The 64,042-nt window shown below is 42.9% G+C and overlaps 4 protein-coding genes across 4 annotated transcripts in view; all 4 read left to right on the forward strand.

Annotated features, from left to right (window-relative positions):
• LOC309590442 (leukocyte elastase inhibitor-like) overlaps nt 1–4,035 on the forward strand; it is a gene marked incomplete at its 3' end in the record, with an annotated part of 6,240 nt that extends 2,205 nt beyond the window's left edge. Inside the window, exons 3-8 of the mRNA XM_082311648.1 lie at nt 48–110; nt 542–670; nt 1,773–1,890; nt 2,209–2,351; nt 2,918–3,085; nt 3,631–4,035. Coding sequence (XP_082167774.1) covers nt 48–110; nt 542–670; nt 1,773–1,890; nt 2,209–2,351; nt 2,918–3,085; nt 3,631–4,035 — 1,026 coding nt within the window. The remainder of the gene's footprint in view (nt 1–47; nt 111–541; nt 671–1,772; nt 1,891–2,208; nt 2,352–2,917; nt 3,086–3,630) is intronic.
• Nucleotides 4,036–13,988: 9,953 nt separating this feature from the next.
• LOC309598532 (leukocyte elastase inhibitor A-like) lies at nt 13,989–20,014 on the forward strand (the record flags this gene model as incomplete). The annotated part of the gene is made up of 6 exons (XM_082329212.1): nt 13,989–14,102; nt 15,440–15,535; nt 16,643–16,771; nt 17,976–18,093; nt 18,404–18,546; nt 19,274–20,014. 6 exons carry the CDS (start codon nt 13,989–13,991, stop codon nt 20,012–20,014), a joined length of 1,341 nt encoding a protein of 446 aa, XP_082185338.1.
• A 12,789-nt stretch (nt 20,015–32,803) lies between these two features.
• LOC309590460 (ovalbumin-related protein X-like) lies at nt 32,804–39,549 on the forward strand (the record flags this gene model as incomplete). Its single annotated transcript, XM_082311683.1, has 7 exons — nt 32,804–32,971; nt 33,626–33,676; nt 34,994–35,122; nt 35,905–36,027; nt 36,785–36,922; nt 37,379–37,534; nt 39,148–39,549. The coding sequence occupies 7 exons, from the start codon at nt 32,804–32,806 to the stop codon at nt 39,547–39,549; spliced, it is 1,167 nt and encodes a 388-aa protein (XP_082167809.1).
• Nucleotides 39,550–49,869: 10,320 nt separating this feature from the next.
• On the forward strand, nt 49,870–54,510 carry LOC309590465 (ovalbumin-related protein Y-like; the record flags this gene model as incomplete). The annotated part of the gene is made up of 7 exons (XM_082311698.1): nt 49,870–50,037; nt 50,696–50,746; nt 51,389–51,517; nt 52,288–52,405; nt 52,645–52,787; nt 53,150–53,305; nt 54,109–54,510. 7 exons carry the CDS (start codon nt 49,870–49,872, stop codon nt 54,508–54,510), a joined length of 1,167 nt encoding a protein of 388 aa, XP_082167824.1.
• Between the last annotated feature and the right edge of the window lie 9,532 nt (nt 54,511–64,042).

Genomic DNA, 64,042 nt, shown 5'->3' on the forward strand with positions numbered 1-64,042 from the left:
TCTTCATTAATCTATTTACAGAGATTTATACTGCATTTCTATTGCAGGTGCTTCATATTCATGAGGTGGTGAGCATGGCAAGTCCAGGAACCAAGAGCACCACTGGAAAGGTAAGATAGTATCTGAACTGTGTGAAAACATTGAACTTTGCATGAAGTGAAGCAGGGCAAGGCAGACTTACCTGCTAAATGGCAGCACTTCATCCAAAAGCATGGTAAGAGCAGAGCTCAGCCCAGTTCTCATCAAACTGAAACCTGTGTGCACGTGCAGGAGAGACCCCATTGCTTTGCTGTGTAAAGTGTTGCCAAATTTAAGTAGGATGAACCTTTTTCAAGGTGGAAATTGCAGAAGGGGAGGGAGACAAGTGCGTGACTTTGGATGGTCAGGAAGCCCAGACGTGTTTGTGGTTTGTGGGTCTTTGCATGCCCCTTGGTCCCACAAGTGCATTTGGGGAGAGTGCCTGATTTCAGCCTGAGGGTACATGGGTGGAGCTCCAGGGCAGAGCATCTTGCTAAAGAAATCTTTCCCCTGCTGCTTGCAGTGTGAAGAAGCCGGAGGAGCCCATTCTCAGTTCCAGGAGCTTCTGTCTGCCCTTGGCAAAGCTGGTGCCACGTGTTCCCTCAGCATTGCCAACAGGCTCTTTGGAGAAGTGACCTTTCAGTTCCTTCAGGTAAGTGACAACTGTTTATAGGTTTTGTGGTTTTGAAAAACTTCTGTACTACATTTTGAACTTCTGCTAAGGTCATCAAATTGCATGTTTCTGTATTGCTGCTGTTGTGACAGAAAAGCAAGCTCTCTCAGATGGATGAAACACAGAGTGAGCAGAGTATGAAGAGAGCAACATATGAGATTAAATAGGCTTTGTGCAAAGTCAAGGAAAAGGGCCTGCATTTCCTGAGGAGGCGATAAGAATACTTTTGAAAGCCCTGGGTAGCAATTTTCACTGAAATTATGTTTCTTCATGCTTTGATATAGATGGAATCACCACCCTTCATCTACATTTTTTAAAATGCTGCAGCACATTTGCATCTTTGGGAAGTAGTGCAGTGCAGAGCATTTCCACAGAAATTATCATTCCAGACAAGGGAAAAAATCCAGTCTGCCCAGGCTGCAAACTGGAATCCTGGGGAAAGAGTTCACATAGTTTTTCTCTCAGTATATACACACATGTATATACTGAGACCTGACTTTAATGGCCTGGTCCCAGAATGTTCTTTCTGCTTGTTTGTGCTGTGCACAATGGGGGAGATGAAGTCCTTGCATGTTATTTTTTCATTTGCTGGCTCTTTGAAGTGAATGGGGCCCCACATACAGTGGGATGAGAAGTGAGGGCCAGCTTGCAACCAGGGCCAGGGAGCAGCAGTGGGGAGGCTGCTCTGCAAGGACAAGGGAGCGGGGGCCATGGGTGATGGCCAGGCTGGCAGGGTCGTGCCCTGCCCTCCCCGACAGCTATCTTGCTGAAATGGTTGTCGTGGTGAAAAAGCAAAACAGCCCCTCACAAAGAACAGCAAGAGTAAAAGACAGTGGAGCTGGGACTCTCTTATGTGAAAGGTGTCCCAGGAACTGGTTGCTTGGCTCCTCCCTGTGCCCAGAAAGTCTTTCCTGAAGAGTCACAGTGCATATGCAGGACATCATTAATGCTGGAACAAGTAGTCCCACAGAGACCTCTGACCTACAGGTTGGCATCCATTTCTTGGATTCCTATTTTTCCCTGTGGTCAAGTAGCTCCCTGATTACTGTCGCGAGAGCCACCTCTCTTCCCTGTTTTGCAGCAATACTTAGACTCCACAAGGGCCTTCTACCATGCAGAACTGGAAGCGGTGGACTTCATTAATGCTGCTGAAGAGTCCAGAGGGAAGATGAATTCCTGGGTAGAAAAGCAAACCGGTGGTAAGAACAAGGCCTGTGCTTGGCTGCCTGGGGAGTGTGCATCAGGACCGTGTGAGAAGTCTGGTGTCTGAGTTTCTTCCTTTTCCTGAGTGTAGCAACATTCAGAAATGCTATGAAGTGATCCATTTTGCTTGTGGCTACTGTAAAAGCAGCTTGGGGCATAAAATGGCCCGAGCTCCTGGCAGCTTTGACTCTGCTAAAGCTGCGGATCAATTCTTGCTGTGAACGGACAATTCTTCCAAGTGAGGAAATAATGGGATCATCCTCCGTCAATGCTCAAAATGAAAGCATAATTCACCTTTGTTTGTTGTTTTAAAGGGAAAATTAAAGATCTGTTTCCTCCTGGCTCTATTGATTGCACAACGGTGCTAGCTCTGGTCAACGCTATACACTTCAAAGGGCAATGGGCTATAAAATTTGAGGAGAAAAACACCAGGGAAATGCCTTTCAGGCTGAACAAGGTACAGTTGGGATGAGAGCTGTGGGGAGCAGGGGAAAGTGGGAAAAGTCCTGGTAACCTGTGCTCTGCTGTCTGCAGGGCAAGTCTCTGCCTGGCTCGGGTGTGGGGGCCCAGTTTATCCAAGCCAAGAGCCTTCACCCTGTGAAGTGGGAAAGCAGCATCCTCTTCCCAAGTGCCTCCTCGACAGAGGTCATGTGAAGGCAAGCTTTGGTACCTCCTTGGAGAGGCTAAGTTATAGAGGAGACTTTGCTGAGCGCACATCAGCCTTTCCTGGGGGCTGTAGTGGAAGTTGGCATTATCCTTCAGGAAATAGTTAGATATCTTTAGGAAAGAGTTATAGGAGCAGTACAAACTACAGTGCAGAGGACGAGAAGCCCTTAGACCAACTGTTATGGCTTTCACAGTGCTCGAGCCTTTGCCAATGCCCTCAGCAAAAATATATGGTGGTTTGAGGAGTGTTCATGGAAAATGAGCAAGAAATTTCAAGCAGCTTGATCCTGTGGGGTTTATTACCTGCTTTATTTTGCCTGGGTTTTTCTGACTATTGATTGACTTTCTGAATTTCAGAGAGAGCACAGGAATGTACCGATGATGTGTCAGACAGGAAAATATAAATTAGCCAGGAGACAAGAAGAGCAAATGACAGTGCTGGAGCTCCCGTACACTGGAGAAGAGCTCAGCATGTTCATTCTTCTGCCAGAAAGCATCTGTGATGAGTCTACTGGCCTTGAACAGGTAACACTCCTGTCTCTGCTCCTGGGAGGAGAAAATACCTGTCCATCCAGTACTTAAACAAGGTGCTTCCCAGCCATGCGGGCCAAGCTTGTATCTTTTGTTGTTATGGGTTTTATCTTGCTTTACAGAGGAGGAATGCTGTAGCCTGTGTAAAGATCAGAGAGATTAATGGTTATATAGATTGCTTCAGAAGAGCAGAGAAAGACTGAGAAAGCCTACTCAAAAGCAACACTTCATAGCCTTTCTAAGGGAGTTAATGCCTATTTCAGTGGACAAAATGTAGCACTAGCCAAGGGAACTTACTTCTTCCTTGCAAAAGTATCAAGACACGATACTGTATTGGTGTCTGGTAAAAATCTGAACAAATGAGAAGGATCCCTCTGAGAAGACTGGATCTGAATTTGCCAGATTTCACACTCAGTAACTGTAGGGCACAGGTTCTGTCTTTGTCATGAAAACCAGGCTTTTCCTTAAAGGAAAATGTTCCTGTGAGCATTTTGATCTAGTTTCTCATGATCGTGATGCCCTGTGTTTTCTGCTTGCAGCTAGAGAGTGCTGTCACCTATGAGAAATTAGCAGAATGGACCAACATGGAGAATGTGTATCCACAAAAAATCACAGTATACTTGCCCCAGTTCAGAATGGAGGAGAGCTATGAGCTCATGCCAGTACTGCAGGCTCTGGGGATGAGGAATGCCTTTGTCCTTCAACAAGCTGATTTCTCTGGACTGTCAAGAAAGCCTGGGCTGTTCCTCTCTAAGGCCATTCACAAGTCCTTTGTGGAAGTTAATGAAGAAGGCACTGAGGCAGCTGCTGCTACAGGGGTGACTATAATACCGTTGTGCCTCCACATTCCCTATGAGTTCAGAACTGACCACCCGTTCCTCTTCTTGATCAAACACAATCCGAGCAAGAGCATTCTCTTCTTTGGCCGATGTTGTTCCCCCTAAGGGCAGAGCAGGTTCTATTTCTTTCTTCCCAAAGAGAGCACAATACTGTGGTAGAAAGGAGTAAAGCATAAACAACATGTTGCTGTCAAGTGTCACCAGCATTTCCTGATATCCATAATCTTGATCCCAAGAAAAAACACCAACCTGCTTTGGCAAGACTACCGGAAAAAAAGATAATGGACCTTTCCTCTTTAGAGCTCTTCTCAACAAGACAGAACAATGCTACTGGAGCTTATTTCATTCTTATTTAATTCTTAGCCATGAAAACTCTCATTGGAGTTGGGTTGTCTAAACAGTTGGGTGAAGTGCTGTATAAATAAGAAGTCCAAAATGATGCCTCCCCTCTTCAGCTGTACGGCAAGGCTGGTGGTGGGGCCAGCTTCCAGAAGGTGTTGCTTACCTTCCTCCCCAGCTGCCAGATCCCAAGCCAGAGACAGCTCAGTGCTGAACCCCCTGCATTCCTCCCTCATGTCTCCAGCAACCCCACCTCCAGTGCCTTAAAACCACCATGAGGGGAGGCTCTTGGCTGCCATGATGGCGGTGAAACTCACAGGTCATGTTCATGTCCTGAGTACAGCTCCACACAGATGTTGGATGTTGTCCTGGTTTCAGCTGGGATAGAGTTAATTTTCTTCTTAGTAGCTGGTAGAGTGCTGTGTTTTGGATTTCATGTGAGAATAGTGTTGATAACACACTGATGGTTTAGTTATTGCTAAGTAGTGCTTACACCAGTCAAGGACTTTTCAGCTTCGCATGCTCTGCCAGGTGCACAAGAAGCTGGGAGGGGGCACAGCCAGGACAGCCGACCCAGACTGGCCCAAGGGCTATGCCGTACCGTATGGCGTCATGCTCAGCATATAAAGCTGGGGGAAGAAGAAGGAAGGGGGGGACGCTTGGCGTGATGGCGTTTGGCTTCCCAAGTAACCATTACGCATGATGGAGCCCTGCTTTCCTGGAGATGGCTGAACACCTGCCTGCTGACGGGAAGTAGTGAACGAATTCCTTGCTTTGTTTTGCTTGTGCGCGCGGCTTTTGCTTTACCTATTAAACTGTCTTTATCTCAGCCCACGAGTTTTCTCACTTTTACTCTTCCGATTCTGTCCCCCATCCCACTGGGGGGGGAGCGAGCGAGCAGCTGGGTTGTGCTTAGTTGCTGGCTGGGGTTAAACCACAACAGACGTGGAGACATGTAACTGCATTTGTCCCCCGCTCTTCTCCTCAGGTACCCTCTCCAGCCCTCCCCTTTGGGAAGGACCTCTGAAGTGACAAGAGCCCTTCCCACAGGGGTAGAGTCACAAAAGCTATCCCTGGGCAGAGGTAGCTGGTCTTCCCATTCACCACAGGGGAGAGAAGTCCTTCTCCTCTCTGGTGGGCCCTAGAGGGTTGTGGTCTTTGCCTGGCTGTGATTTGGCAGCGAGCCTTTGCAGTATGATGCAGCACCTCCTGAGGGAGTGCAGGCTCATCAGTGTTGTGCCATAAGGGGTCCCTAAGGGCACCAGAGAAATCTCGTTTCCCTGTTGTGCAACTCCAAGCCATGAACACCTTCACAATGACACCTGCTGTCTGTCTGACAAAGCCTGGGCACATTTCAGGGGGAACCCAAAAACCCTGCAGTGACGTGCTGTCTGACCACAAAAAGTTGGCTGCACCTCCTTTGTCCTCAGCTGTGCCATACTGTAGTAGTTTCTTGAACTATATAGTGTGGCAACAATAAAGGTATTCAGAGCATTTAACTGGTCTGGCTTTTTGAATCCTGATTTGAAAGACGCCTTAGGTACTCAACAATTTTGAACATCTTGCCATGTGTCTTGTCTCTTGCCTGTTGTATTTCATCCATGAACTAAACACACAGTGAGGTGTAATTTACCACCACGAGGAACATAAATGTCCTCCACCTGCATTTGTCTGACTTGCCATTCTAAAAATAACAATGGATGCAAAAGGTGGGGTTATTTTTAGTATCACTGGGAAACCTTTCAAAGAAAACTCTTCCCCAAAGCTCTGGTGTTTGACATGTGCCTGAAAAACCACACTCCTTCAAGACCATAAGATGTTTGGCGTTGGAGGAAGATTGTTCTAAGTCTGTAATCTCTCATCCTGCCAGTTCTACAGCCCTCTGCCTGATGAGTGGGAAATTATCTTACTAAACAACAGAGGGGCGGCCACTGAGGGGAAAGGCTTTCTCAGTCCAGAATTTCATAATGGATGAAACTCCCTCTAAAGTGCCATATCCTCCAAATCATATTTTCAGAATATATTGATCCATTTGTCTCATATCTGTACTGAGGTGCTCTGAGTGTGACTGGGATGGAGTTAACTTTCTTCAAAGCAGCCTGTATGGTGGTCTTTTGGATTTCTGGCTAAAACAGTGATGATAACACTAATATTTTGGCTGTTGCTGCACAGTGCCTGCACAGCACTGAGGCTTTCTCTTTTTCCCCCTCTGCCCCTGTCCCCAGCAAGTAGGTTGGGGGTGGACAAGAAGCTGGGAGGGGACACAACCGGGACAGCTGACCCAAACTGGCCAAAGGGATATTCCATACCATACAACATCATGTCAGCAATAAAAACTGGGGTAGAGGAAGAAGGGGTGGTGGGTTTTTTTTTTGCTTGCAAGGTGTCTGTTGCTCAGAGATTGGCTAGGCATTGCGCTGCTTGTGTGAGATGGTGAGTGATTGCTTTTGCATTGCTTGTTTTTTTCCTCTTTCTTTTACCTCTTAAACTGCCTTCATCTCAACTCACATTATTTTTCCTTTTGCTCTTCCTATCCTCTCCCCCCTCCCTTTGGGGACGGAGGGCAGTAAGCAAGTGGCTGTGTGGGTACTTGGCTGCTGGCTCGGGTCAACTCATGACACAGGGTTTAGCTGCAGTTTGCCAAATGTGGTAATATAAAGGGAAGTATGTTAAAACAGCAAATACGTGGCAATCTTTTTTGTTTTACTTTTCTTGTGTGGTATTCGTAGGTTTTAATACCCATTTTATAACATAGCATGAAATAATGAGCTGAGTGTTTTTTCTATGCCAAAGCCCACTTCAGGTAAGGCCTTGAATCACTAAATTTGTATTTACTGATTTTCAGTGATAAGAATTGTTATCTAAGTGTATTTGCGCAGTTTACTCACTTTGCTTCTGCATAGCAAAGCTCATTTTCTCTCTGTACAAGAGTGAGTGAAGTACTGCAATACACATAGGTTTTAGTGAATGTTAGTAACTCCAAAGTTTGGAAACCTGCAGTCCTGGTTGTTGAGATTCACAACTGGGACAGAGAGAATGGAGCTGTACTGCAAAATTAAATTGGGTCTAATTCTGGTCTCTTCTGCCTATACAATTTTCTGCACTTACACAGTATGCATTTATAAGCTATTACAATATCAGTGAACTCATATTGGGGGAGTTACGATAGATGTATGCCCATGTTGAGAAGAGAATTCAGCCCCAAGTCTCCAGCTGAGTTGCTCACACACCTGTGCGTATCAGGAAGAAAAAAGGGCCATCATGACATTTCAGTTTAGAAATGAACGCACACTCTTGTGTGTCTCCATGTAGCACAAAGGCAGACAAAGGGAAAATATATTTATGAGCACATCCTGTAGATGATTTCCAAACACAGGGGAAAAAAATGAACCATGTCTTAAATATATAGTAAACCAGCGCTGCAAATGAAGACATGTAGTTGTAGGCTTTCCCCACTCTGAAATAAGAAGGATTTCTGGCAGAACCAGAGCTTTGAAGTCACCCCACAAGCATTTGATGGTGTCACAGCTGCTGTTTTCCTCCTGTGGCTTAGTGGTAATGTTTACTTTGTGCAAGATGGAGGTTTAGGAAAAGGGTCAAATGATACTTTCGACCAGCAACAGCAGTGGTTGTGTGTGCTACTGTACCATGGGGACACTGTTCCACTGGACCACAAAAGATAGTTGTGTGGGAAGCGTTGTGTCATGATTTTCCAGACACCCTTAATGTCCCTTCATCAGCATTTTGTAGTTAGATACCTGCCTTCATCTGGAACAGTGTGAGACACTTCTGTGTGTGAATATAATTCACATGGGTGTCCCAGGTCAAATACCAAAGCTATTGGACATCATGTTCTGTCAAGGCATTCTTGTTCACATCCAACAAGCATGCAAGACCAAACCAGCAGGGACTACTTTGTGTATTTTGCATGAAATAATGGTTCATGGAAGCATATTGCTTTAAAGTCAGCTTTTCTCTAATATCTTATTCTGTGTAGTAAAAGTGTCTTGTTTTATGAAGGCTGTTGGTAAGTGATACTGGTCACAGGTTCTACATTAGATTATACATAAATGTTTACAACCAGCTGGGATATAAGTATCTGGTATTCACAAGTTGATGTATCTGGGATACAGGCAGGGCAGAAATGAAAAGGCTGTCATTTTATCCAAGATAATATGAGAGCAACAACTTTATCAATGGTAAAAATCAGTGCAACTGAGAGGAAGCAGAAATGGGGTGAGATGTAGAGAACTTTATTTTCAGGACAGTTCAGTAGTCCTTGGTTACCCCAAGCATGGAGATAGGGAATTTGAATTGCAGAATGATGAAAAGATACATTACACAAATTCCATGAGAGGATGGGGAAAACATACCATTTGCATGTCCACATTATTCTGTGGCCTGAAGAAGAGCCTTTTTCCATGGGAACAAATTCTCTTTTCACACCTCCTCTGGAACTGAATTAGTTTACACTGGTTGAAAATTTCACCCTGTGTTTTCAAATTATACACCTGCCAGTTCCTCACAGGGCTTGGCAGCTTAGGAAGGGTATTCCCAAATTTTATTTTGTTTTCAGAAACTTGGTCCCTAACAATACGTGCACGATATTGGCTGTCACTTACACTCCACTTCTGGACCACAATACATCTGATTTCATTAGCTGTGAGGACTGGCAAGAACATCCCCACACTAAGTAACTTTCATGCTAATAACATATTAGACTACCAAGCAACTGCATAGTTTGACTAGCTGTGGAAATCATACCACAAAGATGGTCACAGGAATGAGGAAGAACAATTACTTTTAACATCCAGTCTGATGGCCAAAAGCAATACTTTCCTGCTCAGAATTGTGAAAATTAAACAATGCTCTACAGGGCTGAGCAGCCCTGAAGGGCGGTTCAGGTTTCCAAGTCTATAATTTGTTGAAGTAGCTCAGTAGCTAACAATACCCACAGTGTTTTGGGTAGTGTGATTAGTGTAGTAATAAGGTCTTGGTCGTGAATACATCTGCAATAATTACATTTTATGACCAGGGAGACACTCCCAAACTCTACATCTTGTGCAAAGAATAAATTGACTAACAAGTATTTGCATGACTTGGCCAGTAGCATATGTCAAAGTTTAAAGATGCCTGGATGTAACTGTTCTAATTTACAGTCAGGACGATTTAGGACAGAGGTGAGTTAAAACTCTGGGGATAAGGAAGCACTGAAGCTTAACAGAGGTTTGGAAACTCTTTGTCTAGAAGCTTCTAAAAACAGGTTCAACAAACACCTATCAACTCTAGTCTAGACATCTTTGATCCTGCCTTAGGGCAGCAGATGCACTAGGCAATCTCAAGGCTCCTTCCAGCCACACATTTCTGTCATTTCCAATGAAAGTTAATTAATGGCTACACAATGTGAAAATGAACAGCGATCTGTGTTGAATGTGTTGCGTTCTCCAAAATGTTTGGGAATTCCTCACCAAATTTCATTTAAATTAGCACTGTATAAATTATTCTAATAATCCCCAAGTGTCTGAAGATGTTCTCTTGTTCTATGATATTGCCTATGTCTCTATCAGTGATGAAACAATAAATGTTTGTGATGAGAGTTTATCAGTCTCCAATGTCCTCAGTGACATTGAAAAAAGCTTGAGGATTCTAAGGAGAAATGCTTAAGTGACAAAAAGCAAGGAATTTCCTTTTTACAAGTGCATAAACATGCCTAATTCCCATTTCTGTCACTTGAAGCACCCCAAAGTCCACCAGAACTATGAGAGGCAAGTTTCACTTTGAATTTGTGCTCTGGGTTTTCATAATTTTCTGGGCTGCAGAATGACTGGTTTGGAGGATTATCAGGGCCTCAGCAATGAAATCATAAGAACTGATGTCCGGAAAGACCACTGCAATATCATCTATTGACTGTTGCCTATACTGAAATGCCCAAACCCTGATGTTTCATCTCAACAGAATTTTCATTCATGCATACATTTCATTGCTAAAAAAAATGTAGGCAGTCACTACCTTTGTAGGAATGAACTTCAAAATGCAAATCAACGTCTTTCGCACTTTGAAAAACCTCAAACCACAGCTCCATTGCATGAAAATATCTATTGTGGTTAATCAACATAGAAAAACAGCCCCTTTTTAAAACACAAAGGAAGTTTTCTACTATCTTCATCACTGCACTTCACAATGCTTGGCTGACAAGAAAAGCTATGCATTCAGATGGATGGAAGTGTAACTACTTGAGGCAGAGCTGGGAGAGAAATATTTATGGACATTCTGTATCTCACAGTTTTAAAAAATGCTGCATTTGTTATTTAGGTAAAAAGACCTGGCTTATAAAATGATTTAAACTGCCACAAAGGAATGATATCCAGAGATACTGTAAATGAGATCAGTCACAAAGCCTGGATCAGCTGGCATTATAAAATAGGCTCATAATACAGAAATATTTATCTCTCTAGCCATAACCCCTTACTGTGTGGAAGCCAGTCAAGAAGACACATGCAGACATCCTTGCTTACAAATGTAATTTCCTCTTTTTCATGTTATGGCTCATGAGCAGGTGAGAAAGGGTGTGAGCAGAGAAAGTGCAACAGGCGGCATTGCTAGAGCTTTTTTTAGATGCCCATAAGAGAAGTGAATCAAAGATGAAGAATTTTTGGATGCTGTTTTGTGTCATGTGTAAATCTCCCTGGAGAGTAAATCCACTGCAATCATGGAAAGACTTCTGGTGCAGAAAGAAGTTCAGGTGGAAAAAGACAGTGCTGGGCTCACCTCTTCCCCGGCAAGTTGAATGACTAGCATGAGGTGGCCAAAGTCTCTGCAAAGTTGACGCTCATCAGTTCCTGCACTCTGTTGCCAATAAATTCAGTATTGGAGAGTCAGCAGACAACAGTGCAATTTAGAAGGTGATACTTGCTTTTCACTAGGTTCTTGACTCATACAGCCTGAAAATCACAGGAATTAATACCAGACTTTACTCACGTGGTGCTTCCCAAATGAGCTGAGACAATCAGCAACATCTGAAGTCTCTCCCACTTCTTCATCACCTTCAAGAGGTATTTTTCTGTCATGGTAAAGTTGCTGTGGATCACCACAGATGCTTTATCACTCTAATTGCTCTGATATGATGCGTAAGGTTTGTTATTTTTTGTGATTCTTATGTAGCAGATGTCTGGCAAATAGGGTGGGCCCTCTTGGTCCTTGGCCCAGTGAAAATCACAGGAGTCCTTGTTTTGTTCTTGCTATTCAGCAATCCTACTTATCCAATGGTACCTTTACTCACAGACAACCTCAGACACATCAGGTACTCTGTAATTACCACTTGAGCAGTCTCAGAGTGGTAGCAGAATGTGCATTTTGTCAGATGAAAGGGACAAGAAGAGCCTTTGCTATCAAGCTTGAGATCAGCCTCTGGTTCCTCAACAAGAATCTGCTTCCCTACTGCGTCCTGCAGACACTGACAGCAAGGGAAGCATATGGCTGCAGATGGTGAGAAAAAAGCCAAGGGAGAACTATAGCCATCCAGGCTTACTGCAGTGTTCTGCTGATTGACATCACTGAGTGGATCTCTTGTTCCTCATTTTGGCCTTATCTCATCCATTTCATCAGAACCCTTTGCAATTTATAAATCATATAGAGAAATCTTCATTCCCTTGGTCCTGGCCCCAAGGCCATCAGAAACAGTAACAGAAATGTCCCTGGCAAGTGAAGGAAAAGTTTGAGACTTCCAGCCAAAATGACTGCAAAGAGGTAAACAATGCTGAACAAAACTTGTCTTGCTGCTTGAAAGCCATCACCCTTCTTCTGTTCTGGGAGATGACTGAATGCTACTCTGACTTAGAGCTGTTGCATCTTGCTGCTCCTACTTGCATACTTTCCCCTCTTATATTCCACTACATTTTTCCTCCAGCTGTGCTATGCCTAGTACCAAAAATAAGAATAAAGAGAACAGCCCACCACTGCAAGAAAGGGAACAGCATCTGCCCAGTTCTGCTCTGCAGTTCCCTTTAGGTGACAACATGAGGAACAGGCTCAGGAGCTGGGTTTTGAAGTGACTGTGTGGAGAGCAGCCACTTCCTCAGTAGAAACCAGGAAAGCAAACCAGATACTTCTTTGGGAAGTTTTCTTGCCCCATCATTAAGCAAGCAAAACTAGACTCCAAGGCTTTCTTCCCTTCAGGCAACATCTCTGCAGGTCTAACCCTCTTCTCCTCAAGGCTTGAATGAACAACGCGTTTTTAATTTCCATTTTCTCCAAGAAAAAGAAATGAGAAAATTTTAACCGGAAAAGAAATGAACTCAGGAATATCTTACGACTGATATGAAACTGCATTCACAGCTTCCTATATACCAGAGAAGCCTAGTATCTGATCGGGTTGATATGTGAGTATATGTTAGTAGTGATAACTAAGTACTTCTTACAAAACAGTGTTATAAGTATTTGTGCTTGCATATACTCATCCAAATACTTACTCACCCACACACCATATCAATCTAAACGTGAAGGAAGATCTTTTTTCAGGAAAATAACCCCAGAAACATACTACTACTTATAATTAGGTTGCTCTGTCCCTGCTGCCTATGCCTTGCTGAAGCAATATAAGGCAAGGGCCAGACTTCCTCAGAGTCACTGATAAAAATGAGGAGTAATGAGAAATCCTAGGCTAAACTTACCTGACACATCAGTGTCTCGTGGAAAGCCTGCCTGGACAAAACTCGTCCAGCTTTCTTGTAAACACATCTGCAGAATGCAAGATTTTGAAAGAAGACTGTGTGGACAGGGATAGTTTCTCTATGTTTTGCCCCTTGTGCCACAAATGCCTTCGTCATTCACAGTATCAGGAATCCCCAGGAGAGGAACAGGACTCCATATTTCCACCTGGAAAACGTAAGAAAGTGCAAGTGATGCATGGGGAGCCCCTAAGTGCAGTCTCTCTGCAGGAAGCATAGCATCCCAGGTGTACCAGAGTGAGTCTGCACATGCTGCGTGGCTGATACGAATGCACACAATCTGTGCCGCATCACTGCAACAACTGCAGAGTGCTCAGCCACAGCATACCCAATGTGCACACTCGGCACAGCCATGCTGCGCATGCACTGGGCTCGCTCTTCCAGGATGTCATGCGAATGAAAGCAAGCTACTGTTTGTCCAAGCTGTTGGTTATTCAACACACTCTGGAATAAATGGCTAAATTCCTCTTCTCCATTAAGGACTAAATTTCCAGTTGAGGAAGAAAACAGGCAGGGAAAGCTCCCTGGAAGGGATCTTTAAGACAGAAATCTTCAGAATCACAGAATTGGAGCAGGTAAAGGGAATTGACCTGCCTCCACTCTGGCACCACTGCCTCACATCACAATTGGCCAAATAGGTACTTTTATATTTTATATTTTTCTTTCCCTTGCTACTGTGCCACCTGCAGAGGTTTTAATAATTAATTTCTATTACAAAAACATATTTGTTTGCATTCTGTGGTGCCATTTCTGACAGCAGGACACATCAAGTTTTGTAGAGTTTATTTTTTACAGGTAAAAAGCCTGAAAACTCCTTTGTTTCTAGGCGTTTGCTTTCTTTTTTATAACTAGGTAGAATTTTTTTTACATCTCAGTATGCATTTGAAATGGTGACTTCTTTCTGGACTCCTGGGGATAAGGAAAAATTCAAGATTCTACAAAAGGTCCCCTAATTATACTAACTGCTTGCAACAGACAGGAATGTGATTCATCATGAATGAAAATTATGCTGCCACTGGGAGTGGCAATGGCTTTATATCCCATTGCTCCAGAAGCCCTGTCATCAAGCTCAACAGTCAAGTTGACACCATCAGTCCTGAGGAGAAGGTAAATATCTCCCTGACCTTTAATTCTAACCTTTATGTTACAAGTGACATAACTATGAAATGTCTAAAGATTGATATGTGCATTAGTGATGTACATATCTGCTTAGCACAAATATATTGTATATAACATGTTTTGAGGAAGTGAGAATATTTTCAAGATGCTGTGCAATGTTTTGGAATACATTAAAATGTATGGGCTGTGTAATGAAGCTGTGCTGAACTTGCACAATGGCTTTACTAGATGTGTTTCGAAAAGAAGATTAAACCCAAACCTCTTCTCACTTTTTCTGCATGATCCAGATTGGTAATTTATGAGAACATAATCTTTCTACACCATTCCATATTCTAAATATTTATACAGATAATTTAATTCTTCTTGTGTAATGGGGGAAAAGTATCTTCCACATCTGTGGAGAAAGTTATTCAGTCTCAGTAAGAATCAAACAAAAAATGACTTAGAATAGTTGAAACTCTAAAATACTGAACTGACTTTCTAAGGGGTCAGATACCTCTGCATCAGTTGACTGGATGAAGACACTGGGAAAAGACTTTCATAAGAAAGGAACTCTGTCCTAGTTGTAAGATGTGAAGAGTTTTGCAGAACATACAAGATCATCTGCTGGTAGTAATTGTGATTGTAACTGAAGTATATCTGGGAAAAGTGTTAAAGCTGCAGATAAAATAAAAAATATGACTGGAATTTTCCACTAGTACACAATGTGCCTTTGTTGAAAATCTTGCTAAGTGAGCCTATCTGTAGTTCAATTTTCTGTCAAATGTTCATTAAGCAACCAGCCTTAATGGACACAGTATGCGAAGCACAGCTGATTAATAGACACAAAGTTTTTAGAGAGTGACACAGAGAGTGAGGTAGGATCAAGGGGTGTAATTAATAAGCGCTATACCTAGAGGACTCGAGGCAAGAAAGATTGGGACATAAAGTGAGCTGGGACAAGGTTAGTGCTAAGTGACAAAGCCATAGCTATTGCTTGAGCTGGAGAAACAGCTGAACTCAGAATACTGTTTCTGAAAATGTGTTTCTCCTGCCATTCAGGTACTGGTTATCAGATGAGTTGTTTCAATGCGAAGTTCACTATGAAATCCCAGATGTGGCAAGTCAGGAATCTTCCATCACGTGCTGAACAATTCAGCCATGCTACTGCAGGAAAGGTTACTGTGCTCCACCAAGGTGTCTAAGCTCAGCAGGTGTAAGGATGAGAAGATTAAATCTTTGTTTCCCTTGTTGCAGGCAATTGTGGCGCTACAATGTGCTCTCTCAGTGCAGCCAATGCCAAGTTCTGTCTTGACTTTTTCAGAGAGCTGAGCAAAATTTAAAAAAATGAAAACATCTTCTTCTCCCCGCTAAGTCTCTCAGCTGCCTTTGGGATGGTTGTCCTTGGAGCCAGGGGCAACACACTAAAACAGATTGAGAAGGTGGGTTTCCTTTGCTCTGAAAAGGGGACGGTGGCAAGATATGAAGCAAGAGGCTGATAGTACTGTCTGATATAGTTCCTAAGCATCCAAAAGTCTGATGTGCAAGTATACCTTTAAAAAACCGCTCTCTTATGCTATTCCTAATACGAAACTCTTTCAGACTAAACACGATTAAGTAATTGATCATTCAATAAATACATCAGTGCTAAAGAAAGTGTTTTGGAGGCATCACTCCAAGAAGAAAGATTTGAAAGATTTGAAAGATTTAAAAGATTTCATGAGCTCACCCGCTATGAAAACTTCTTGTTCAGTTGCAAGGATCTCGTGATAAAGGACAACTGGACTTTCCACATTTACTGTGCCTGACTGTGTTTTGAGATAGGCTTGCAACACTGTTAGCTTTGAGGTACCATCACTCAGCTGCATTCACCCAACATTTACATTGCAGGTATTTCATTTCAGTGAAGTTTTGAGCAGTACAAGCCAGGGAAACGAATACCCTTCTGAGAAGGTAAGACACAGTTGCAGCTCTGAGATGAAGCAACAGGTGCTGGTTTGTCAGCCCTTTTCCTTGCAAACCATCACTTAATTAGAAAGCACGGCAGGGCTGAGCAGCCTCTCTGTCTAGATTTGCAGACCTGCTTATTACTGTTCTTTTGTTAGTTATTTAAGGGGCCTTGTGAGATCACACATTTCAACAGCTAAGCCTTCTCATTACAGGTTTCTAACCAAAACAACAGTACCAATCTAAAATGTGATAAGTGCTTAAATTGCCACTCACAGAGGTTTGTCTACAGGCCATGCCAAAGGCACGTCGGAGCTTGCTCCTCCCAGGCTCTAAGCCAGCAGACTTCAGCTCAGCGTGTGCAGAGCGATGACTGTAGGATACAATGTGATTTGGAGGTGGACTGGTGTGGGCCTTGAAGGGGAATCGTGTTGTCATTCTGTACATCTGGTACAGGGGGAGCTGGAGGCAGTGTCTTGCTGCAATATCAACTGGGTGGAGTCAGGCTTCTGGTACAGAGGGAGGCTGCACTTCACCCTCAGGTCCAGCTTTGCATAGGAAAGCTCAAGCCTACTAAGAAACTTCTGTTTTCCTGTTTGAAGTGTGAAGAAGCTGGAGGAGTCCATTCCCAGTTCCAGGCTTTGTTAGCTGCAGTCAGTGAACCCAGACCAGGCTGCTCTCTCACCATTGCCAACAGGCTCTTTGGAGAAATTACATATCCCTTCTTCCAGGTAAGTGGCTGTGATGTCCCACTCTTGGGAGTTATGAGCTCAGCAGAATTTCTTCCATCATAAAGTTCAAAGGGAAATGAAACACAATGGTGCTGTCAGGGTGTGCTGCCAAATGACTGCACTCCACAGCCCTTGCAGTCAGGGAGCCATTCCATCTCAATTGCCCAGTGGTTAGACATTGGGAACGGCAGAGCACTAGGAAGCCATGACTTCAAAGCTTTTATATAAAGAAACAGATCTACGGTAACAGCTTTCCCTGAGCATTCCAGAAAATGTGATAGCATTGATCACCATCCATGTAGCCTTGCCACGCACCCCTGATGTCTAACAGAGATGGCGCTTGCTGCATCATTTCTATCCAAGGAACAAAGCTCTGTGACCAGCAGAAGACTTTTTTTCTCCCCCAATGTCTTTGTTTCTAATAAAATGGTTGTACTCACTCTTCCACCTTTCCTTCGGAGTCTACGCGAATACAGGACTCTGATTCCTGCTGCCTTTTCAAACAAGGCTTAGAAGGAAGTAGAATCTTTGAGATTTTTGTCAATTAGTCTAATTTAAGTGGAACACTGACAGCCCAGGTAATGCAAGTGCATACAAATAATTTCCTCAGGAAACTAGATGTAAGGTGTGTGTAAGAAAGAGTATTACTAGGAACAGTGCTGTTTTATCTCTGTAACAGTGTTCTCTTTTCAAGTCAAGATTTCATCGTGCTTCCAAAACTTTGCACTCTAGGTAAAGAGAGATTTTCAGAGCCAGAAAAAGGTGACCAGCAGCCTGGAAAAGTTTTATACTTGATACAGGTTACAAGCTTTACAATATATATATATCTACACAGAGTAATATATATATACACATACATACATATCTCATTGTGGTATAATCAATCCCAGTTATTTGTTCAAAATAAGGCAACCTTCTACATTTGGTGTTTGGGGGAAGATAGGCAGCGTAACAATGATATATAAACTTAAAGAAAGGTAGTAAGTTTTGGTCTTAGATATTTTTTACTGTGATGAGATATTTCTGCTGTTCAATACAGCTTGAAAATATGGAAAAATATATTTGCAAATATGCTTTGTTATAAATAATCTCTCTCTTAAAACCACATGCTTGAGTTAGTTCAATGAATTTTTTATATATGCCTGTTTCACTCATTCGTTAAATCATTGTGTTGCAACAAAATTCTATCATTTGTACTTTCCAGCAATACCTGGATTCCACAAAGAAATTCTATCGAGCAGAACTGGAAGCAGTCAATTTTAAATACACTGAAGAAGAAGCCAGAGATAAGATTAACTTCTGGGTGGAAAATGAGACAAAAGGTAAAGAAGAATATGTGCAGGTTGTTTGGTTTGCAGTCCAACGAGTTAGGAATATAATGTCTGAATTTCATTTTCCAGTTTTTTTTTTTCCAAAGATAGCAGGATTTTTATATATTAAACACTTACTGCATTTTTTTGCTCAATAGAAAATAAATGTAGGAAGAAGTGAAAAAAGCTGTACATAAACTTTTTGTTATTTGTCTGATAGCATTATACTACTTTTCAGATTTACAGGAGTAATTATTAATAGTCAAATGCAGCTAATTGCCTGAACAAAGTAATAATTCTTTTTAATTCATTATTTTTAAAGGTAAAGTCAAAGACCTATTTGGTACTGGGTTCATTGATCCCTCCACTGTACTTGTCCTGGTCAATGCTATATATTTTAAAGGAAAGTGGGCAGCAGAATTTAAGAAAGAAGACACTAAAGAAACATATTTCCGACTGAACAAGGTACAGTATGGGCAGGAACTGAAACAGCTGGGGGATGGAAATCAGATGTCAGTCTCCTATAACAACAGACAGGACCTTTCCTCCTCTCTGTTACCCCAAGACAAAACACTGGTCTTCAGCTGGAACAATCCAAACACGTAACTGTTTCTATCACTTCCCATCAGAAGTGGGTCTCGTGCAGCTGAGATCCTGGTTGGGTCAAAGTCACCGAGCACATGCACTAACTTTGTTGGGGATTTCGCAACTAAGGATGCTGTTTCAAAAACAGTCTGCTTTTGGGACTGAATTTGAGGATTCTGTTCCTCTGCTACTATTTACCAGCAGAACAGTGTTTGTTTTCAGGAAAAAAATGAGCTAAAGAGAAATTATTTCAGGAGAATGTATACATTATTCATGAATAATTTAGATTCATGGTTGCATCAGATGCATCAGTTTCCGCATCTGACATGCCAGAAAAAAGAATGACATAACAAAGGAGTTGTGAGTAAAGTAATCTGGTACCAGTAGAAATGGTAAAGTAGGCTTTATGCTTCTAAAGTGGATAACTTCATTGGTGCTACAGTTAAGAGGTAGGAACGCGTCAATGCTACAAGTACCTTAAACCCGTGATCAGTGTAAATAATGTTCTCTGGACTGGACTCTAATCTCAATACTGAAACCAATTAGAACCAGAGTGATCATTTCTGTATTTCTGTATTTTCTGCTTAATATGTTTCATCTGTTCCAGAACGAGAAAAGGACAGTGCAGATGATGTTTCAAGAAGGTTATTTTAACATGGCCTTCATAGAGGAACTGAAAATGAAAGTGATAGAACTCCCATACTTTAAGAATGAACTGAGCATGTTCATTCTTCTTCCTGAAGTTGTCTGTGAGGACTTTACTGGCCTAGAACAGGTAATACTCCTTTTCCTATCTAGTAGCATACACAAGGGGCTGCAAACAGAGCAATACTTTAACATTGCTCCAGTGTGGTCAGAGGACAATCGGGAAAAAAATGAACCTTATCATCTTTTCTTTCCATTCATTATGGTGTCGATCATTATTATCAATACCGCCTTACAGCTTGAATGCACCCTCACATATGAAAGACTAGCAGGATGGACCAGCTCGGCTAGGATGCAACAGCTGAGAGTGAAGGTGTACCTGCCCCAGTTCAAGATGGAGGAAAGTTATGTTCTCAACAAAACTCTCCAGGAGATGGGAGTGATGAATGTTTTTGACTGGGGGAAAGCTGATTTGTCAGGAATCTCTAAGAAAGATGGTTTAGTTGTCTCCAAGGCCATCCAGAAGTCATTCGTGGAAGTCAACGAAGAGGGCACTGAAGCAGCTGGTGCCATGGGACTTGCTGCAGTACCTCTGTGTCGCCCAATTTCTTATGAGTTCAAAGCTGACCATCCATTCCTCTTCTTCATCAGACACAATCCAACCAACACCATTATCTTCTTTGGAAGATATTCCTCCCCTTAAGTGGAGGTTATGTTGGAAATTAGATCTTTCTCCTCACTAACATCTGAATTGGCAAGCACTGAGGACAAAAGGCGAGCACATTTTTGCTAGGCTTTATCCTAATGTGTTAATTTGCTGTAAAAAAGACTATCTGATAAGATCCAAATTAGAGATTAAAACCTAAAAAACATTAACTGTTTCCTTTCTAACATCAACTTCAGGCATGTTTTACTTTGAGGAGGCCTCATTGAAATGACATCTACCTTAAAATACACTATGTGATATTTTCCAAAGAGCTGTGGACCTCTAGAGACATCTGCATAGAAAATCTTATTTTGACCCTTTCCTAATGTAGCATGTCTCCAAAAACCCCATGATTTTAGTGCCCTAAAGATGAGTGATAGATTCTCCCATATGAAGGAGACAGGAGGATAGGGATCTGCATTAAAAGGATAAACTTAGGTACTCAGTCTCTTTTAGCTTTACCTACCCAACCTCTCTATAGGTCTCAAGGAAAAAGCCACTTTGTATAGCTAAGTATTCCTGCGGAATCTCTCCTTTAAACATTGATCAGGGGTAACGGTTCAAGCTGGAATGAGGCTCTCGGGGTTTGTTCTCAGAGAGCAGAGAAAACAGAAGACTTTTCTGGTGTAATCTTGATTGTTCTCAACCAGGGTAGAGCCATTCCTTATTTTTTCGTGTGAGAAACCCTGTATGTGCTAGAAAGTTCTCCAACTTCTTCATAAAATTCCACGTAAAAATCAGGGTTTCAGAATAATGGAAGGCCTTTTCTGACAAGGCCTGGTCTGTGATGGCTGTGAATTAAACATGTAATTCCCACATAAAACTTTAAGCTGTGATCAGCCATTCTCACTTTAAAAAAAAAACAGCTCCCTTTCTTTGTGCCTCCGATACCATGAGTTTCTTGTTCCATCTGTTTTATTCCTCATCAGCATAACAAACTAATAAAAACATCTGTAGTAATGGTATTTAGATGGGTAACCTGTATTTGTTCCATTTATCATGATAAAACCACCACAAACTAAATATTAAATGTACTAGTCTGCAGAATAAAGTGGACAGAGAAACAGTCTAATATAGCAGGTAAAAATAATGGTAAGTTTAGGCACTGGACAACTCGACATTAGGATAGGTAAACCCTGAGCCTCACCTACTGCTTCTCTCTTGCATTTGATTTTGCCAGGGAATTAAGAGTGCAGTTTTAGGACACGGCTGAGCCAGTCTAAAGCCACTCAGGAGGAGGAGGATGCTCCCCTTGTCTCCTTCCCTCCACGTGTTCCTGCTCCCTCCCTTATGCCACCACTATTACTTGCCTGACTAGGTGATGAGCAGTTCTCTGGGACCTAAATAAAGAGGAAAATTTTTGGTAAAGTTAATTTGCTTGCTGATGACCTAGTTCCTTAAACTACCTCCTGGATGTTGCGGAGTAGGTGGTGGGAAGGCATAAGGAGGGGTTATGGAGAAGAGAGCAGCCCACCCAGTTTGGCAGCAGGCAATATCCAAAATCCATAGACGCATGAAAAATACTTCCTTTTAAAGCAAAAATATTCCACCTCTTTGATGACTCACTCTCCTTTTCCTGTTGCTCACTGATTGGAAGAAGGTAAATGCTGGGAGCATACTAATGCCATTTCAGAACTGCGGCTTCAAAGGGCTCTTCCAAATGCTGAGATATGCAGGAAAAATTACAGTAAATTACAGTACACAACACAAATTCAATTGCTAAATAAAGCAGGCTCATGATACTCTGTGAAGCTGTCTCACATGGCTGCAATTTCAGTATGAAATACAGCCTGAAATAGTAAAATTACCAGTGGAGGCACAGTTTTCGTATCGATTAGCTGGTAAGACATGAGAACACCAAACACAGGTTGTGGGCTCTTCTGATGAATAGGGCATGCAAAAAAAAGCCATGCATGTGGTTCAACGACTGCCATTGGTATTTTGTGTATATCTGGTTTGTCTCAAATATTAATTACTTATGTTGAAAAAAAAAACCAAAGAGCAAAATGAACAGTGTTAGAATGTATTAGCTTGCATAATCAGACCTGTATATTTTCAGATAAAATGTAAAAGAAAAACAATTAATCGCCTATGTGATAAAGGCAAGTGCTGTAAAATATTATCCTGAAGAGCATGAGTCTCACAACAGGAAAAGAAACCCTGTGTGTCAGCAAAGGTGAAGGTGTGGCTGAAACAAGGATTGTCACTTAGCTTACCACAGCACAAGCAGTCACTTAGGATTTTTTTTTTTTAAACTTGCTCCAGGGATATCTAGATAATTTCAAAACCAGGAACAAAATATAGCATAAATAAAAAAAAAAATCTTTTTTTTTTTCACATAATCTTTTTTCTAATTTCCATCTTAATTTATAAAACATCTAAAAAATGTGGTGAAAACAACCAGGAGCTGGAAAGTAGCCTCCTGCTGCTAGCATAGTGGTAGCAGCTCCTAGTGTAGAGGGCAGTGCTTCTGCAAAATCAGGGATGTTTACTTAAAAATAGAAGGTAAACCCTCTACTCTGGCAGCAAGTGTTTCTCCTGTGGGGAACTGTAGCTTGTAAATGTGCAATGCCAATGTCAGGGTTTAACCCCAGCCAGCAACTAGGCACCACACAGCTGCTTGCTCACTCCCCTCTCTGCCCCGGTGGGATGGGGGAGAGAATCGGAAGAGTGAAAGTGAGAAAACTTGTAGGTTGAAATAAGAGTTTAATAATTGAAATAAAATGAAGTAAAATAATAATAACAACAAATAAAAATAAAAAATATACAAAGCAGGTGATGCACGATGCAATTGCTCACCACCCACCGACTAATGCCCAACCAGTCCCCGAGCAATATACCCGCTCAATGCCATGCTCTTTGGACCAGGTGTCTATGAGGTTGTTTCGGAAATGAGTCCCGTTGTCTGACTCAATCCTCTCTGGGGTGCCATGTTGCCGTAAGACTTGCTTTTCAAGGCCCAGTATAGCGTCCTGGGTGGTGGCATGGGGCACAGGATATGTTTCCAGGTATCCGGTGGTTGCTTCCACCATGGTGAGCTTATAGCACTTGCCTTGGGGGGGTTGTGGGAGTGTGATATAATCAATCTGCCAGGCCTCCCCATATGTATATTTCAGCCGTTGTCCTCCATACCAAAGAGGTTTTAACTGCTTGGCTTGCTTGATTGCCATGCATGTTTCACATTCATGGACAACCTGTGCAAAAGTGTCCATGGTTGAGTCCACCCCTCGATCATGAGCCCATCTATATGTTGCACCTCTTCCTTGATGGCCTGAGGTGTCATGGGCCCACCAAGCTAGAAATAATTCACCCTTATGTTGCCAGTCCAGATCCACTTGAGCCACTTCAGTCTTAGCAGCCTGATCCACCTGCTGGTTGTTCTGGTGTTCTTCAGTGGCCTGACTCTTGTGTACGTGAGCATCTACATGACGTACGTTTACAACCAGGTTGTCTACATGGGCAGCAATATCTTACAACAATGCGGCAGCCCAGATGGGTTTGCCTCTGCGCTGCCAGTTGTTCTGCTTCCATTGCTGCAACCACCCCCACAGGGCATTTGCCACCATCCATGAGTCAGTATAGAGATAGAACACTGGCCATTTTTCTTGGTCAGCAATATCTAAAGCCAGCTGGATGGCTTTCATCTCTGCAAACTGACTCGATTCACCTTCTCCTTCAGCAGTTTCTGCATCTTGTTGTATAGGGCTCCATACAGCAGCCTTCCACTGCTGATGCTTTCCCACAAGACGATAGGACCCATCACTGAACAGAGCATATTGCTTCTCATTTTCTGGTAGTTTATTACACAGTGGGGCCTCTTTAGCATGCGTCACCCCCTCCTCTGGCGATATTCCTAAATCTTTTGCCTTCTGGCCAGTCCATGATCACTTCCAAGATTCCTGGGCGACTGGGGCTTCCTGTTCGAGCTTGTTGTGCGGTCAGCGCGACCCACTTACTCCACATAGCATCAGTTACATGATGTGTACAGGGGATCCTCCCTTCGAACATCCACTGGCAGCTGGGGTGCCAGGAGGAGCTGTGCTTCAGTACCAATCACTTCTGAAGCAGCTCAAACCCATTCATATGCTGCCAATATCTCTTTTTCAGTTGGAGTATAGCGGGCCTCAGATCCTCTGTATCCCCGACTAGGGTATACAAACACTAGGGTTCGACCTTGAGTTGAATCCTTCTTCTGGGTCACTTAATTGAGAGGCCTTACAGTCAGACTGTAATTTGGAATATGCAGTCTCCAAAACCCCACAATGCCTAAGAAAGCTTGTGTTTCCTTTTTGCTAGTTGGTGGAGACATGGCTGTTATTTTGTTGATCACATCCATTGGGATCCGATGACATCCATCTTGCCATTTTATTCCTAAAAACTGGATCTCCTGTGCAGGTCCCTTGACCTTACTTTGTTTTATGGCAAAAGTGGCTTTCAGAAGGATTTGGACTATTTGCTTCCCTTTCTCAAAAACCTCTTCTGCTGTGTTGCCCCATACAATGATGTCATAAATGTATTGCAGGTGTTCTGGAGCAGTCTGAGCAGCCCATGGGAAATGGTGGGGCTGTGTTTCCACCCCTGGAGTAGTCAATTCCAGGTGTACTGGATGCCCCTCCAAGTGAAAGCAAACTGGCCTGCACTCTGCTGCCAAAGGGACTGAGAAAAACGCGTTAGCGATATCAGTTGTGGCGTACCACTTGGCTGCCTTTGACTCCAGTTCGTATTGAAGTTCTAGCATGTCTGGCACGGCAGCACTCAGCAGCAGCGTGACTTCATTCAGGCCATGATAGTCTACTGTTAGTCTCCACTCTCCATTAGACTTTTGTACTGGCCGTATGGGACCGTTAAAAGGGTGAGCGAGTTGTGCTGATCACTCCTTGGCTCTCCAGTCAGTGAATCAACTTATGGATGGGACTCAGGGAGTCTCAGTTGGTGTGATATTGCCGCTGGTGCACCGTTGTGGTAGTGATTGGCACCTGTTGTTCTTTGACCCTCAGCAACCCCACAACAGAAGGGTCCTCCGAGAGACCGGGCCAGGTAGACAGCTGTTTAATTTCCTCCGTCTCCAAGGCAGCTATACCAAAAGCCCACCAGTATGTTTTGGGTCCTTGAAATACCCTCTCCTGATGCCGATGATGCACAGAGCCTCTGGGCCAGTCACAATGGGGTGCTTTTGCCACTCATTCCCAGTTAGGCTCACTTTGGCCTCCAATACAGTCAGCTGTTGGGATCCTCCTGTCACTCCAGAAATATACATGAGTTCTTCCCCTGTATAGCTTGGTGGCATTAGGGTATACTGTGCATTGGTGTCCACTAGAGCCTCGTGATGGCCCTGGTTCATCTTCATCCCTTACTAAACATGCTGATATTCTCGTGTATTTCTTGTGTATAGAGGTGACTGATAGCGGCACAGGTTGACTCTCTGGTTCAGCTGCAGTACCTGTTGCAGGGGTTGGAGTATCTGCAGTGCCTGTCACAGGGGTTGCAGTAGCCTCAGCGCCTGTTGTGAGGGTTGGAGTAGCCACAGTGCTTTGTCGTCCGATCCAGAGGCCTTCTCTTCCCCTTAAGGGTTCTGAATAGTGTTGAACAGGGCTCGATAGGCATGGGCCAGGCCCCAGCATGTTGCAGTGATTTGTGTCTCTCTGGAGTTGCCAGGGTGACAACATACTTTTTCCAAATACTTTTCCCAAAAACTTTACTAGTTTTTCTGGATTCTGCACTTGTTCAGGGGTGAAGTTCCAAAACAGTGGAGGTGACCACTGTCCTAGGTCCTTGCCCATACTATCCCACACACCCGGCCACTCATAACTATCCAGCCTTGGGGCAGATCTCTGGATGATATTCTTAAACTGCTTGTTAACCTTAGACAAAACTGAAACAATATTCCCAAGAAATACAAATAGAAGTATCTTATCTACCCAAGGGTGTTCAAGATACTGAGAAGTTGTAATGAAGGAGGAAACATCATAGAAGGAGGTAGTGAAGGTGCCACTCTGTATTTCCTCCATAAAAAACCTCTCAGAGGAAGAGGTATAATTGCTAATTGTCCCCATGAGGTGGTACCCAAAGTACAATAATGATTTTAGTACAAAGCCCAGATACCAGATTAAGCTCAAGACCAGTGTTTTATACCAAATATCCCAGGCAAAACATCACTAATCACTGCAGAGCACAGCAAACTGCAAAACCTGACACCAATCTTTAACATGTACAGCAAAAAAAAAAAGAGCATGGTTCAGATCAGATAAACTGATATTGAGAACAGATGAATCAATATTGTGACCGGCAACTGTTAACAGATATAAATTCCTTAATACATTCTGGTTAATCTGTTATTATCTCAAACCCTTCGTGCCCCGTGTTGGTCACCAAAAAGGACTGTTGTACTTTAACCCCAGCCAGCAACTAAGCACCACCCAGCGCTTGCTCACTTCCCCTGTTCCGGTGGGATGGGGGAGAGAATCAGAAGAGTAAAAGTGAGAAAACTCGTGGGCTGAGATAACAACAGTTTAATAACTGAAATAAAATAAAGTATAATAATAATAGTAACAACAACAACAACAACAATAATAATACAAATAAAAAAATATACAAAGCAAGTAATGCACGATGCAATTGCCTGCCGACCAATGCCCAGCAGTCCCCGAGCAGCGGTCACTGCCCCCCAGCCAACTCCCCCCAGTTTATATACTGAGCATGACGTCATATGGTGCGGCATAGCCCTTTGGCCAGGTGGGGTCAGCCCCCCTGGCTGTGCCCCCTCCCAGCTTCTTGTGCACCTGGCAGAGCATGGGAAGCTGAAAAGTCCTTGACTTAGTGTAAGCACTACTTAGCAACAACTAAACCATCAGTGTGTTATCAACATTATTCTCATCCTAAATCCAAAACACAGCACTATACCAGCTACTAAGAACAAAGTTAACTTTATCCCAGCCGAAACCAGGACAGCCAAACAACAGAGCTTGCAGAGCAGAGAAAAGCCAGAGACTCCAAATGGTGCCTGGAGCAGACATGACCCTAAAGGGGATGCCACTGCCTCTTCCCCAGGCACAGGCTTGATGCTGAGTGTTGCTGCACAGCCTGTTGAGCCACACCAGCACACCTCACAGCCTACAAACATGAACACTGCCAAAAAGCAAAGCAAAAGATGTCAAATACTATTTGTGTGAGTATCCATGGAAAGATAACACCCATTTGTCCCACACTAGACAGATCTGTGTCTTTCCATAGTCCGATTACTGAGTAACTCTGAATTTACATATTCACCTTTCCACTGGACTCTAATCTCTCCGATGGTTGCAGTTCTCAGTTTTCTCTGATATTTTGCTTTCCTTTAAACTGTTTCTTAGCACCTATGTATACCATAATTGTTATTATATCTTCAAAAGATTTGCAATGGATGGACAAGAAGGGCAGAGGAAGATTTTTGGTTTATCACTGACAAAGCCAAAGAGAGCAGTTTTGAGTAATACTTTTTTTCCGGTATGAAGACTAGTGCTTATTTTCTTCAAACTATAACTGGCAGAAGGTTTTGTACCAGGAACTCTTGGTTCCTTATGATCCCAGTAAGAAAGGCACTCAGACTCTGTAAAGTATCACTTCAAATGCCATTTATCAGGGCTAATACTACAAAGAAAAAGAAGAAAGCATTGATAAACTTAGGTCCCTTCAGATGCTGCACAAATGAGCTACTCAGCAGCTGTGTGCACCAGGCAAAGAGCAGCACCGCTTGCCAGAGAGCACCATGAGCATGACACAGTTTCAGTGAGTGAGATCCAGCTACCTGAGGAGTGGCGATTGGGCAAACCTCTTTCTTTCTTTTGGCAAGTGTGTGCAGCAGAAAAAAAGTCACCATTTTACTGCTGCTTTATTATAACAAACTGAGTTATTGCTAGAGCCAACCAGTAATCAAGGGGCATAGAGGACTGGTGGATGTGCTTGGCCTCCTTTTACCTTGGGTTGCTGTGCAAACACAATACACACTGACATACCAGCTACTATGAGCTCTGTAGGGGAAAGGACACGTTAGGCATTAACTTTACCCTGGGCCTGACACACTGACTCTCTGAGAGGTTTAATATAAGGTGCTGCTTGTCTTAAAAGTGCTAGCACTAATACCAGTGACAGTCTGCCTCAGACTCTGTGCCCACCGCACAGAGCTGATCATCTCCAGTACAGCAAATACCATGACTGAATAAAAAACATCTGAAATCCTGTTAATGGGACTTCTCTGGCCACATCTCAGTTCACTGAGAGATGCCAGTATAGCCTCTGCTAAGCGTGATGCAGATAGACAGGCTATCCAAAGTGTAAGCAAACATTACCCCCAAACGCTGCAAAATAGTTGCTGAGCAACCATAAGAAATGAAATGTGAAAATCTGAACAGAGGAATGGTGGAAAGAGCTGCTTTTTTTCCCGCTTATCATCTCCTTGATTATGCCACCACGGGGGAAGAACAGCAAACCCCATGAATTGGTTTAGGAACAGCTCTACAATGGACTATCTGGCAGAAAAAGGGCAGCGGAGTCCTTGCTGACCTCTTTCCTGGGACAAACATGGATACAGAGCAGAATTTAACCTGTTTGTCTTGCTTTACAGTGCTACACTCTTAGGTCCAATGCCCTATTTAAAGTTACAAAAGAGCATTTTTCTGCTGATGACTGCACATGGATAGCCTGGTCTGATCAAAATTTTCAGCTACTCACAGGCTGCTTCTGCAACCACTTTTGCACTAACATTCAGTGTAGAAAAAAATACAAAACAAACCCAAGTGTGTGTAGTGACAGACTACTCTCTGGAGAAGTTGTACTGGCCCATCCATGACTACTGGCAAAACCAAACTTCCTCTCTTCCATGAGCTCATTTACTTTGGGTGTTTTAAACTATCTTGCCTGCCTTGACAAAGTAGTTTTTCACATTAGGGCAGCTAGCATAATTCAGAAACTGAGCAGTTATCAGATGTTCAACCAGCTTACCTGTGTGGAAAACTGTTGTGGTGATCATGCTGCTGCAGAGCTATGAAATGTAGAGTGTACAAAGAAGGCAAATATATTGGCTGGGAGAACATACCAGAAACACCTACATGCCCTCTTCTAGAGGAGTTGGTGCAACAAAATGCTTGAGAAAATCTTTGACGTTAGGCAAAGAGCTGGCCATCTGTGCAGGGTCAGTTGTGTCCTTCAGGTGCATGGTCCACAGAGGTCCACACAGGACAAGCACATTGAACCAGAGCATACAAAGGAGTGTGGATGCCCAGGAAAGCTCTTCATGGAAGCCCCAGAGGCATGTTTGAGCAACTGCTGACCAGTAGCTGGAACTCTAATGTGAATATATGAAAATGGGAGAATAAGAGAAGACACACTACAGCTCTTTCCACACAAAACATGTGCCCACGGGCAGTAACAGTTTGACAGGATAAAGTAAAAGCTACAGCAGCCTGGCTCACAGAATAAGGAACAAGGTGAGAGGAAAGCTGCTTACTGTCTTTAGATTTTGCCATCCTCATCACTGCTATAACATCCTCAGACAAAAAGCTCATTCTGAGTTGGGAAACTGAAAGCTACCCCAATTATCAGGCTCTGCACGTACATGCCTGCATTTCAGCAGAACAAAACACACTGTTAAGGGTAAAGTAGCTCCCTTTCCCTTTCACAGAGGGTGCACCTACTGCTCTACGCTCTGTGACTTAATATGTACAAATTTGGGATTTCTATTACCCACCCCTGTGGTGTTTACAGATGCCAGATTTGTTTCTTTACTGCTCATCAAGTCTACTATTCAATAAAGAGTAATAGCTTTTTAGAATTGAATTCTATTTGATATTGTGCATTATGATTGTCTAACAGACCATGAATGTTCCTGCAGACAGATTCTGTAGTTTATTCACCTGCCATAGTAAAAAGGTAGGTATGGAAGATCTATGAGAATGGCCTGTGCATGTACCATGGGGCTTGTTGCCATGACCTGCAGAGAATGAAAATTAAAAGCTGACCCTCAATCATCCTTTAAATCCTACTGGCTGGTTAAAATCCATTTCTGAATATCTGAATACTCTGGGGTCTGACTTACAGCCCAGCAAATAAGCAATTCCTGACTGTTCCTCAAATCTCTTTGTCTGCCATGCCCACCCTCAGACCTCTAATTCATCTCAACACTGCTGCTCGGAATGTTTTCATCAGAATGAAGTTCTAGCAAAATGTGCTTTCTCTTCAGACCCCTTCTCCCTTCCTCCACATGTATGCTGTAGACCCTACAGTTTGACCTCAGGTAAAAAACCTGAGTTTGACCTCAGGTAAAAAACTTTGGTCTCACCTAGGTACAGAAATTGATGTGGCTGTGCTTTTAACAAGTACAAGCTATAAACCACACCAATCCTTGGACTCCAGGAACATTCTTCTGCATTTTGGCAGACCAAAACACCTTTTACTACTATTTTGGTCTTGAAAAATAAACAGAAAGCTTTGGGTTTGTTCTTACATGGAAAAAAAATCCATTTCAAAGCCCGCCGAATAGAATGGCCACCCTGCAGCTGGCTCTGCTTGGAACTGCATTATTTTGGCAACATCAGCTGGTCACTGTCCATGAGACACTTCCCTCTGTTACATTGCACAGATGCTGTAGTGAGGTGTTGCATATATATCAGACCTTCAGCAGGTAGCTCAGTATCTGCTTTTCCCTTCACGCTTGGTGGGAGTACTGTGTTACAGTGCTTTCTGTACTTACAGTGCCTCATAGGTGAGCAGAAGAGAAACAGCTAGGTTTTCAGGGACTGATGCACTTTTTTGCGCTCCCTGGTAACACAAGACTCTTTCCTCAGCTATATCCGTGGATGCTCACTAACGATGGACTGTGGTGGGAACTGTTTGCTCACTCCCAGATCACTGCACTATGACTAGGCCGTATTTTCCTGTAATATTATGGGATCTTTAGCTTCACTTGACTGTGAGAATCACCTGATCTGATGTTACAGCTAGGTTTATTAAAAATGTATTATGTTTCGCTGGATATATTTGTAACACTGTTTTTCCTCAGTTTTCTGCATTTGTTTTTCATTTGGCTCTAGTTACCTAATATGTCCCAATCACATTAATGTGTAAATTAAAAAGAACTGCATGGAACGTAGTTTTAGACTTGAACTCCAATTGCTTTGGTACAGCCTTATAAGTTACAGCTAAAGCTTAAATAATTCTTTTTTTTATTAGGTGTTACTTCAACAAATAAAGGTTGACTTGCAGCAGATAGAGTACCAGTCTAACATAGGTCTACTCAATGTTTCAAAGTGCAATGAATCAAAAGGTCATGACAAAAGGTAGTGACTCAAAAGATGACTCCTTGAAGGCTAACAGTGGGAGTGTCTCGAGTGGTACAATATATATTTCCAAGAACTCAGAGAATCTGTTTAGGTTCAGCTGGCAAGCTGGATTATTACATGCGTCTTTGAAGTTTGTGGGGTAAGTATTTCTCCAAGTAAAATATAATTTCTAATTTGTATTCTTTAATATGGGAAAAAAAGTGATATTATGTTTAAGAACTTTAAGGTAAGTATAAGACAGATATGTAAAAAGACAGCATATACAGTAATTTTACCTTGTCTTATCAATATATCTTATACTGTTTGACTGTCAAATACTTTTAGGTGTGCAAAATATGAGTGTTTGCACACCATAGCTTTGAGTAGAAATACCTCTTTTTCATTGACAATCTGGTGTCACATTAAAACTGTTCTTTTATAATGTTAATAATTATTTTGGGAATAAAGGCATTTCTCTTTTCTCAGTCTCACTCTCTGGAGAATGCAGGTGAGATAGTGTATGATGATTCACAGAGTCTGTGGTTCCACAGTCATTAGCGCCAGATGCCCCTCGGGTCACATAATCAACTGCATCTGCTCCAAACTATGGATATGCTGCCATTCCTCCAACTTTAACTGTTTTAGAGATACAAGAACAGTATGCAAGTTTCTTGGTCTCAGATTCAAAAGAGAGAATGACTGCAGGTTTCAATGAATATCCTTGACATGTCACATTCATTTGCATGTACAAGACTTGCACTTGACTGAATGAATGCAGCTCTATGCTGTTTCAAGCTGTACTGCCAAAACCCGTATTTATGATATATATGCTTGTGCTTTTTCTCTACAAAAAAGCATCAGCAGAGATTAAATGTCCAAAATGGGACTACAGGAAAGAACCGCCCTAAATCTATAGTTCAGCATCTAAGCAACTGGCTGGGTTTACTGAGCAACTTACTCCCATTATTCCTATAAACTAGAGGAAAGCAACCTCCAAATTTGCAGCTGGTTATACTAAGCAACAGTGAGAAGTACCTTAAGGGTATAGTGAGTTGATTACATTTGATTTAAAGATTCAAAGCATGGCCCAGAGCAGCCACAGAAGACATGAAATATGATGTTTGCATTGTCTCAAACATCATTCAGAGTCCTCTGGATGGCCATAGGGAAACTCATCCATTCAGTGTTACATTTATCATATTGAAGCATGGATGAAACTATTTCCTAAAAGGCAAGTACAAGATACTATCTTGATGATGACTAGTATCTTGCTGAAAGAAAACAAACGTGCATTGAGAGATACATGGGTCAGGAGTTACAATATTTCTAATGATCACAGAATTTGTAGGCTTCACATCATTCATTGGTTCAACATCACAAAACCAGCAATGAACTAGCAGTTTCGGGGCTATTGACAGTACTTTTAAAAATAAGCGCTACATATCACCACTATATAGTCATATTTCTGTTTGCTTCAGAGAACACTGATTTCACAATGGGCTCCATCAGTGCAGCAAATGCAGAATTTTCTTTTGATGTATTCAAAGAGTTGAAAGTCCACTATGCCAATGACAACATCTTCTATTCCCCCCTGAGCATCATTGCAGCCTTGGCCATGGTTTATCTGGGAGCAAGAGGTAACACTGAGTATCAGATGGAGAAGGTAAGTTACATAAACGGATACAAACTCCTTTTGATCCTGTTCAACACAGCAACACATTATCCGTTTACATCTCTGGGACTTTCTCCAGTTGAGGGGAGCAAGTCACATAGTCACATTTGGCACTGGATTCAAACCTGCCTAGAAAAAGAATGGCATTCCAAACCATGAGGTTTGGATCTGGAGCTGAGTTTTCACTTACCATTGCTTTTCACCATGAAGGGCAACAGCCTTTGGTTTCCATTAAGAAAGAGCAGTCTTGAAAAATGGTTAAGGCAGGCTTCTTGCTTCAGCTTATATTATCTCACAGACCTGATTCCTCCCAGGTGGAAAGGCCAACTCGTAACATACAAAAGATGAAACATTCAGAAAACAAGAGTCACAGTCATAAATACAATACAGTGAGGTTGTAGCTGGTTTATAGACTGAATACCATTAACTGGAAAAGAAGGGATCTAAGCTGAGGATCTTAGTCACAAATTTTCAGTGTGGCACATGCAGTAAAAAAAACAGATTTAAAGCTCAGATGAAACTTCTCAGTTCATCTATGTGCTAATCAGACCTGGTTAGTCCAAACCTGTAATTTCAACACAAACATCAGTGACTCCCGGTGGACTTCATGTACTTAATTTCTTCTATTGCTACTTTCAATTGCAGGTCCTTCACTTTGACAAAATTGCAGGACTTGGAGGAACTATTCAGACCAAGGTACAGAAATCTAAGGTATAATTATTTCTCTTTCACATTTTTCTCCTGAGAATAGAATGTTCTGACTGTGCTTCAAGTAGGTTCAATACTTTCCCAAACCTTTGCTAATGCTCTTAATTTAAGAGATGTAAGTAAAAACAAACAAACAAACAAACAACAACAAAAACAAACCCCAAACCAGAAAAAGAAGACAGGCTGCACATGTTGCACCAGAAGAAGTGACAGGACAGGATAGGATGCTTTGGGCACCAGGCTACCTACTTGTGTAGACGAGCATCTGCACACCTGCAAGTGCTGCTGGGGGACAGCACTTGAAAGGGGCTCAGCACCTGGAGCCAGGGTACAGCAGTCAGACTTGCAGCTGAGACTTCAACGTGGGGCAGGAAGATGCTTTGGCAGAAAAGAGCCCAGAAGCCTCAAAGGCTGGAAAGTAATTATACTCTTCCAAAAGCTACAGGGACATTTCCAGCCTCCAGTTCCCACTGCTACCCCAAGAGCACCATGAGGGGTCCTAGTACTTTGATACCACCTGTGTGCTTTCTTCTGCGTTAACCTGCTGCCTCTATAAAGATAACACAAGCCTTGCTCCCTGGCCTGTCCCCATCCACTTGGGATCCACAAACACAAGGTGGGACTTGCAAAGAACAAGAAGACTATTTTTTTTTTAATAAAGAAAAATAGAGGTAATATCAGCTAGAGCATTTAGTGGCTGGTTAAGCATTTAGAAAGGAGCAGTTCAACACAATTCTCCTTCTCATAAAATGAATTCCCAGCCACCGTTTATCGTTGTGCATTTTTCTTACACGCTCTTAGCCTGTGTCACCTGGAACACTATTCTTGGGGCATGAGACAGTTGATCCATTTTTTCACTATATTGTGAGACACTTCCTGACTCCCTTGTCACCTAGCACTCTTCTCCCATCTGCAGCTTCAGCAGAAAGCTGCCATGCAAATGCAAGCAGAAGCTGGGAACTAGATGCTCTATATCTATGACAACTCACCAATTGCAATCATTGACACCTGGATTTTTCTTTTTGTCACTTCACTCCTGAGCCATACAGTTTCAGACTCATCACTGAGGTTTTCTGCTGCTTATCACCTAGAATGAGTGTCATCATATGCTATAAATTGATTGTACATCGTTAGTTAGTTGTATTGAACATCCCTTCCATGGAGCTTTTAGACTGTAGTACATGTGCATTTGCAAATGTCCAAACACTGTGCGTTTTCCCACGTTATTTGTACCTTATAAATAATTCTCTTCCTAGTAAAATAAGCTAACAGCTATACCTTTTTATCTTCTTATCAACAACTCAGTGTGGCAAGTCTGTGAATATCCACATACTGTTTAAAGAACTTCTCTCTGATATCACTGCACCAAAAGCCAATTATTCCCTCCACATTGCCAACAGACTCTACGCTGAAAAGACACGTCCAATCCTACCGGTGAGTTGTACATTAGAGAGATTTCTTGCTAAACCCTGCATAAACCTGTAATCCAGGAGGACTGGCCAGAGTAGATGATCTGTTAATCCAGTGGTACACACTGGTGTGGACTTCCATGGCTTTTCCCTTTGCCACAGCCCTGACAATAGCCTGAATGGAAAGAAATTCCAGGCAAAAAGATGGTCCTATTAAAAAATGAAAGGAGTAATAAACAAAATTATTTGGTAATGTAATTCCCCCCTCCCCGCTTGCTCCCCCAAAGCCTTTTCATTTTAATAGGTTGTTTGGTTTTTTTCAGGAAACAATTTGACTTCAGCACATTTCTTCACTTGAAAACGTCACTGCAAAAAAAACTTTTGAAAGTGTCAAAATCTTTTATTTGACATTTTCAAAACACACCATACAAATATTCTAAATCAAAGAAACTTCTTATCTTTAAAAATAAAGAAAATGCTTTAAAAAAATGGCGTGGACATAATGATAATAAAACACTGAAATGAACCAGAAACAGTGCTTTTGGATCAGGCTTTCTTCAAGAAAATATTTAAGTATTTCTAATATATACTCTTAACTGGTCAAGTAATAAAAATGTCAGATCTGAAAATGTCATGGGTCAGAATAATTTTACTGGCCTGGTTTTAGCAGGTTCTTCCAGGAAGTAAGCAATGAGAACAGCCTAACCATGGCATCACTATAAAAATCCTTTTAGCCATATTTTATTTCACATTCATACTGTTTTTAAAATATGACTAGTTTGGTGGCTACAATTGCTGTCTTTACAGATCTACTTAAAATGTGTGAAGAAACTGTACAGAGCAGGTCTGGAAATGGCCAACTTCAAAACAGCATCAGATCAAGCCAGACAGCTCATTAATTCCTGGGTGGAAAATCAGACAAATGGTAAGGTCAGACAAAATTTTGACATATACTTCCCTCTCGCAACTGTATTTGAACAAATGCTGGAAAGACTAAACATTAGAGGAGAAATTTCATCCTCTTGTCCCCATTAGTGGATATTTCCTGTGAAAAGGGATGACTCTCTTGCACCCGTGTGTCAGTGACTGTGTTTTAAACATATCTAGCAAAGGCAGAGGTGCCAGGATATGCACACTTTCTATGCACACTTATTGTGTCTGGAGAGCTTAACTCATGCAAGATTAGTCCCAGCTTCTCTAGAATATTGGCATAATTTTACAAGGATGTGCTGGATGAGGGAGAAGTGGGCTTCCAGGGGAGAAAGTAATGCATACGCTAGGCTGATGGTGTGAAAGAAATGATTCAGGAGCTTGTGTACATTTATCGTGCTGTGGTGGGAGGAAAAACAAGAGTGAAGTGTGAGAAAGAAGCACAGTGAGAAACAGAAAATCTATATCGCTGCTTCCTTCTCCTGGTCCTTTTCTGTGTAAACTTTTTTCCAAGCACTGGTTAGAAATATTTCCAGGGATGTATACCACTCTTGAACCTACCTGCCTTCTTGCAGAAATGCCTGGCCAGGTGCCAGTTGTTCTGTATTAAACCATCCTCATGAACCTGAATTCCACATGCAGACCTTTTAGGAAGACGAAGCCAAGTCAAGCAGCAGCATGTTGATTGACCTCTAACATGCAAGACTACTGCTACGAAACTTACCACTCTCTGCCCTGCTTCTTCCTTAAAGGACAGATCCAAGATTTTCTTGAACCAGGCTCTGTTGATCTCGATACTATGCTGGTCCTTGTTAATGCCATTTACTTCAAAGGGATATGGAAGACAGCGTTTAAAGAAGACGATACTAGGGAATTGCCCTTCAGTATGACAAAGGTAAGGGGACACAGACAGAGCTTCTGGCCAGGAAGCCAGGCTGTTGGCTTGCACAGCCAGCAGGCTGGGTGTTAGACATACAACATGCTGTGGTCATTGGCTGGGTGATTTAGCTGGGCCCCTTGCTGTCAGGTTTGCAAGAGCTGTGTCTGACCAGAGCACTCCAGCAGACAAGGGAGAAAAATGGAGACACAGCTCTTCTTCAAAGGCAACATAGAATCATAGAATCATTTAGGTTGGAAAAGACCTCTAAGATCATCAAGTCCAACCTAGCACTGCCAAGTCCACCACTAAACCATGTCCCTACGCACCATGTCTATATGTCTTTTAAATACCTCCAGTGATGGGGACATGCCTGAAGATCAAGTCCTGTCCCTTTCAAAGGGCTTGTACGTTTGCCTGCCTAAAGAAAAAACTGCTTCCTGGTCACGTCGTCTCACGTTTCTCTTTTTGCAGCAAGGCAGCAGACCTGTGCAGATGATGTGTCAGAACAGTACCTTCAAAGTGGCAGCGGTGCCTGCAGAGAAAATTAAGATCCTGGAGCTTCCGTACGCCAGCGGGGAGCTGAGCATGTTGGTGCTGTTGCCTGATGACGTCTCTGGCCTGGAGCAGGTATGGCCCTGGCAGGGGAAGCAGAAGAGTTACGGCTTCAGTGGGACTTGGCTGCTGTCAGACCTTTTGCTGTCCATTTACATCCCAGCTGCCCACACCACGGCTGTGGTGGGCAGACGGGAGCACAACAGCCCCCCAGGTGCTACCAGGTGCTCAGGCAGAGACTAGCCTCTCAGGAGAACCCTGGACTCAGTCTGATAAAATGAAGGTTAAGGAGTATAGTGCTGCTATAGCCCTACAGAATAGCCTGTATGTATGGGCAGATATTTTTTTTCATTAAGCAGTAATTTCACCCACCCCCCATATAAACTGTTGAGGAAATGTTGCTAAAACTGATGAGAATTAGGCATTCCTTGCAGGAATCACTAATGATTTTTTTCTAACAAAATCCTCATTAAACATCATAAATGGGCTGCTTTCAAAAATTACTCTGATTATGTCATCATGGAATGAAAAACAAAGTTAAATAAAGCATGTTCTTAATAAAATATTATTGATTTTGAAATGGTGAAACCAATCAAGCTCAACTAACTGATCAATAACACTTCATCAGTTAGGACTTCAGAGAGTCTTAAATATAGAGATGGAAAGGAAATGCATGGAAGATATTTGGAAATAACACATCAAAGAAAGAAAACAGAAGACACTTGGGTCTAATGGGATGAACATCAACGGCAAAAAGAATCCATGAATATACAAGGATATAAAATGAGAACAGCATAGAAATTAAAAGAAAAACCTCAAAACTGCTTTAAGTCAGGTTGAGTCAGTTTTTGCCAGATGCATGAAAACGAGTAAAAAACAATGTTTTTGTCCTTTACAGAAAAAAAAGAGAAAAGTGGGACTAGTATGCAGTGAGGCAAGAATACAAATATAATCTACTGACTGTGCAAAATTAAATGAAACTTTTGTCTTGGTCTTGGAAGAAAATGAAGCTAAACAACTGAGTGAATGCAGGATGCTAATGGCAAAGAAGAAATAAAAATGGACAGATTCAAGGGAGAAACAAAACTCGAAATCTTAATTTGCTTCAGTCAGGTGGACTGGATTATCTTCATGCAGGATTTCTGAAAGAAGTAGCAAAAAAACCAGAATTGCAAGGTCAATCATTTAAAACAAAGTTATCAAGGTGCTATCAAATCACCTGTCTGTACTCAAGAAAGGGAAAAAGTGATGCAGCCTGCATTATATAACCCATTATTCTTATTTCAGCAATTTTTTTTTGGAATTATGTCATAGAGTTATTAAAGATGTAGAAGAGTTTGCATTTTTTAGGTAATATCAACTGTAAGTAAATTTTAATGGCCTTTTTTTGCAATCTCTTTCATAAGCTCACTAATTTGCTAGGCTGTGAAACTGTTGGGTTGTGCCCCATGAGACACAAGATTAGTTGGGCAGAAGGGGATGTATCAGGTGGGTAATGAACTGAATAAAAGGACAATGACACAGGCAGTACTGGAGAGGCAAATAATAAACTACAAGAAGGATGTTGATAGGATGGAGTTCAGGAATCATTCTGGCTTGGTTTTGTTATGATAGCCTTGATTAAAATGAATGGTAGGAAGAAGTTGTATTCGCATCCCAGGCATTTCATTCCCTGCCTCCCTTTGCAGCTTGAGAACAAAATCAACTTTGAAAAACTTACGGAGTGGACCAGTCCTAATGTGATGGAAAAGAAGCGAGTGAAAGTGTACTTCCCGCGCATGAAGATTGAGGAAAAATATAACCTCACTGCTGTCTTAATGGCCTTGGGTATGACCGACCTGTTCAGTCCTTCGGCCAATCTGTCTGGCATCTCCTCAGCAGAGAGCCTGAAGATATCTGAGGCCATCCATGAGGCATACATGGAAGTCAATGAAGAGGGCACCGAGGTGGCAGGCTCAGCGGAGGTGATGGGAGACATCAAACATCCCTCTGAGATTGAAGAGTTTAGGGCTGACCACCCTTTCCTTTTCTTGATCAAACACAATCCAACCAACATCATCCTCTTCTTTGGTAGATATTGCTCCCCCTAAAGAAAGAAAGAGCTGGAAATAATGCTCGCCTTCCCCTCAGAAACAGACCCCCTTCACCGTAACATTGTAGCATAATCTCATCTCTTCAATATTTTCTCCAAGTGGAAAGCCTAATCTGAGAAATGCCTGTTTGGAAAGCTTCCATAACAAAGACACACCTGCAGGTGAGGAAACAGCAGCAAGCATGTTTACTCCTTTCCTTTCTCATACCGGTTTCAGGATTGCTTGAGCTGAACAAAGACTGAGCCAACACAGAATAGAGGCACCCACCAGCCAGGAAGGGGTCAAGTGATATTCACTCGAGGAAGAAGTTGCAGGTGTGACTCCAAGTCTTTGGGACTCCATTACACAGAAAGCCATAGGCTGTGCTCATCCCATTCCCTGGTAGCATCCTGCTGACAAACCCATGTTGTTGGTCATGAAACACGGGCTTTGAGATCTCCAGTCTGCAGGAGATGCTTGTGGGTAAGATTCTGCTATGCAGGTTATTGAGTGGTGCCTATGTAAATCTTAATTTTTTTTACTTAGCTGGAAATGGTGTACATGATGTCCACTATCAACAGAGTTGTCCTCTCACCATGAGTTCCTCACCTAATTCTGAATTTCTTGCAGAGGTTCTCCAAAGTCATGGAGAGTCTCCCTTCCACTTCAGAGAGCACACAGAGATATAACGTTGTGTAGGTGCAATTATGCCTTCTCACAGAGTGTAGATTCAAAGCCTGAAACATGGATATCCAGATGATCCAGATGATCCAGAACTCAGTGAGAACCTCTAAGCAAAAGAGCTGCCTGAATTCTTGTTTAAAACGTTGGAAGACACTTCAAATTTGAGAACATTTTGATTTCTGTTGAAAATCCTGCAAGTGGTATTAAAGAATCTGATTTCTCCATAGGAGTTTTGTGGAAAAACACAGCTTTCATAATAATCCCTGTCTCTGTTGAGCTTGCTTAGCAAGTGAACTTCAGTTAGTCTCTGGAAAGTCCCCAGGTGAAGTTAAAAACTTGAGTACATTATTCTTTCATGAATGCAGCTGGGCTTCTTTGTTCCTATGGTAGTTCAAGGCTACATCTCTTGTTCTTAAGAAATATGTGAGAATCCTAATATTCTCTGTCTTTTTCTTCCTATGTGTCCATTGCCATCAGCAAATATGGATATATTGGCTCAATACTATGTCCTGTTTTCATTCTAATCATACATTATTGATTTTGATGCATACAATTGCTTTTTTTTTTTTTTTTGTTAACATAATAAAAGAAAATCACAAATGCTTGTCGTGAGAATTATATTAATTTTCTGGACCACAAAACCTTAAAAATATCATTACATTGGCAACTGTTGTGAGTAAAATGGGATTTAGTACAAAATCCCATTTTTAAAATGAATAAAGCATGTAGATATCAAGTTTCCTAGGCATTTACAAAATGCATAAATGCACACGTCTAGACTTTGATTCCTCTCTGTATTACAGATGATTACCAAGAAATAGCCCGATGGAATACTAACTTATTCTTATGTATTTTCCAATGCAATTCCAATGGGTATTAAAGATGCACTGACAATTAGTCTGGTAAATATTTCAAGGAAAAACTATTCCAGCAGCTCTGCCATTTTAGATGATGAAATCATCTGAAAATCGTATCACTCAAAGCATAAGAAAGAATAAGTAGATTGACAACTATTAGGCAAAGCATTTCCCCATTGAGAGTCTTGAGAGGAGGAACTCTGTCATTAATATTGGCTATTTCCACATTAGCACATAGTGTGGTATGATAAAAGCAGATCTCTAGAGGAAAGCAGCTGGTGCTACAGGTTTGACATCCACATTATTTGAATATCATCAGCATATTTGTGACACAGACTCAGCTGTTTTTCAGTGGTAAAAACAGCTATTTTACCAAATATACTTTAATTTTTGTTCTTTAGAAATGAAAGCAATTCTTTAGAAATGAACAGCTCCAAGGGATGTAAAATTTCAACATCTCAAGGTTTGTCATAAGCAGTTTATTCACCTTATGCATCTCTTGTAGCCAGAAGCAGTTGATCCAGTCTGTTAAATTTAAAAGCCTGTACACTTAAACAATAAGAAGACTTGAAAAGGGTTATGTTTGCAAACTAGCCTTCCTATGATTATTAAACTGGAAAGTGTTTAAAGTACAAAGATATGCCTCAGTGACCAATGTTGTTTCCTGAAGAACGACAAAGGTCAAAATGAAGGAATGGGAAAAAAGCAAAGGAGTCGTGAGGCTTACAAGCAAGTACAAAGCTTGCTCTTTCTCAAAAGGGAAAACTGGAGGCAGCAAAAAGTGCAAATTCAGCAATACTGGACCAAACCTGCAACAATGTACCAATGGCTAGGACCTGGCCCTGGCCACCACAGACCAGGTAGGAGGCACAATATTTAAAGAGCAGTGGAAAAGTATTCCCCATGAAGGGGGTGGCAGACCTGGCCAGTGGGATGATGAATGCCTGCCGTAGCCTCTGAGCTCTCCAAAACCCTGGGGAGATTTGGGAGAAGCAGCCCTTCCTGTGCCCCAAAGAGACGGGGTCTGCGGTTCAGCCTCTCCGTGCTCTCGCCCACCGAGCAAGCATGCAGTGGAAAGGTGCAGGTGCTCCAGGAGCACGGCTGGACTCCGTGCTCTGCTTGAGCACCTCTGTGCTTTCACCTGGCAGGTTTCATTTCCCAGGCACAGTTCTGGCTCTCATGCCAACAGGCAACTGAGCGTATTTGCTTTAAAAAAAAAATGGCCAAAATTTTAACAATATTAAAATGCCCCAAAAGTTTTTATTTGAAAAAAGACAAAAATAAATAAACCTTGAAAACCTCCTTGTTGCTACTGGCATTTTTGTCATAGCCTTACAAAGGCTTCTGGCATTTTGTTCTTTTGAAGAATTGAAACCCTGTTTCTCTGGCAGACTGCTGTGCAGCACCAGACGGAAGGCTTGGCAGGTAATACATGGCGGGCAAGACAAAGTCTGAAACCTTCTGCACCTCTTGGTGCAACTAACACACCTCCAGAAAGCTCAAAGAGGGGTCCAAGGGCCTCCCAGTATGAGGTGATGTTGCTCCTTACACAACATGGAAACAGGACTCCTCTGTGGGACTTGCCGTACGCTCCCATTCGAAGAGCCTCATCTACACCACAGTATTTTCTTTGCACATTAATGTGCAATAACCCTGCTGTCTCCATCTCCCTTGAGATCTACCTCTACATATAACACAAAATCACAGAACAGCTGAGATTGGAAGTGACCTTTGCCAATTGTCTGTTCCAAGCTCCCCCCTTCAAGCAGGGTCAGCTACAGCAGGTTGCTTGGGACCATGTCCTGCTGGGTTTTGAATATTTCCAAGGATGGAGACTTCACAGCCTCTTTGGGCAACATGGCTTTACCTCCCTCCCCATGAACAAATGTATTTTCTTAGGTTTAAATGGAATTTATGCTATTTCAAGTTGTGTCCATTCCCTCTTGCCTGTTCTTTGGAGAAAGTCTGGCTCCATCTTCTTTTCACTCTCCCATCAAGTAAGATCCCCCCTGCACTTTTTCCTCTCCAGGGTAACAAGTCCCATCTCTCTGAGCCTCTCCTCTCATGACAGATGCTTTAATCACTTCATCATCTTTGTGGCTCTTCTCTGCTTCTGCTCCAGTACATCCACATCTCTTTTATACCAGAAAGCCCAGAGCTGGACACAGCACTCCAGCTGTGGTCCCACCAGCACTGGGCGGAGGGGAAGGCTAACCTCCCTTTACCTGCTGGCAATGCTTTTTCTAATGCAGCCCGTGACACTGTTGACTTTCTGTGCCACAAGGACACACTGCTGACTCACGGTCAACTTGGTGTCTGCCAGGAACCCCAGTTCTTTTCTTCAAAGCCTACACGATGGCATGGAGCTTTGTGCAGTGACATCTCTCCTTCTCTCCTTTTCTGCAGCAGTCTTTTCCTGTAGGGGATGCAGGAAACATGCCAGGAATATTATTACAAATCTCGGTAGGCTATTAGTCAGAGGAGACAAAGGCTTCATGGGAGCATGTCTGTGTTGAAACAAACCAAGAGATTAGTTTGTCCTATTTTGTGCAAAAGAAAAATGCTGTTTTTTTCTGGGAGCATGTGCCAAGATAACTGGCATGCTGGGCAGCCTTCCAGTGAGCGGTGGGAGGTAAAGTGACAGGCATGGTGACAGGAGCAGTGCTAGCCACAGGCTGCCACGAACGGTCTTCTCTGTGGGGAAGGACCCTGCCAGCTAAGGTCCCCTATGGCACAGCCAGTAAACTAGTTGTGCCAACGCCAGTGGCCACCTGTCCTGCACCATGTGTATGCTGGGTGTAAGGGCCTGGTTACCATGCTGCCTCCTTAGGACCCAGTGAGGTAAGACCATCCACAGCCTCACCCTGGCTGTTAGCTGATCCCAGGGACTTGAGGGACGAATAAGTGACTTCACATATGCTGTGGTGACTGATAAAGGGACTGCTGTGTGCACTGGTCCAGAACCCGTATAGCAGCAGACACTGGATGCTGTGTGCACTGCCAAGCAAATGCAGTGAGTAAGTGTGAGAGACTTATGACCAAGGCCATCATAGGATCCTTCTGAAGATGCCTTCACTGGAGAAATACACTGTGCCAGCACTGAGGTACACACATTCCTGTCACAGTCTGTGAACAACCAAGGCAGCACTGCAGGCAACAATGTCCGTCTCTTCAGAATGGCACAGCGCTGCTGTGCTGAAGGAGTTTGACCAGACACCTCATTTTCTTCAGACTGGGGAAAGAACACAGTCCTACAGGACAACTGAGAGAGAAACCATCATTGACAGCTACAGCACCAAGGTCTGAAATGGCAACAAACTGAACAATCACAGGCAGTCACTCTGAGCAAGACAAACATGAAATCATCAACATGCTCCGTCCTACTGGCAAAAGAGCAGCAATGTGGATGAGAACAAAATCTTCAGTTCTGTGTGGATTGTTGTGATTGGATGAGAGCCTTTGGTCCGTGATCTGACCTGGACTTCATATCCTTTTGGAAAGGCTCGAATGTCCAAGCGTCTGTTGGTTTAGGGACAGCTCCACAATGAAATGCCTGTCAGAGCAAAGGACAGCAGAGCCTTAGCTGACCTCTTTCTTGGGACAAGCATTGTTGAAACAAGGACAAGTGACAAAACACATCCTTTTGTGTTTGTGCTGCATTACACAGCTGTGCTAGACAGGGCAATCCATTACCTTTTATCCCAGGAAGTGTTTCAACTACAGGAAGGTTTGCTTAATCTCACTAGACTCCATGACACATCTAAAGTCGCCAAGTAGACTATGCAGTACCTCTTATATTCTTACGATTCTGCACTGATGGATGATCATCATCAGGATATTTACTTACTTGTGGAATGATTTTGTTGCTCCTACAACTTGCTTTACATTAATCATTCATTTGACCAATAAAAAATAGAAATGCTAACAAAAACAATAACCTGGATTGTGTATTAACATGATTCTGGAGTGTACTGCCCCTTCCCTACTGCAAAACAAAAAATTCCTTTCATTAATGAATATATTCAACTCAGAAGTATTTTGAAAACCATGCCATTGCCAACAACATTAATGCTGCAATTTGGTTGTTATGAAACAACTGTACGGACACACTAGACATCTTCTAGTAGCTACAAAGTTTGGATGATCCAAATGTGATTAAGGTAGAGGGCACACAAATGCCAAGGTAGCTCAGGAGCTGGAGCGTACCACTAGACAATTTGATTGTCAAGGAAAAAGATTCAAGGCATACTCAAAATTTAGAAGTGACACGGTAAAACATATTGGCTAACCCTTTGACTTCTGAGCTGTAAAGTATACAACAATGGACAATGGCCGCCAGTGTTAAAGCCTGTTTGAACAGAAACAAAGCCGTCATAAGCAGGAAAGGCAGAAGGGGCAGCAGCCGCAGGAACAGCCTGCAGTTTAGGGAGCACTCCCAGTTGTGTGATTAAAGGTATTCACCATGTACACACACATTCGCCCATTTGACCTGTCTTTCCACCAGCATGGCGATACCATTTTCAGCTAAACGGGACTCACAACAGTGGTGACCAATTTACGTACCGCTCCTGTGAGAGAATAGCTCATTCTCTTTACAACAGATTTGCAGCGATGGGCCACCAACATGAGGCAAGGCCTAAAGATCTTTCCTCAAAAGCACTGGTGCTGCATAGCAATGGCTGTAGCAGACCAGCCTGGGCTACACAGTGTGTCGTGTAAAGCACTAGTGGTATGTCAGTTCACCAGTCCAAACTGAGCTCTTCACAGTTATTAATGCACTAGCACCTTCAGCTGAACCTTCGGCTGGGGCTGCACGGCTAGAAGGCGCGTCCCCTGGGTGGTGGATAGGGGATCCCTCTCTGGAGGGTGCACCGGATAAAATTGAAGAAGGTGCCGCGAACCAACGCGGCCTAAGGGAAGGCCAGCCTGACAGAAAAACCACTGGCCCTCCAAGTCATGGGGGTTGGGCAGGAGGCCAACTACCTCCTCCTGGGGGAAGAAAAAAAAAAAAAAAAAGTTGCAGAAACGACGAGCATCAGAAATGGCGGGGATGGAGAAAATCGGTAACGAAGTGAGGAGGAGGAGATGGAGCTGGATAGGTCGTGTCCTGAGGGGGAAACTGATGGAAGACTGCGCTGTGGCCCTTGACTCCAGAGCACGCAGCAGCGGACCGATCGGAGTGGAAGAACGATGTTCGTGCCTTGTGTGCCTCCTGGCACTGAGAGAATTCAGATTCAGAATCAGACCTTCAGCTGAACGGGACAAATGAGGACTGTATTAGGGAGAAAGGTATAGGTGATTCAGAGGCTTTCCACTGGCATAGACAACTAAAAGGGTTAAAGAGTCCACCTCTTCTCTCCAGAAGCATAATCTGTGCTAGATAATTTCAGAGGCATTTTGTGTATTGGCTTTGGATTTCTGTTTTAAAATCACATGGCATTTCGAGAGGTCAAAGCAGTTTCTTTTATTGTCTGTTCATTCTTTTATTTCAAAGGAATTATGTGACTGCTTTCTGCTTGCTATTGTATATTATGACTGTCCTGCAGACCATGAATGTTTCTTCAGCTGGTTTGTTCACCTGATGTGCCATGAAGTTGCTTGTGGAAGATCTGTAAGAATAGTCCCTGTATGTACAAAAGGCACATTTTGAACCTAGCATCTAGTGCTGTGACCTGTGGAAAAGGAAAAGAACAACTCACCCTAAACTACCCTTCAAAATTTTAGCAGCGAGTTCAAATCCTTTTCTGGTAGCATCTGACTGGGATCTAAATATCCTGATGCCTGAATTTAAAAAGCAACAGAAGCCTTGTCTGTCTTCTCTGCTCATCCCCTCTTTCCCCAACACACCTTTCCTCAGCTCTGTAATTCTTCTCTATACAGATGCTCTGAATATTGCTTTTGAAACGAATCTGTATTCCCACAATATTGCTCATTGAAGGTTTTGTTCCATTGATGTGCTGTGCAGACTGTGACTATGTCTGACTTCCCTGAGCTAGACTGCTCTAGGATGAAAAACTGTGCTGTGTGAAACACTATGTCTGTGGTCTTTTACAATGCAGGCTGTAAGTGGTACCAGGCAATTACATACAAGTTTTTGCAGAATAATATATTTCAATATTATTAAGTTTGGCAACTAACATTTGAAGGATGTGCTCTTTCTCAAGTTCCTTGGTAGCAGAAGTTTCTCCATTCCTCAGCAAGAGCTATGGATTTTGGTGTGAAGGAAGACTAGTGATATTGGTAGTCCAGCCAACAACAGGAGAGAGAAAAGTTGCAATAAGTATAGTGTGGGCATAACGTAGCAAGCAGTCCTGCATATGCTGATCTTACCAAATATTTTGAGTTCACAGAATGGTGAGTCTGAGAGGGAACCGGCCTGTCAGTACTCATTACAGAGGAATAATAAGGAAATAAACTCAAAATTCCTTAGACACATCTGCAAGACTGAATTTCTTATTTTTTTTGTTTTATTTTCATGAGCTATGCCACACTATTTGCTGCCATAACCAAATCATACTTACTTTTATCATTATTTTTGCTTCAGCCATTTAATATGCTCCTTCCTTTTCTGCTAGGTTTCACATGCTATGATGAATGAATCTTCCATTCTGGAGATTTTAGGGTAAAATCCTTTGATTCAGGCATTTATTTTTTTTTAAAGAATGGACCTATTCCAAGTAAGAGCGCACATCTAACACTGAGCTCCATCCATCACTTTATTTGGTAAGCACCGAACAGGCAGCATGGGGCGTGTCACAAAATTACACAAGATATATTTCAAGGAGTTCAGCAAGTCTGCCCCAAGTACAGCTGAGAAGCTGTACTATTATCTTCGCAGGTGAAGCTGATAAGGTAAGCATTTCTTTCAATTATGATTTAAGTTCTAATCTGCAATTTAAAAAAAAATCTGTTACAAAACTTACAAAAAGATTGAGATAACCTCATGTTTATGACCTTCAATATCAGTTGAAGAAACAAATGATTAAAGGATGCCTTCTGCAGGAACCTCATCTCACCTTCACATGTGCGTTCTGCATTATTTTAGTTTCACATTCTGCCATGCATAAAGTCAAAGTATTTGTTTGTATGAACTAAAGCTTTGTTTACTAACTCTTCCACATTGAAAAGCTGGTGATATGTTATGACAGCCTTTCTTCCTTCTTCCTCTATCCCTTTAATTTTTCATTTAGAATTAAAAGACAAAATTGAATTTGTTTAAATTCCAGAGGATGCAACTAAAGCTCAGTTGCAGAGTTTATGGACGATATTGTCTGAGTGAAATTAAGGAATTAAGCAGCATACTGCAGCTCTGTGTTATCTTCAATAGTTATATTTTCTAAGATTTTTTTAAAAAAAGCATTTTCTTCATGAACATGTTTCTTTACCAAGACCATAAATGGAGCTAAAATATAATAGCTAGCAGAATTGGGAAATTACAAAAAAATCTACCTTATATCACCTATATAAGTGGTTCAATTCAGAGAGAGAGATTGAGCATCCATTCTAGCAGGGGAACAGCGAGATGCACTGTTGTTCAAATTATCCCACATTAAGAGATGACTGTCACATGAATGCGTTGATTCCATAGGGACTGTGATACATATGACAGAGTACCCTGGATTTTGTTCTCTAGCAGCCACAGAGGGAAGCAAATTAAAGCTTGCACTGCTTGAAGATCCCCAAGGGCTAGGGGAAATTCTACCCTAGCAAGATTCTCTCTGCCTGTGTCAAAATGTGGGAAGTTATAAGCGGTATAAACACTACGCTGCTGCATTAGACTTTACAGTATTGTATTTTTTACTCTGTGTTGTCTTCTTTACTAAAAAATCCTTCCCTTCAGTGTTAGATGAAATGCTAAGTGCTGAAACTACAGGGAAAATTTTACAAGAATATCAGAAAAAGGGCAGAAAAAATATTTAAATATTGAAGATGTGAAGATCTCCGCAAATTAAACACAAGGCTAAACAAGCACTGTCTTATTGAAAGGTGGATTTTATGGAAAAGGTGATAATAAAAATTAAAGAACACTTTTTTAAAACAGAGTGAGATATAAGGGAGTTAACAATGAATGGAACGTACCAGCTATTGATGTTTGTCATAAACTGGATGAATTTGGTAAATCATTTGCAGTCTCCATCGCTGTGCCTTCATTATCCTGTTTTAAAAAAAATGAAGGTAATGCTTCTAACATTTGAGACCTCTGATAAAGGAGGTGGTATAAGAACCTAGCTTCCATTTACACTAGGCTCAAATTAGATTAAATCTAGCAAAACTTATGCTGTTGCTTCAGCCTTGCACATTGTGTATTGGAATTAACTGTAGTTTGGATCATAGAGGGCTGAACTGTTAACTGATCTTAAAAGTGATGTTAGAAACTATAGTGAAGAACCTGGTTTGGAGTCTCAAAAAAATGAAGATTCTGAGAACAAATCTATGTGTGGTTTTTCCCTTAAGAGATGAGAAAAGACGGTTAGTGAGCTTCTTTCAAGGGAACTAATATTCTTTGCCACATTTTCAACAATATGGTATACATGTACAGAGAAAGAGAACTCAAGTTTCAAATAAAAAGAATCACCAGCCTACGCATAACTGGTAGCTATCCAGCATTTTGATTGCTCATGAATCCAAAAGCATGTTTGCCTTTTAAATCCACACCACTGGATTCTTTTTGCTGAAAAAACCCCTGTGCAGCAAGTTCAAAGGTTCAAGTACACCAACTTCCATGCATTACAATTAATATATTTCATCATAATAAGCCAGACTCTTTCTGTTTGCTTTAGACAACACTGATTTCGCAATGGGCTCCATCAGTGCAGCAAATGCAGAATTTTGTTTTGATGTATTCAAAGAGCTGAAAGTCCACCATGCCAACGACAACATCTTTTATTCCCCCCTGAGCATCATTTCAGCCCTGGCCATGGTCTATCTGGGAGCAAGAGGTAACACTCAGTCTCAGATGGAGAAGGTAAGTTACATGGGCATAAAGTGACCTCTACTTGTGCTTGTTGTTCCTTCTAAGTAACATCACTGAAATATATTATCCGCTGACAAGGTTCTCACCTGTTTTAATGCACAAGAAATAAGCCAAAGTCACAAAATGGAGAACTGGGTTAAGAGTTATTTAGAGAAAATACTAAAAAAAAGATGCATATTTTCACTATAAGGGGCAGTTAGTTTTGACTTAGGAAAAAAATATCTCAAAGACAATAACAAAGAGGATTGCCAGTCAGCAAACTTTATTATATTGTTATTTTTCTAAATTCCCACATCTTCCAGATAATATGATCAGATTTTTTTTTTAATATATAAAAAACATAAATCCCAGGAAGAGAAGACAAAATATTATTAGCAGTACATAATATGTAACTCAGTTAATTTCTAGACATTCACTAGAAAAAAATGTCATCTAAGCAAAGAGTGGTATTTACAGTTTCCAGGAAGGCCACAGAGGGCATAAACCAGTTGCAAGCTCACCTGTAGATTTTTACTTCATCTATGTTCTTAACTAGGACTTTTTTTATTTCTGAGCCAACAGCTTTACCTCAAGCATCATGTGTAAATCTCAAATTCACATCATTTTTGTCCATGCTTGTAATTTCTACCATTGGCGTTTTCTCTTGCAGGTTCTTCACTTTGAGAACGTTACAGGAGTTGGAAACATTACTGACTCCCAGGTAGAGAAATAACTTGATCTCCCTTTCTGTCTTATTTTCTCCTCAGAACAAAACTAGAACTGTTCTGCCTCTCCTTCTGGCAGTTTCAGACCCTGTCAAAAACTATGGTAACGCTCCCAAACTAAGGAGACCTGTGGAGGGAGGGAAGGAGGGTGTAACTCATGTAGTTGTTAAAAACCAGGGAAAGAAGGCAGGTTGCACATCTTGCACCAGAACAAGTGACGGTGTGGGGCAGGATGCTGTGGGCACCAGGATGCCTTCCTGGGCAAATGTTGCTGGGGGACAGCACGTGAAAGGGGATCAGCACCTGGAGCCAGGGTACAGCAGTCAGACTTGCAGCTGAGAGACTCCAAAGCCGGGCGGGAAGATGCTGGGCAGGGAAGAGCCCAGAAGACAGGAACACAACTGCACTCTTACAAAAAGCACATTTCAGGGGACTTATCTTGAGAAGGATGAACTTGTTGGTTCAATGCACCATCACCACAGCACCTGCTGTCCCAAAGGTGGCAGCCCCCAGTCTGTGGGGGAGGACTCCACTTAACTGGAGAACTTAACTAATAGGGACAGTCCTTTAGGGTCTTATTCCCTAGATAAGAAGAAGCTAATGCAATGTATCTTCTTATTTTCATGTCATCACCTCAGTGTGGCACTTCTGAACACATCCACAGTTCACTCAAGGATCTTCTCTCAGACATCACCACACCAAATGCTACATACTCGCTCAAGATCGCTGACAGACTCTATATTGAAAAAACATGCCCCATTCTTCCGGTGAGTTGTACTGAGACCTGACTTCAGCGAGATTCCTCATAAAGGTCCCTGCGACTCTACCCTAGAGAAGCACCACCACCAATAGCCCGCTGTCTGTTGATGAAGAGGTGGTTGTGAGCCATGAAGGGAACTGATTCAGAATGAGTTTGAACCTTCCTGTGGCTGTTAGGTGGAGGCCAGGCAAAAGTTTTACGGCATAAGATATGCCCATATGGCAACAGTCACAGGGAGCAATCAAGATTGCTGTTCATGTGCTAGAAAATGGCTTTTAATGAAAAATGCAACTTTTAAGGGAAATGAAATACATTTTATGACTTGAAAGCATGAAGACTGAAATTGTCAAATTTGGATTTTTTCAAAGCCAAATACAAAATCTTCCCAGTGAAAGGAAGCTTTATTTTTGAAATACAAGAATGTAAGAACACAGTATTCAAAATAAAAAGTGGGCACGAAGGGAAGGAAACAAAAATTGTCTGTCCTTAAAAATGTTTGTTAAACTGAAAGTGCTTTGGTAAAACAAAGAAAATATTTCAAAATTTTAACTTAGAATCCTATCTGAAAAAAAAGTGCCAGACCTAAATATGTGCAGTAGTCTTTCTTGTCCAGCTTTAAGATTCAGTTACAGGAAGACAGCTGTGACTGACATGTTCAAACACAGGGGTAAAAGTTCACTGTTCTTTTAACCATTCTGCTTCATTTCACAATCTTGCATTTCACATTCATACATTGTCAAGTTCTCATCAGTCTGACAACTGCAATCCTGCTTACAGGAATACCTAAAGTGTGCAAAGAAATTCTACAAAGCAGGGCTGGAAGAAGTTAACTTCAAAACAGCTGCAGAGGAAGCAAGACAGCTCATTAATTCCTGGGTGGAAAAAGAGACAAATGGTAAGGACTGAAAAATGGGTAGCAGATATTTTCCCCTACCTACCATAATCTATCCCCTTGTCTTCCTCTCCTCATAATGTCTAGAAAAAAGTGGGTCAAGCAAGAGCATGTTGCCTATCACTATGAAAACAAACCTCCACAAAGTGGCATGCCCCCAACCCCATGCCCTTCATTGCAGACATTTGTGCACACTAGAGGAGGTGTATCTTACCACTCTCTGCCCTGCTACTTTCTTAAAGGACAGATCCAAGATTTCCTTGTGTCGGGCTCTGTTGATCTCAATACTGTGCTGGTCCTTGTGAATACCATATACTTCAAAGGGATATGGAAGACGGCGTTCGGAGAAGAACACACTCGGGAAGTGCCCTTCAATGTGACAGAGGTAGGAGGGCACGGAGGTAGGAGGGCACAAACACAGCTTCTGGCCAGGACAGCTGTTGGCTCACACAGCCAGCAGTCTGGGTGTTACACATACAACCTGTTGCCGTCACAGGCTGGGTGATTTAGCTGGGCCCCTCACTGTCAGCGCCTGGGCCTAAGGCCAAGGAGTGTTTGCAAGAGCTGTGTCTGACCAGGCTTCCAGAGCACACCAGCAGGCAAGAGAGGAAAATGGAGACAGAGCTCTTCTTCAAAGGCAACATGCCTGAAGATCGAGTCCTGTCCCTTTCAAAGGGCTTGTACGTTTGCCTGCCTAAAGAAAAAACTGCTCCCTGGTCACGTCATCTCATGTTTCTCTTTTTGCAGCAAGACAGCAGACCTGTGCAGATGATGTGTCAGAACAGTACCTTCAAAGTGGCAGCGGTGCCTGCAGAGAAAATTAAGATCCTGGAGCTTCCGTACGCCAGCGGGGAGCTGAGCATGTTGGTGCTGTTGCCTGATGACGTCTCTGGCCTGGAGCAGGTATGGCCCTGGCAGGGGAAGCAGAAGAGTTACGGCTTCAGTGGGACTTGGCTGCTGTCAGACCTTTTGCTGTCCATTTACATCCCAGCTGCCCACACCACGGCTGTGGTGGGCAGACGGGAGCACAACAGCCCCCCAGGTGCTACCAGGTGCTCAGGCAGAGACTAGCCTCTCAGGAGAACCCTGGACTCAGTCTGATAAAATGAAGGTAAAGGAGTGCAATGCTGCTGTAGCCCTGCAGAGGAGGATGTTGCTATATGCAGTGGTCTCCATAGGTGCCAGAAACAGACATGCTAGCAGGATTTGTTTTTCATTTCAAGTGATTTCAGTCTTCCAAGAGAGCACTCAATGGATTGCTAAACAAGAAAAGTTTGTCCAAGGAGACATAAAAAAAGGAAGTGATGAGGAAAGCATTCCAAGAGCTGACTAAAAGGAAAATGCAAAAAATAGCATTAAAAGGAACTAAGATGAGGGAAGGAATCAATAAAATATGCTCCAGGAGGAATAGTTTTGGGGCCAATTTGATGTGATGTTTTCAAGAACTGTATTTTCACAAAAAAAAAGCCTTGATCTGATGAAGAAGTTTTCAGATGACAAAGTTTTGGAGAACTTTGTCAGGACAATGAGCTATGGGCTGTAGTCAGGAGGAAGCACACAGGATAAAAAAATACATTTAAGATTAAGTATCAGTTCTATTGTGTACACAAAGCAAATGGAAAAAATAGTAACAAGTGGTATAAACACAGCCATTAAGGCCATTGCACTCTTGTCTCAGGCATTTCATTCCCTGCCTCCCTTTGCAGCTTGAGAACAAAATCAACTTTGAAAAACTTACGGAGTGGACCAGTCCTAATGTGATGGAAAAGAAGCGAGTGAAAGTGTACTTCCCGCGCATGAAGATTGAGGAAAAATATAACCTCACTGCTGTCTTAATGGCCTTGGGTATGACCGACCTGTTCAGTCCTTCGGCCAATCTGTCTGGCATCTCCTCAAGAGAGAACCTGAAGATATCTGAGGCCATCCATGAGGCATACATGGAAGTCAATGAAGAGGGCACCGAGGTGGCAGGCTCAGCGGAGGTGATGGGAGACATCAAACATCCCTCTGAGATTGAAGAGTTTAGGGCTGACCACCCTTTCCTTTTCTTGATCAAACACAATCCAACCAACATCATCCTCTTCTTTGGTAGATATTGTTCCCCCTGAAGAAAGAAAGAGCTGGAAATAATGCTCGCCTTCCCCTCAGAAACAGACCCCCCCTTACTGTAGTATTGTAGCATAATTTCATCTCTTCAATATTTTCTCCAAGCGGAAAGCTTTCAATATCTAGGGAGATATTCCTGAAGAAGCGTGTGACTTTTCAGATCTTTAGGTGCAGGTATTTCTGCTCACACAACTTGTATTCAGGACTTATATCCAGGATTGAATGAGAATTTCAGGAGGTAGCTTATGAATATTTCCCACAGAATAACTTGAAAGACAGGGCCAGTGTTTTGATTTTTGTGAGAAATCCTGCTACTGCTATTGAGAAACTGGTTTCTCTATAGGAGTTCTGTGAAATAAACACAGCTTTCTGAATAACCCTGGTCCTTTCTGTTGAACTTGCTGGGCTACCATCCTGGAATTGATGCTTGGACAACTTGCAGATGAAATTCTAAACTCCAGCAAAGCATTCTTCTTCCAGGAATGCATTTGGGCTTCTTTGTGCTGCACATACTATAAGGCTCTGTCTCTTGTTCTGAGGGAGCTTACAGAAAGTCTACCATTTCCTCATAAATGATCACTCCAAATACAACATCTTCCTGACTGATATAATTTTCTGTCTTCATTCCAGTGACATATCATTGATTAACGAATGTTAATTGGTGGTCTTTCTATTTATTCTAATAAAAGCATTGCAAACTAAACACGTCATTACGTATTTTGGATTACCACACCACAAAACCTGAAACATGACACAGCGGGTAGTGATTTTTGACACAAGTGGTTTAGACTAGGATTTGGATCCTATTTTCAAAACCAGAATGTACCCATACATGAAGTTACTAAACAGCTTAAGAATGTTTTTAAAAACTTTGAGCTTAAGCAAGGTAAACCCTACAGCTCCTATACTTACATTGAGCTTATCTCCATATAGCATATCAAATAACTAAATTATTTGAATTTGTCATTATATTTCCAGATAGTTTTAAAAGAAGTCCTCTAAGTAAATATATCATATAAATATAGGTCATGCCTAAGAGATGTAACTTCAAAAACGTGAGAAGAGTGTTTGTCTTAAAAGGTGGACTGCTTCAGCTCTCTCATACCCACGAGAATCCTATGAGGAAATCTTTCTTATTGCTTCTTGATGTGATAATCCTCTAGAGATGTTATTTCCTCTTTCACAGTCTTTAGAGGGAAGTTTCTTTAGGTTACAATGTATCTAATTAAAAAGATTATTGGTGTTAATTGCTGATCTAAGCAATCTGCCTTCTGCTGGGCTGCACATGCAAAACTGCAAATTACAGTATCAGTACTTAAAAAGTGCGAAAAAAAGGAGACACATGGCGGTATTTGGAGCTGCCTCAACCATTTGAAAAGTCAGCATTAAATATAACTTGAAATGATGATGCTGGCAGCAGGGAAACATATTTTCATACCCTCTAGGAAGTCTATGGGAGAACTGCAAATACTGGTCGTCCCAAGCCAGTCATAACAGATTAGCTACGGTTAACAAAAGTATTCAACCAAAAAAGTATTTCAAGAGATATGACATTTCAAGGTTTACTGTGCACATTATGTTCTGCTTCCTATTAGCCAAAAGCAGTCAACAGAGCTTTGCTACAACCAAAAAAAAAAAAAAAAGAAAAAGAAAAGGCAGGACTTCTAAGACGTTGTCCTAAGGAGCAGAGCGTGTGTAAGGTTATTAAGCAATTCTAAAACTGTTATTAATCTGAAATAAGCATGGCTGTCACTCTGCACTTTCTACGTACAATAATAGTAAAACTATCAACATTTATTATGGAAGTATTTATTACATAACATGAAGAAAATGGCTATTCTATTGCTTAAACTTTCTTCTGCTTGATGATTATTTTAAAGAGAAGAAATGGAGAAAATCAGGGCAGAAATGGTAAGCAGCTTCCTAAAACTATACGTGAGAGAGGTTTTCAAGGCACAGAGTCCACCTAATGTCCTCACTGTGAAACAGAAGCATTTGACTCTTGTTTTAAGCTGATCCTTCAGGTGTCATTAGAGATACGAAGTGATGTCCATCAGTCTTCTGAAAGACAGACATCTGTTGAAAACTAGATTTTAAGATGTATGTGCCCTGAATGAAAAAATATCACAGTCAAATACTGCAGAAGGGATAGAGCTATTTGGTTTGTGAAGGAGAAAACGTCCTCTGTAGGGGTTAAAATGAGAGGTAAAAGTGGAGACTCAACAAAGTTGAATAAAATCTATACCCACCACCCCCCCCCCATATCGATGGCTGGGCCCAGAACTGTGCCTGTGCATTGCTGGTCTGGGCCAGCAGGACCTGCTGTAAAGGAGCTGCCACAGTGAATGTGGCTGCTGCAGCCCCCACGGGAAGCAATTTGCAAAGAGCAGCATGGAGGGTGTTACAAAGGGATGAAGGAAGAGCAGCCGTGAGGGGAGCAGACACTGCCTGCTGCTTCTGAGCTCTGAAGTCCAGCAAGAGTTTAAAAACATGAATCCCAGTTCCCACGAAGTCTAGGTATTGTCCAATAGTCCTTTTTGTTGCCTGGCAGCATGATTGAAGTTAGTATGTCAATAAATTGCCATCTGTCCACCTGCTACACTCCATTTTCACTATGTGCTGTGTTGTTTTGGATATACAGTACTGCTAGAGGTCTGTGGAATAAGAACAGCCACATGTAATCATGTTCTTTTTAATGCTGCATAGGATGGCATTAGAAGTGCTCTGTGGACTAAGTGTGCCTTTCCTTCTCATGTAATTTGGGGAAGGGTTGGAGCTGACATATCTCCTCTGCCCTTTGGGGAATATAATTGTCTGAGAGCATTCCACACTTCTCTGCACATTTGACTTGCAAGAAAGGCCTACCTTCTCCTAAGCAAACCAAATCCATGGCTGAAGGCACAAGATTTTGCAGGCAGTATGCTCTAATCATAGTCACCAGAGGAAGACCACTCAGAGAACCTGCTGGACTCCAAGGGGAAAGCTGTCCTGGGCTCCCAAATGATATTTGAGAAAGCACAGCATGCTGAATCAAACTGAAAGCTACATATTGGCTGGGAAGGTTTTGACATGGAGCAGTGGTTCAGTTTTCTGTTTCTTGTAGCTACTGAGCTAAGATTCTTCAATGTGGAAAAGAGACAGCAGAGAGGGGATTGTCAAGGAGCAGCAGGGGTGAGGCTGCTCGGCAAGGGAAGGGGACCCAGGGCAGCAGGTGGCAGCAAGGCCAGCAGGGCAGGGGCCTCACCGATAAGGCGTTCAGTGCTACAGTTCCCAATGCTATCACCACAGTCCAGTGATTCCCCAAAACAAGTCTGTAGTGATGAAGTAGGTCAAATATCAAGCCTGGAGGCTAAGTCCATGGGTCAGGATCCGTAGTGGTCCTAACCACATGTTGTACATTGAGGAGTTAGTGACCCACATAAAAGTTGACCTGAGCAGGCACAGGCATATGCTGTGCTGTGCTACGTTATGCTGTACGTATCGGTTGACCTCCATGCCTATACTGTGCTGAATGTATCACGAGGCTGCAGGATAAACTTAGCCTGCTAATCATAATGGAGGAGCTTGTAGATGGCCCCCGACTGGCACATGGTGGTGATGCTGCTGGCACATCCTTGTCTTTATCTTGAAGTGAAGCAGCATATTTCTATATAAATATACTTTTCTTCGACAGCAGAAATGATAAACAGAGTTGTTTACTTCTAACAACATACCTATAAAAGCTGTAAAGATCACACCACCAGTGAACATCTGCATGCATGGGATATGCATAGTGTGCTGTGCCCTGAATAAAGATCCATCTAATGCCACATAGCTTGGGGTTCCCACCATCTGAAGAGACACAAAATTATCTATGCTATCTCCTTTTTCCCTCTCATGTTATCTCCAATAAATTTCATTTTATCTTATTAGTGTCCAAAATGAACACTTGCAGTGCTGCATTACAGAGTCCGGCTCAGTGAGGTTCATGGCCAGGCACAGGCACGCAAGGTAGCAAGGACCACAATCAAAAGAGTCAGATTAAATGCTTCTCTCATGTGAGGGGGGTGTAGACCCTCATGGAGGCATCTCACAGCTCTATCACAGACGGTGCTCCGATTCAAGGCTGGACAGTGGCTTCAGATGTGCCTGAGCCCAGGCAGCCAAACTCCTAGGGGAGGGATAATTTTCTCAAGAGCAGAGGTTTCTGAAGTCCTGTATGACATGGAGACAATGACGGAGATTGACTATTCAGTATGTCTTCTGACACAGGAACTTAAGGGTACTAAAAGAAGTTAGTAGAAAGCAGTTAAAAAAAAAAAAACAAACACATAGAGGTAGCTGAGAACAAACAGGTAGCTGGATGACGACCTCATGGTCAAAGGATGCTGGAGATGATAAAATTTTACATGATTTTAAAGACAGTCTTGACAAAACCATGGAAGAGAAATCCATTGAGAGGTAATAAATATATAGAAAATACTATCAGCTATTGAAGTCCCAGGACTGAAAACAGCCAGTGTTAGGACCCTGACAGCATGACTAGCTTCAGCAGGAGCATTGCCCTACACCCTCTGCGCATGGATCCAGGAGCCTGTACCGGGCACTGGCACCATTTTGGTACTAGGGGTGATCTTTGCAAGAGGAGGGCATGAACTGTCCTTGGCCAGTCACAGCCAGTTGCAGCTGGCGCTGTAATGGGTGAAAAGAACTCATTGTAAGCCAAATGTTCAGACAGTCGGAGGAGCATGTGGCACCTCTGCTCATGCATACTTAAGAAAGGGTGGCAGAAGAAATGTGAGAGATGTGTTTGGAAAAACAAAATAGGGGAGACACATGGAAGGAGATGTTATTGAGAGCACAGCTGAAGCTGCACTCTTGGGAGGAGGTGCTCCATGCCGAAGGAGGCACCTCTGAGGGACTGCAGCCACAGGCAACCCATGCCAGGGCAGTGACACCCCAGAAGGACTGCAGCCTGCAGATGACTGACACTGGAGCAATGACATCCCTGTGGAACTGCAGACCACAGAGCAGACTAAAGCACAGGAAAAAAAGTGAGCAGCAACAACTGGCAGATAGAAATAGTTATACACCAACCCCAACCTCTTGCATTGCCTGCTGCTTCACCAAAGGGTCTGGGAAGCACTGAGTGTAACAAGAAAGCTGAAACTAGGAAGACGAGAAGGAGAGTTTTTGGACTGAAGTTGTGTGTGGGGAAGGGCGACGTAAGGTCTAAGTGTCTGTTTCATAGTTTGTTACATTGTTTTTTGTCAATGCCTGAATCAACAACAAAAATTTTATATTAATCAGCAAGAAATTATATGAAATTCCCCAAGTCAAGACTGTTGCCCACAACAGAAGCCCATTTCAAGTGACCCTTGGCCCTTCAGGCCTTGCCTGAAGTACACTGTAGTTGTGCCTGTCTCTGGGCCTGCCTCCTGATGGACCTCAGACCCAAGCCTTGTAGCCTTGTCTCCAGGCCCATCTCTTTTGCTCCTAAGTGGGTGACAGGGCCCTGAGTGCACTAATAAGCCTTTAATGGTCCTGACCAGCCACACCTGGAGCCAATACCCACATCCAAGGGGCCCAGGAGCTCTATTTAAGCTATGCTCTGGACCTTCAGTCCCTCTCTGTGCTACATCAGAGGTGCACCAGTCTCCAGTTCAAACACAGCTGTGCCCACACCTAGCCAAGGGCTCCTAGTGTGATCTTGGCCCTGCCTTGTGATCACTGGACCTGAGCCTAGCTCTGAGGTGTGAATTGACTTCCTGGCTTGTCCTTGGACCTGCCTCACAGCCATGACATTGCCTTATGATCTGGACTCGTGGTTGGAGCTGGCTGTCATCCCTGGGCCTGCTCTGCTCAGATCCCGTGGGACTGAGCCCTGGCTGGTGAGGCTCCTGCCCTGCTGGCTGTGGGATCCCCCTTGCCTCCTGGTTTGTCTTTCCTTGGGGAGAAGCTGGCCCTTGCTGCTCCCTGACAGTGAAGCCTCCTTGAGCCCTCTGCCGAGCACTGAGAGGAGCCCCGTCTCTGGTCATGCAGGGCCTTGTCCTTACAAAACTTCCTAATCTCTCCACAGCACTCACCCGTTCCTCAGCCCCAGGCTGTGAGTTGAACCCCCTTCCACCCAGCCAGACCCTCTTTCCCCCCCAGCTTGTGCCTGCTCAGCCTCCAGGGCCTGTCGGGGCAGCCCGACCACCTCACTCAGCCCCAGGCCTCTCATGCCGTGCCCCTTTCCAATCCACTGTCCCTGCTCTGGCTCTGTGTCCCCTGAAACAGCCCACTGGCACCCCACAGCCACTGAGCCACTCCTCAGCCCAGGTCTCTGTAAGGAGTGAGGAGGCACCTTGCTCAGATGGGAGGCTGCTGTGTCTGAGCCCTGAGGGCACTAACAGCCCTTGCTGGCCCTGACCTCCCATGGGCCCACAGCCCAGGAGCCCATGTTGCCCCCCCGGGGCCACCAGCACCTGCCCCAGTGACACCACAGCAGGGCCAGTCTCCAGCTCCCCACAGCCCTGCCCTGCCCGGCCATGGGCCTTCTTGATCCTAGCTTGCAGACTGATTTCCTGGCTTGACCTTGGACCTGCCCGGTCACTATGATATTGTCTTACGATCTGAACACTTGGTTGGATCTGGCCACCATTTCAGGGTCTGTCCTGCTTCCCTTGCTCAGGTACCATAGGACTGGGCCCTGGTCAGTGAGGGCCCTGTCCCACTGGCTCTCATCCCCGTGGCTCCCATCCCACAAGGAGCAGCCAGCTCTCACTGCTCCCTGACCCTGGGCTCCCCAGATGGACCCTGACCCTGGTTCTTCTCTTGCTGTGTCCAGGGCTGTTGATGGACCCTGTTACTAGCATTCAGCTCTGCCTCCCTGGGCCCAGACCTTGTGGTGTGGCACCAGTTGGTGAGGGCATTGCCCACCCTGGGGTGACCCTTGGCTAGGTTCACTGTCCACATGGAGCAGCCCTGCTCCTGCTGCTCCTGGTAGTCCAGCTAATTTTCTGCCCACATTATTGTCTGCTTACTCAGTCTATGTCTCTCTAGTCTAGCTACAAAGATACTCTTGGAGATGATGCTGAAAGCCTTACTAAAGTTAAGGTGTACAACATCCTCTGCTCTCCCCTTGTTTATAGAACAAGCCATCCCGTCCTAGAAGAAAATTAGGTTGGTCAGGAGAGATTTTCCCTTGGTAGATCCATGCTGGCTTTTCTCATCACCTTTTATTCCTTCATGTGCCTTGAAATGCTCCTGGGAGGCTTTGCTTCATAGCCTTCTGTAGTGACTCGAACTCAGACACAGCTGTACATCAAGGAGTTAGTGATCCACATAACAGTTGACCCAAGAAGGCACAGGCCTGTCCTATGCCGAGTGTATAGGTTGGCTTCCCATCCTGTGCTGTGCTGCACATACCCCTGGGCTGCAGGGTCAACTTTGTGTGCCAATCAGAAGGAAGGAACCTGTAGGTAGCTCCCACTTGGCGTGGGTGATTGCACCACCTGTGTCCTTGTATTTATTGTAAAGTGAAGCAGCATGTTTTCATATGAACATCCTTTTGTTTCACAGTAGAAATGAATAGAATTGTTTTCTTCTTTAGAAAATCCTACAAGAGCTCTAAAGCCCAAAGTATCAGTGAACGTCTGTCTCCATGGATAGGACCTGCACTGCATGCCATGCCTTGACTGGTGGTCTGTCCAATGCTGCACAACTTGGGGTTCCCTGCATCTGAGGGAATGTAAGATTACCTATACTATCCTCTTTTTCCTTTTAATGTTAGCTGCAATAAATGTTATTTTAAGCAATATCTTACAGAGTCTGAGTGCCTTTCTTAACACAGATCATAACGAACACTAGCCCTAGTGCCTTGCAGCAGTGCACTACACCTTTTCAGAGACTTCAGAGACCTGTAGTCTCCTGAATTCTCCTCCTTTCCCTTTCTGAAAATTAGTCAGTTTCTCAAATCATCAGGAACCTTCCCCAAACATCCTGACTTTTCCTTAGTCGTCTTTTTGCTGTTCTACCTAAAGAAGCTTTTCTTACTGCCCTTCACATCCCTTGTCAGTTTTCCCTCCAGCAGAATTTTTGCTTTTCAAATTCCATCACTGCATGCATGGGAAAAGCTTCTGTACTCCTGCCAGGTGGACTGTCCTTGCTTCCATCTCTTGTGCACTTTCTTTTTGTATTTGAGCTCAGTCAGAATGAAGGCATCTTCATCATCAGAAACAGCCTGTATACTGCTTCAGCAGCAAGAAATGTGGCGTGTATGGGAGCAAGTGAAAGGCTTTGCATGTAGGTGAGGCTAAAACTCATTCAGTCACAGTGAGGAAGACCTTCAGTTTCTGGGTCAGATACTTCCATCCAACCTGTTGCTGGCCTGTGGGATGTGATCATTGAAAGTTACGCCATGCCATGAAGGCCACATCAACCTATGTCAGATCAAATATTCATGGGGGAGCATTGAGAAGTCATCATCTGTACAATGAAGTCTGAGCCCATGTCAGGTTAAAATGAATGTAAGACCTGATATGGAATATCCCAATGACAACGAATAGCAATGACAAACGCCCCTGTCACAATCTGTGAGAGATCAAGGCACCACTGCAGGCAACAACGTCAGTCTCTTCAGAATGGCACAGTGCTGCTGCAGAAAGATGCCAGCTGGGCTACGATCTCCTGTCTGAAGGAGCTTGACCAGACACTTCATCTTCTTTGGCCTGGGGAAAAAATACAGTCCCACAGAACAACTGAGAGAGAAACCATCATTGAGAGCTATGGCAAGGTCTGCAATGATAACCAGTTAGGCATTCAGCTGCAGTCACTCTGGGTAAAATTTCTCTCTGTGTGAATGGTTGCTTCTGTCCCTCATGGAAAGGCAGCTTCCAGATTCACGATGTGGAATGAAGACAAACACAAAACAATTAACATGCTCCTTCCTACTATCAAAAGAGCAGGAACAAGGAGGAGAACAAAATCTTGAGTTCTGCGTACGTTTTTGTGATTGGATGAGAGTCTTTGGGCTGTGAGCTGACCTGGACTTCACATGCTTTTGGATAAAAAGTGCCTGTTATACTCTCAGGTGTCCAAGGCTCAGGTACTCAAGAGTCTGTTGGTTTAGGGACAGCACCACAATGAAATGCCTGGCAGAGGAAAGGGCAGCGGAGCCTTAGCTGACCTCTTTCTTAGGACAAGCATTGTGAAGCAAGAATGTGTGACAGAACTGTTTGTACTGCTTTGTACAGCTGTGCTGGACAGGGCAATCCATTGCCAGTTGTCCCAGGTAGCCTTCCAACTGCAGAAAGGTTTGCTTACTCTCTCTAGACCCCATGTCAAGCAGACTATGCAAGACCTTTTGTGTGTTGACGCTATCCTGACGGCCTGTTCTCATCCAGATCTTCATTTGCTCATGGGTAGATTCTGTTGCTTGCAACTGGCCTTGCATTAACTATCAGTTTGAGCACAGAAAAACAAAACAGGACTCTAGGAAAGAGCGCAGCATGTCTTTCTCATACACTATCAAAGAAGAGCTTCTTATCCTCCATGTCTTTGCTTATTGTGGGT

Source organism: Platalea leucorodia (assembly GCF_965183815.1).
Source record: "Platalea leucorodia genome assembly, chromosome: 1".
NCBI lineage: Eukaryota > Metazoa > Chordata > Aves > Pelecaniformes > Threskiornithidae > Platalea > Platalea leucorodia.